The sequence below is a fragment of the Spinacia oleracea genome, chromosome 3 (genome assembly GCF_020520425.1).
Source record: "Spinacia oleracea cultivar Varoflay chromosome 3, BTI_SOV_V1, whole genome shotgun sequence".
In the NCBI taxonomy this organism is placed as follows: Eukaryota; Viridiplantae; Streptophyta; class Magnoliopsida; order Caryophyllales; family Amaranthaceae; genus Spinacia; species Spinacia oleracea.
This window is the reverse complement of record NC_079489.1, coordinates 74,905,959-74,978,047: the sequence shown is the minus strand read 5'-3', so window position 1 is coordinate 74,978,047 and position 72,089 is coordinate 74,905,959. Positions and strand designations below refer to the sequence as shown.

The 72,089-nt window shown below is 36.2% G+C and overlaps 1 protein-coding gene, 1 long non-coding RNA gene, 1 other non-coding gene and 1 pseudogene across 5 annotated transcripts; 1 reads left to right on the top strand and 3 right to left on the bottom strand.

The window, feature by feature from the left end:
- The first annotated feature begins 28,830 nt into the window (after nt 1–28,830).
- On the top strand, nt 28,831–28,936 carry LOC130471018 (small nucleolar RNA R71). The gene has a single exon (XR_008931716.1). It is a non-coding gene; the product is annotated as a small nucleolar RNA R71 (small nucleolar RNA).
- Nucleotides 28,937–32,811: 3,875 nt separating this feature from the next.
- On the bottom strand, nt 32,812–36,553 carry LOC130469119 (uncharacterized). Of its 2 annotated transcripts, XR_008929492.1 has the most exons (4): nt 35,587–36,553; nt 33,402–34,951; nt 33,229–33,291; nt 32,812–33,005 (listed from the first exon to the last, which is right to left on the bottom strand). XR_008929492.1 is itself a non-coding variant. In XM_056838089.1 (3 exons), exons 1-3 carry the CDS (start codon nt 33,574–33,576, stop codon nt 32,992–32,994), a joined length of 252 nt encoding a protein of 83 aa, XP_056694067.1. In that variant the 5' UTR covers nt 33,577–36,553; the 3' UTR covers nt 32,812–32,991. The 2 variants fall into 2 exon arrangements, 1 of the variants encoding a protein (XP_056694067.1); XM_056838089.1 differs by having other exon boundaries at nt 33,402–36,553.
- Nucleotides 36,554–38,739: 2,186 nt separating this feature from the next.
- On the bottom strand, nt 38,740–41,625 carry LOC110776530 (uncharacterized; annotated as a pseudogene).
- A 15,966-nt stretch (nt 41,626–57,591) lies between these two features.
- On the bottom strand, nt 57,592–64,783 carry LOC110776528 (uncharacterized). 2 transcript variants are annotated; one of them, XR_008930643.1, is made up of 4 exons: nt 64,368–64,783; nt 63,863–63,992; nt 61,907–63,325; nt 57,592–57,854 (listed from the first exon to the last, which is right to left on the bottom strand). It is a non-coding gene; the product is annotated as an uncharacterized lncRNA (long non-coding RNA). The 2 variants fall into 2 exon arrangements; XR_008930642.1 differs by lacking the exon at nt 57,592–57,854 and having other exon boundaries at nt 61,534–63,325; nt 64,368–64,776.
- Nucleotides 64,784–72,089: the final 7,306 nt, after the last annotated feature.

The following is a 72,089-nucleotide window of genomic DNA, read 5'->3' as shown; positions in this document are numbered from 1 at the left end:
CAGTGCGCGCTGTCGCGCAGCTCGCTTGCTGCCCACACGCGACTGTTGTGCCTTGCTTTCGCCCTCGCCCATTCGTCCATTGCTCACAGCCCACGACACAAGGCAGGGCTGCTGCCTTGTGCTCGTGCACCATGGCCTTGCTCATTGCATTCGTGCCGCATGGGCGACGAGCTCCCTTGCTCGTCGTCACAAGCCCGCACTATACAACACCCCTTAAGGGTAACACGTAGCGTCCATTGCTTTGTGCGTGCAAGTTATATGAGCGAATCGCATAAAATTTAAAAAATTTATATTTAAAATTAATGATAAATTAATAAATAATATTAATTTCATAATTTTAGGGCGAAAAAATCGAAAATTTATTATTCAATTGATTTCCGATTAACATGGATTCAAGTCTAGGTCATAAAAATTTAAAATTTAACATAAATTTACAATTTTTATGGTGGTTTTTAATCATAGGTATCTAATTAAATTATAATTAATTATGAAAATCAAATTAATTCTAAATTATTCTAATTTTCAACAAATTAATCATAATTACAAATTAGATTGCATAATTAACAAGGCTAGGCATTCAAACTTGTTTTACATATACAGTAGGTCAATCAAAAATTCAAGATTTATCAACAAGAATCGCAAATATTTAATTTAACATCTTAAATTTACGAAATTTTGCATTCGAAAAACTAAAACCTCCGAAAAGTCATAGTTCGGCAGAAAAATACTATTTTTGTCAAAATTTTAGAATGCCTTTTACATGGGGAATTGACACAAAAATCACTCGATTTGGATGAGTAACGAAGAAACTGCCGAAAAATTGCGTACGTATAATTAAATAAACGCAATTTGCAATTAATTAACAATTACGAAAATTAATCACCCCTTTTAATTCTTGCAAATTTGTAATATTTAACCATGTTCATGCAATTTTAGATTATGAAAATAATAAGAGGCTCTGATACCACTGTTGGGTTATGATACATATGACAATTCATAAATCATGCGGAAAAACCATAAAGCCAGGAAAACATATTATTTACACATAATCATTTAGCATAATTTAGATGCATACTCTTTGTTGCGTGCCCTCCCTAGCTGCGCCCGAACCGAACAAGAACAAGTCTTTAGGACTCCAAGTTTCGTCCCTCCGTAGATAGTCCACAGCACGTCCGGATCCGCCTTAAGATTGACCAACTAGAATTGCCCTTAAGGTACTTAGAATTTTCGGCACTTTATAGGCAATTGTATGACTGAATTTTGCTCTCAAAAACTCACTTTGAATACTTGAATGCTCGATGTAAATATGTGACCCTAGGCACCTATTTATAGAGTTATGGAAAAGGATTTGGAATTCTATTAGGATACTAATTTATTTAATTATAATCCTACTAGGACTCTAATTAAATAAACTAAATCTTTTAGGATTAGATTTAATCATATGACAAATCCCGGTAGCTTTAGGATTCGAGTAGCACACAAACACACACGCACGCACAGCAGCCCACGAGGGGCGACATGCGCGCGCGCGCAGCCCGCGAGCTCACAGCCCACCGCCGCAAGCCCACACGCTGCCGTAGCCTTAGCGCGCGCTGGGCCTGCCTTGCGGTGGGCCTGGCGCACCCTTGGCTGGTGCGTTTGTGGCGCGCTGGCTTGCTGGGCGATGGCCCGGCTTCGTGCTGGGCCTTCGTCTGGCAGGCCTCGTCCGATGCTAATTCGTACGATACGCTTCCGATTAATTTCCCGATTCCGGGATTCATTTCCGATACGAACAATATTCAATATTTCCGATTCCGGAATCAATTTCCGTTTCGAACAAATATTTAATATTTCCGTTTCCGGAATTATTTTCCGATTCCGATAATATTTCCGATTCTGATAATATTTCCGTTTCCGGCAATATTTCCGATTCCGGCAATATTTCCATTTCCGATAATATTTTCCGATACGTACCATGTTTCCGCTTCCGGCAACATCTACGACTTGGATAATATTTATATTTCCGATACGATCCATATTTCCGTTTCCGGCAATATCATCGTTTCCGGAGTATTCATTTCTTGCCTGTGACGATCTCAGCTCCCACTGAAACCAAGATCCGTCGATTCCGAATATCCATAGATGGAGTATTTAATGCCATTAAATACTTGATCCGTTTACGTACTATTTGTGTGACCCTACGGGTTCAGTCAAGAGTAAGCTGTGGATTAATATCATTAATTCCACTTGAACTGAAGCGGCCTCTAGCTAGGCATTCAGCTCACTTGATCTCACTGAATTATTAACTTGTTAATTAATACTGAACCGCATTTATTAAACTTAACATTGAATGCATACTTGGACCAAGGGCATTATTTCCTTCAGTAAGAAGGAAAATTGGTTGGTGGAGGTTGAAGAAGATGTGATGAGGATGATTTTGGTGTGTAGCTTGATGAATTTGAGTGAGAGATGAGGGAGATATGGAGAGTTGAAGTTCTTAGGGTTTGGGGTTTAACGGAGTTTGTGAGAGAATGAAGAAGATGATTGAGATGTGAAGTGAAGAAGAATAGAGGAGACTCGTGCGTTTTAATCCGCAATCTCTCCCTACGCCCGACGGGCCAACGCCCGCCCGTCGGGCGAACAGCTCGTAAGCCGCCCGACGGGCACAGGTCCACCCGTCGGGCGGAGGGCGACACTTGACAATTTTTTCTCCGCGCGCCCGGTCGGGCAGCTATTGCCCGTCGGGCGTATGGCGACACTTCCAAAACTCTGCACACGCTCCCGGTCGGGCGCTCCTCGCCCGTCGGGCGTATGGCGACACTTCCAGCAGCTCCGTAGTGAGCCGCCCGTCGGGCGCTTGGCTGCCCGTCGGGCGTACAGAGACTTTCTGATTCTTTCTCCGCGCGCCCGGTCGGGCATCTATCGCCCGTCGGGCGGTTTGCGATTTTTGCTCCTACGGATTTTTTTCTATCTTTTCGTGCTTTAGAAGCTGAACCTGTACATCATTAAACACCCAAGGACCGTAAAATGCTCTCTCCTCACCACTCATGAACAAAGAAACTAGACTACAAAACACACAAAACAAAACTAAAGTATCGAAAGCAATGAAATACGGGTTGCCTCCCGCAAAGCGCTGGTTTATTCATAGGTCCCGCTCGACCTTGTTACCTTGAATATGCCGTCTATGAGGCGGAGGGGTTGAGGTGATGGACCTCAACCACTCCTACAGCAGCCCCATCATGGTACAACTTCAGACGTTGCCCGTTAACCTTGAATCGTTCACCATTCTCATTCTCTACTTCAATAGACCCAAATTTGGTTACCATAGTCACGGTGAACGGCCCAGACCACCTAGACTTAAGTTTTCCAGGAAATAACTTAAGCCTAGAGTTGAAAAGTAGAACCTTGTCGCCACCGCGAACTCTCTATGCAAAATGTGATTGTCGTGCCACTTCTTGGTCTTTTCCTTGTAAATCCGGGCACTATCATAGGCTTGTAGTCGGAATTCATCGAGCTCACCCAATTGAAGTAACCGCTTCTCACCGGCTAGCTTTGCATCCATGTTGAGCTGTTTGATTGCCGAATAAGCCTTGTACTCCATTTCTACTGGTAAGTGACACGCCTTGCCATACACCAACCGATACGGGGAGGTACCAATAGGTGTCTTAAAGGCGGTTCTGTATGCCCATAGAGTATCATCTAGCTTATCGCTCCAATCCTTCCTAGACTTCGCCACCACTTTTTCAAGGATAGATTTGATCTCTCGGTTGGAGACCTCAACTTGACCACTCGTCTGAGGGTGGTAGGCTAGTCCAGTGCGGTGATAAACTCCATACTTGCGCAGGAGCGCATCCAGATGCTTCTCATGGAAGTGTGACCCTCCATCACTGATCAAAGCGCGCGAATCCCAAATCTAGGAAAAATGATCTTCTTGAACAGGGAGATGAATGTCTTAGCATCGTTAGTAGGTGAGGCAACGGCTTCCACCCACTTTGACACATAATCTACAGCAACAAGGATATACAAGTTACCCTTGGACGATGGGAATGGTCCCATATAATCAATTCCCCATACATCAAAAATCTCAACCTCAAGGATCCCGTTCTGTGGCATCTCATACCTCCTCGAAATAGTGCCGGCCCTCTGGCACGCATCACAAGCCATAATAAAGGCCTGTGCATCCTTGAACATAGTAGGCCAGTAAAAACCACATTGTGACAACTTAGCGTTTGTTTTAGACGGTCCATGGTGACCACCATAAGGTGAAGAATGACACCTACTGATAACACCTTGAACTTCGCATTCTGGAATACAACGCTTGTACAACCCTTCAGCAGTCTCACGAAACAAATAAGGGTCGTCCCAAAAGTAGAACCGGACATCATGTAGGAATTTCTTCTTCTGTTGGTATGACAGATCGGCCGGAAGAATTCTGAAGGAAATAATGCCCTTGGTCCAAGTATGCATTCTATGTTAAGTCTAATAAATGCGGTTCAGTATTAATTAACAAGTTAATAATTCAGTGAGATCAAGTGAGCTGAATGCCTAGCTAGAGGCCGCTTCAGTTCAAGTGGAATTAATGATATTAATCCACAGCTTACTCTTGACTGAACCCGTAGGGTCACACAAATAGTACGTAAACGGATCAAGTATTTAATAGCATTAAATACTCCATCTATGAATATTCGGAACCGACGGATCTTGGTTTCAGTGGGAGCTAAGATCGTCACAGGCAAGGAATGAATACTCCGGAAACGATGATATTGCCGGAAACGGAAATATGGATCGTATCGGAAATATAAATATTATCCAAGTCGTAGATGTTGCCGGAAACGGAAACATGGTACGTGTCGGAAAATATTATCGGAAATGGAAATATTGCCAGAATCGGAAATATTGCCGGAAACGGAAATATTGTCAGAATCGGAAATATTACCGGAATCGGAAAATAATTCCGGAAACGGAAATATTAAATATTTGTTCGAAACGGAAATTAATTCCGGAATCGGAAATATTAAATATTGTTCGTATCGGAAATGAATTCCGGAATCGGAAAATTTAATCGGAAGCGCATCGTACGAATAAGCATCGGACGAGGCCTGCCGGACGAGGCCCAGCACGAAGCCAGGCCATCGCCCAGCAAGCCAAGCGCGCCGCACAAACAGCCACGCCAGGCCCAGCGCAAGGCCAGGCCCAGCAGGCTGCGCGCAGCGCGCACAGCGCGCACAGCACGCGCAGCGCGCAGCGCGCACAGCGCGCACAGCACGCGCAGCGCGCAGCGCGCGCGGGCGCTGAGTGGGCTGCTGCTCACGCGCACGCATGGGGCCCATCGTGGCTGCCGTGCGTGTGTGTGCAAGTGTTTGTGTTCGTGCACGTTTCCTAAAACATGCAGAGTTCGGTTAATGATTAAATTCCTAATTCTATTTGATAAATTAATTAAATTAGAGTTCTTGTAGGATTCTAGGTTTGATTAATTTGTATCTGAATAGGATTTCGATTCCCTTTCCATACCGCTATAAATATGAGGCTAGGGCTCACAATTTATAACACAAGTTTCAAAGTATTCAAAGTGAGTTTTTGAGAGAAAAATTCAGTCACACATTTGCCTATAAAGTGCCGAAAATAATAGTACCTTAAGGGCGATTCTAGTTGGTCAATCTTAAGGCGGATCCGGACGTGCTGTGGACTATCTACGGAGGGACGACACTTGGAGTCCTAAAGACTTGTTCTTGTTCGGTTCGGGCGCAGCTAGGGAAGGCACGCAACAAAGAGTATGCATCTAATCTATGCTAAATGATTATGTGTAAATAATATGTTTTCCTGGGTTTATGATTTTTCCGCATGATTTATGAATTGTCATATGTATCATAACCTAACAGTGGTATCACGAGCCCCTTATTATTTTCATAATCTAAATTGCATGAACATGGTTAAATATTACAAATTTGCAAGAATTAAAAGGGGTGATTAATTTTCGTAATTGTTAATTAATTGCAAATTGCGTTTATTTAATTATACGTACGCAGTTTTTCGGCAGTTTCTTCGTTACTCATCCGAATTGAGTGATTTTTGTGTCAATTCCGCATATAAAAGGCATTCTAAAATTTTGACAAAAATAATATTTTTCTGCCGAACCCAGAATTCTCAAATTCGAAGCCTAACTATGACTTTTCGAAGGTTTTAGTTTTTCGAATGCAAAATTTCGTAAATTTAAGATGTTAAATTAAATATTTGCGATTCTTGTTGATAAATCTTGAATTTTTGATTGACCTACTGCATATGTTTAACAAGTTTGAATGCCTAGTCTTGTTAATTATGCAATCTAATTTGTAATTATGATTAATTTGTTGAAAATTAGAATAATTTAGAATTAATTTGATTTTCATAATTAATTGTAATTTAATTAGAAACCTATGATTAAAAACCACCATAAAAATTGTAAATTTACGATAAATTTTAAATTTTTATGACCTAGACTTGAATCCATAACAATCGGAAATCAATTGGATAATAAATTTTCGATTTTTTCGCCCTAAAATTATGAAATTAATATTATTTATTAATTTGTCATTAATTTTAAATATAAATTTTAAATTTTTATGCGATTCGTTCATATAACTTGCACGCACGAGGCAATGGACGCTTCGTGTTACCCTTAAGGGGTGTTGTATAATGCGGGCATGCGACGACGAGCAAGGGAGCTCGTCGCCCGTGCGGCACGAATGCAATGAGCAAGGGCGTAGTGCACGAGCACAAGGCAGCAGCCCTGCCTTGTGTCGTGTGCCACGACCAATGGACGAATGGGCATGGGCGTAGGGCGAGCCAAGGCAGTCGCGTGTGGGCAGCAAGCGAGCTGCGCCACAACGCGCGCTGCCTCGCACAAGAGCGCGCAGCCTCGCGCGCAGCGAGCGCAAGCTCGCGTGCCACGAGCGCTGCGCCCAGCATTACTCGCGCGCACAACGAGCGAGGACTCGCGCGCACAGCCAGCATTGCTCGCGCGCACAGCGAGCGATGTCGCCCGCCCAGCGAGCGATGTCGCGCGCCCAGCGAGCGATGTCGCGCGCGCACTGCGAGCGATAGCTCGCGTGCGATGAGCGCTGGCGCGCGCAGCGAGCACCAATGCGTGCGGAGGCTTGCGATGGGGATGCAGCAGCTATGCGACGAGCGCATGGGCTGCGCGCACATGGCCAGCAATGGCTGTGTGCGTGCGGCCCATGGGCGTGCAACGCGTAGGGTGTTTGCGTTACGATTAAAGATCGTTTTGAATGTTTAATTTGAAAATTTCAGTTCACGTAATTTTAATTAATTTTAAAATTAATAATTTAAATTATTTTCTTGGATTTTAATTTTGAATATTGTAATTATAATAAATTTTATTTATTCTAATTATTTTACTAAAATTAAAATCATGAATTAATTTAAATACGACTGAAATTAAATTAAACTTTTGGATTCAATTATAAATTGATATGAGCTTTAAATTTTAATTAAATTTGTATGTTTCCGGTTGGACTAGAAATACATTTTTATGTTTAAAATTAGTAAAGCATATGAATTTATTGGTTTAAGTGGGAGCGCTTTTTAGTCATAAACTCTTGATTAGGTCTACAAATCCTTAAGGTTAAAACAACTTGATTAGAATTAATAAGGACTGAATAATTGGTAGATTATTGGTGCCCTTGATTAATTGCTGCAAATGTTTACGTGATGCATAATGTGTTTTACTAACCAGCTATGTGGGCCATTCATGATAATGAATGGGTGAATGGTATATATTGTATATGTACTGTTTTGCAGGTTATGAAGTGACTAGTATGGCCCAAATAGGATAGAAAATATGGTCTGCGTACCATTAATTTGAATGTAATTGGTCTAAAGTACCAAAGTTATTTTTCAATTCAAATATGGTCTGCGAACCATCAAATAATTGTAATTAGTTATAGCTTATCCTATTTGAAGAAAATGGTGCCTCCCACGGAGATTTTCAAGACGGACTTTGAAGTCAAAGCTTCAAGATGAAGTCGGGCCATACTAGATCACAAATATCTTATGCATGTTTTAAGTTATTTATTGTTTTAAATATGTCTTAAAATGCATGAGATCAAAAGCTTGATTATGTTGCATGATTAAGGATTTTAGTTCACTTAAAATCTAACCAACATAGTAAGAGCCTTAAGTTCCAAACTTAAAAATTGAGTTAAAAGGTGCCATGCCAAAATATACACTTGCTTGGATATCCTTTACATCAATCTAGTAATAGTTTTCGCTCAGCGAGGTGTTACTTATTGGTCCTAAAGGGGCAAGGTACACAAATAATTGTGAGTACACGTTAGTTTTGGTGAAACTCAACGATATAAGTAAGGAGTCCTTTTATGTCGTGGCAAAATCGATAGGTTTACCTAATAAGTTCTTAGACGTACCTATCAACCAAGAGTAGTTTCTAGACTATTAGCAAAAGGCTTTTGCTTACCTAAAATGTTTTAGGATTAAGTCGACAAACTGTGCTTAGTTCTTCAATGATTTTAGGGTCTTGGAATCATTTTATTCACACCTGCCGGAACACATAATTCGAATAAAATGCTAATAACTTGTTTGAATTGCATGGTTGCTTTAATTTCAAGTTATTATTCATGATAAATGTTTAGACTTTGCATGCTTCAATGTATGTTTTAATTATTGTTTATAATTAAATATCTTGCACTGCAGTAAATCCTTTTAGAAAGGTAACAGTAAATTTCCTCGATTGGTAGTGAATCCAAGAACGATTCACGGAAATGAGAGAAAGTGAGCAATTTAAAATGTACGTTTCTTATAGCGACTTTTATGGTTGTTTTCGAACATCAAAGTCGAATGGCAAACCAATTGGTGCTTGTGAATTCAAAATACACTGTAGTTTTGAGATCATAAAGCATTGAGTTTAATACGCTCAGCTTTACCAATGGTTAACAACCTAATTTCTTTGTCCATTTAATTCTCGAATGAGTCTAGTCCCTAGACATTCGAATAGGTCGATGCTTAGAGAACTTTAGAAGCTTCTGGTAAGATCATCTAGTTGAAACGGAATATTCAACATAAATTAAATGGAAAGAACCTTGTTGGGGTGACATTGGACATGTCTAACAAAGTATAAAAGTCAACACTAAAGAATTCAATTCTTAAGACTATAAGAAAGGGTACAAGAAATAGGAAAACGAGGAACAAATGAAAGGAATTTACGATTCCGTTTCTACCTATAAGTTTATGTTTAAAGAGAAGTGACCTAGCAATCAAACTTCCTTGGTATCATATACCGCTTGAGGTTCTTACTTCGGTAATAACTCAAAAAAATGGAAGCTAGGCTACACTAATGGCCTACAAGTGGGAAATGAAGCATGGTAATGCTACATTAGTTGTAGGGTCATCTAGTTTGTTTTAAAGGCTGGAACTAAATGGCTATTTTGTTCCATAACCCGCATACCTAAATTTCTGCTTCAAACACAGAAAGACTCACATTCAGAAGAACAAAAACAATGCTTGTTTGTTTGTTTATTTAAATGAAATGGTCATTTACGGGATGAGTCAATATGCTTGATTAAAACAAACAACTCTTTAACAATAAAAATTTTACTAGGTTCAAATCAAACCCTTGATTTGAGTTCCACTAATCTTTGGCATTGTTGCTTAGACCATATCAACAAGTTAACATTCACAAGCTCTATTTTAAATGGACTTTTGAAAGTTGGTTGATTTCTAGATCAACTTAAGACAAGCTAGTCTTACTTGTTGAAAGTAACAAAGAATATGAACTATTGTTAGAACGCCTAGACGATAGAGTTCAAAGCTAAAGAAAGGTTTTATGACTTTATTATTTCACATGGATTTGAGTGAATATAGGTTTATTTACTCAAATGTGATATAAGTTGAATCTGTTTGGCTAGTTCAAAGATTCAGAAGTATAAAATCCACTTGGCAAGAAATCATAAAGATCTAGGTTAGATCATGTTGATGATTACTTGAGACCAAATATGATCATCAATGGTTGTGTGGTGTAATTTCACAATCTAGGTCCATAAGATATGGCATATCTTAGTTGGAATAATCGAAGTCAATTAGTACTTGATTCGATTAATGATGAATCATAAAGACTTTTCCTATAATTTCTAAAACAAAATGCTCAACTACCACCAAACTAAACCAAAATTCGTCAAAGCTATTGAAAAGTAAATTCAGAATAACTTTTCATAAAATATATATCTAGAGAGTTGCTAAACTCAGTGGGAGCTTAGTGTTTGTTATTCAACAAACTAAGGCCCAAGTATAGATATATGTTTCATTGTGATTTATTCAAATGAGACACAAGGGTATTGTTTCTACCACGAATTTTTGAGAACATAATGTTTGTTTGCTCGAAATAATGTCCTTTTGGAGATTCGTTTCCAAAATGACAAGTGGGAGAAAATAGACCTCGAAAGTTTTCGAGGCGAACAACAAACATAAACGGACATTCCGGAGGCTTTTCGAAGTGCTTCAGAAAATCCGAACTTATTCTTTAAGGACTTTAGAAGTGGCTTTAAAGAATAGACATCTCTTAGAAGACTTTACAAGTGCTTCAAGGAGAACAGAATATTCAAAGGACTTTCAAGTGGCTATTTGATATTCTATTGTTTGATGTTCTATACCCTAGTAGGCATAGAGTTCAAGTCACTGGAACTATGAGATTCTTCTATTAGATAGTGAAGAAACATGGAGTTCAGGTCATTGAAGCTATGCGATTCTTCCATTAGATAGTAAAGAAACCTACAACTTGCAGTCAAACTATTATCATGTAGATTAATGAGTTTGTGACTTGTAAGAAAGCTATGACGAAACCCAGATTCCCTAAAAAGGTTAGAGGCCATATATAGACTCAAATGTTTTAAATGGTTAGAGGCCATAAAACATACTCAATGTTTTGATGACAAAATTGAAATTTTGTTGATTTGCAAGAATAGTTTCACACCTATTGGTTGCAAGTTTGTTTTAAGGATAAAAACCATCAAACATGAATTGTGTTCACACACAAAGCTAGATTAGTTGCTAAAAGTTACAAGCAAATTCACGATGTGGATTGTGTTGAAACCTCATGCAAAATCGTAATGCTTCAAGTCTATAATTCAAGCAATGATTGCATATTGGTAAATATGGCAATTGGATGACAAAAGTATTCCTCAATCAAATGTTGGAATAAACTATGTACATGGCATGTCATAGGATTTGTGGATCCAAATAAATGCTTGAAAAGGAAAGCTAGCTTATAAAATCTAAGTACAGATTTAAGCAAGCAATTGGGAATTGGAACTGTATTTTAAGTGAAGCTAATAAGCATTTTAGTTTCATAAAATATACGTGATTCTTATAGATGTATAAGAAGTTTAGTGGGAGTACATAAAAACTTATTTGGTCCTATGTGTATCACACACATATCTCTCTATTGTGAAATAACATTCAAATGCTAATGACTTAGATTTGAAATTATTCATCAATGATGGACCATGGCGAAACTTAGTACATATTGGGTATTAAGATCTATTTACAAAGATCTTATAATATTGTTTTAGATTAAGTAATGGCATTTACTAAATCAAACACGAAAGTCTCCATTGGAGATATTCGACCCATGTGAATAAATCTAAGTAAAGAATGTTTGAACTATGTATAAGCATTTACTAAGTTAAACATCAAAGAGTCTAAATGAGATTCTTAACCTATATTATATGTCAAAGAATTTAGCTGGATTCAGTATCTACTAAAATTGAATGAGCTAAAGTTACATGAATAGAATTCAATTGGGAATTATTCTGCAAAAGAATTTATCATGTATGATATAATATGAGGATCGCCAAAAACGTATCGTATGACTTTAGGCATGACGAACATATACCAATCTCTATTGATCTAAGTGAAGATCAACTAGATTGAGATCAAGAATACTTATGGTACTTGAAAAGGTACATAGGAATAGTTCTTGATTCAAGGAAATAAAGATACGCTAAATATTGATGCTACACGCATAAACACTGGCAAAGGATCAAGCAAGACCCTTTGGAGTTAACCATTGATAAGGACGAGCTATAGAGCATCGTGTTTTGAAATGGCAACATGGATTGGAGACCATGAGTTGTTGCGTGGGAAATTAAAATATTAATTTCTATGTTCTAAGATATAGTTGGAGAGTCTTCCACATATCTATGAACTGCTTGGATAGGTAAATCCAAACAAAGCGTCACTAGCAACCTATACAGTTGAAGTAAAAGTAATTATTGCCTAAGAAGCAATAAAACAGGGTTGTTTAAAGTTCTTCACTGAACTTGGGTAGATCACCTATCTGCTGGCTTGATGGTTCTTCATTGAAAAATGCGTGGAACCACTCTTGAAGCAAGAAAAACGTCTGCTAACTTGATGGTTCTTCATTGAAAAATGAGTAAAACCACCATCGAAGTAAGAAAGACTAGATCACATAATAAACAAACTCGAAAAGATCTTATCATCATATCTCGAAGAACATTCGATGAAAATGATATTAAGATTGGCAAAGCATGATAACTAAACCTATGCAACAAGTGAGAAGCAACACTCACGTTGTAGCACTGGAAATCAAGCATAGCTTTGAATTCCATGAATTGTTTTAGAAGATGGGTTTGAGGCCCATGGTTATAAAACATTTGGGTTGAACATTTATCATATATGAAATGTATTTTCATATTCCATTTAATCTTGGTTTAGTATTAAATGATGAGTCCCTTCAATTTGACAATATATTCAAGATAGACTGTCAGGACCAGTCCTGTGACTAAGAAATGTCTATCAAGTGAACTTGAATGTCAAAAGTTGAAAATGGTCCCTAATCGGAGTTTTCTGTAAAATTGGACGCATAGAAAACGTTAGACGATTAGAATGCAAGATGACTAGTAGTTCTGTTTCTTGAACTATGTGGACATGGCAATGTCATAATCATTTGCATAGATACTTACTTTGGGAAGACTAGTATCGGACAAGACCTATGAAACTTTACTGTAAGAGATGAAAATCTGTCATAAGTAAATTTCATTAAATTATTAGACACTAAATCCTCAATACCTGAGTGATTTGAGATTACTTGTTTGAGAACTGGTTGCTTTGACGTTGACCAACCGTCGCACCGTAAAAGGAGGCTATAAAGGCAACGCTCAGGTAATCACCTATCAAACGAAGTCTAATCTCAAGATCGCAAGATTGGGATTGTCCTCCCATAAATCGGGATGAGATGCTTAAAAGTTGTACAAGGCCACTCGGAGAGCTAGAAACTGTGAAATGCATGGCCGTGCTCGGATGAATCATAGGCTATGATTATCTGTTTATTTGATCAGTTGAACTCTGAAACCGAGGAACACCTCTGGACATAATAAGGATGACAACTCTTACCTTATGTTCAAGAGCAAGCATCGAGCGACAAAGGAATTAGGAAATGCACACTTGTCCCTAAGGACAAGTGGGAGACTGAAGGAAATAATGCCCTTGGTCCAAGTATGCATTCTATGTTAAGTCTAATAAATGCGGTTCAGTATTAATTAACAAGTTAATAATTCAGTGAGATCAAGTGAGCTGAATGCCTAGCTAGAGGCCGCTTCAGTTCAAGTGGAATTAATGATATTAATCCACAGCTTACTCTTGACTGAACCCGTAGGGTCACACAAATAGTACGTAAACGGATCAAGTATTTAATAGCATTAAATACTCCATCTATGAATATTCGGAACCGACGGATCTTGGTTTCAGTGGGAGCTAAGATCGTCACAGGCAAGGAATGAATACTCCGGAAACGATGATATTGCCGGAAACGGAAATATGGATCGTATCGGAAATATAAATATTATCCAAGTCGTAGATGTTGCCGGAAACGGAAACATGGTACGTGTCGGAAAATATTATCGGAAATGGAAATATTGCCAGAATCGGAAATATTGCCGGAAACGGAAATATTGTCAGAATCGGAAATATTACCGGAATCGGAAAATAATTCCGGAAACGGAAATATTAAATATTTGTTCGAAACGGAAATTAATTCCGGAATCGGAAATATTAAATATTGTTCGTATCGGAAATGAATTCCGGAATCGGAAAATTTAATCGGAAGCGCATCGTACGAATAAGCATCGGACGAGGCCTGCCGGACGAGGCCCAGCACGAAGCCAGGCCATCGCCCAGCAAGCCAAGCGCGCCGCACAAACAGCCACGCCAGGCCCAGCGCAAGACCAGGCCCAGCAGGCTGCGCGCAGCGCGCACAGCGCGCACAGCACGCGCAGCGCGCGCGGGCGCTGAATGGGCTGCTGCTCACGCGCACGCATGGGGCCCATCGTGGCTGCCGTGCGTGTGTGTGCAAGTGTTTGTGTTCGTGCACGTTTCCTAAAACATGCAGAGTTCGGTTAATGATTAAATTCCTAATTCTATTTGATAAATTAATTAAATTAGAGTTCTTGTAGGATTCTAGGTTTGATTAATTTGTATCTGAATAGGATTTCGATTCCCTTTCCATACCGCTATAAATATGAGGCTAGGGCTCACAATTTATAACACAAGTTTCAAAGTATTCAAAGTGAGTTTTTGAGAGAAAAATTCAGTCACACATTTGCCTATAAAGTGCCGAAAATAATAGTACCTTAAGGGCGATTCTAGTTGGTCAATCTTAAGGCGGATCCGGACGTGCTGTGGACTATCTACGGAGGGACGACACTTGGAGTCCTAAAGACTTGTTCTTGTTCGGTTCGGGCGCAGCTAGGGAAGGCACGCAACAAAGAGTATGCATCTAATCTATGCTAAATGATTATGTGTAAATAATATGTTTTCCTGGGTTTATGGTTTTTCCGCATGATTTATGAATTGTCATATGTATCATAACCTAACAAATTCTTCCTACAATGTAGTTAGCAAAATCTGCGAACCATGGTGACTGACTGGCAAGTGCAAGTAAATGATCATCCGGAAATGAATCAACAATCGGTGTAGATCCCTTACCATCGTCATACCTCAATCTAGACAAGTGATCTGCAACCACATTCTCAGCCCCTTTCTTGTCGCGGATCTCTAGATCGAACTCCTGTAGCAATAGTATCCATCGAATAAGCCTAGGCTTGGCTTCCTTCTTAGAGAGCAGATACTTAAGGGCCGCATGGTCAGTATAGACTATCACCTTGGATCCAATCAGATAGGTGCGGAATTTATCCAAGGCATAGACTATAGCTAGAAGCTCCTTCTCAGTAGTAGCATAATTAACTTGAGCTTCATCTAAGGTCTTACTTGCATAATAGATGGCATGTAAAACCTTCTCCTTTCTCTGACCCAGGACTGCCCCAACTGCGTAATCACTTGCATCACACATTATCTCGAACGGAAGATCCCATTCGGGAGAACGAATGATGGGAGCCGAAATCAGTGCCTGTTTAATCCTGTCAAAGGCTTCAAGACAAGCATCAGTAAACACAAACGGTGTTAGGTTATGATACATATGACATTTACATAGATCATGCGGAAACAACCATTAACCCAGGAAACATATTATTTACACATAATCATATAGCATAATTAGATGCATACTCTTTGTTGCGTGCCCTCCCTAGCTGCGCCCGAACCGAACAAGAACAAGTCTTTTAGGACTCCAAATGTCGTCCCTCCGTAGATAGTCCACAGCACGTCCGGATCCGCCTTAAGATTGACCAACTAGAATCGCCCTTAAGGTACTAGAAAATTCGGCACTTTTATGAGCAAGATGTGTTTTAATTTTCTCTCAAAAACTCACTTTTGAATACTTTGAAACTTGTATATAAATTATGACCCCTAGGCCTTTATTTATAGAGTTATGGAAAAGGAATCGTAATCCTAGTAGGATGCGAATTAATTGGAATTAGAATCCTACATGAATTCTATTTAATTAATTTATCCAATTAGGAATAGACATTTAATCATACACTGACTCTTGCTGATTCAGGAATCACGCATGAGCACAAACTCACACACACACGGCAGCCACAAGGACTGCCCATGCGTGCGAGCTGCAGCCCACGCAGCAAGGCCCACGCATCCGTGGCCTTGGCGCGCGCTGGGCTTGTGGCGTGCGTGCTTGCTGGGCGACGGCCTGGCTTCGTGCTGGGCCTTCGTCCGGCAGGCCTCGTCCGATGCTAATTCGTACGATACGCTTCCGATTAAATTTCCATTTCCGGAATCTATTTCCGATACGAACAATATTTAATATTTCCGATTCCGGAATTAATTTCCGTTTCGAACAAATATTTAATATTTCCGTTTCCGGAATTATTTTCCGATTCCGGCAATATTTCCGATTCTGACAATATTTCCGTTTCCGGCAATATTTCCGATTCTGGTAATATTTCCATTTCCAATAATATTTTCCGATACGTACCATGTTTCCGTTTCCGGTAACATCTACGACTTGGATAATATTCATATTTCCGATACGATCCATATTTCCGTTTCCGGCAATATCATCGTTTCCGGAGTATTCATTTCTTGCCTGTGACGATCTTAGCTCCCACTGAAACCAAGATCCGTCGGTTCCGAATATTCATAGATGGAGTATTTAATGCCATTAAATACTTGATCCGTTTACGTACTATTTGTGTGACCCTACGGGTTCAGTCAAGAGTAAGCTGTGGATTAATATCATTAATTCCACTTGAACTGAAGCGGCCTCTAGCTAGGCATTCAGCTCACTTGATCTCACTGAATTATTAACTTGTTAATTAATACTGAACCGCATTTATTAGACTTAACATAGAATGCATACTTGGACCAAGGGCATTATTTCCTTCAGTCTCCCACTTGTCCTTAGGGACAAGTGTGCATTTCCTAATTCCTTTGTCGCTCGATGCTTGCTCTTGAACATAAGGTAAGAGTTGTCATCCTTATTATGTCCAGAGGTGTTCCTCGGTTTCAGAGTTCAACTGATCAAATAAACAGATAATCATAGCCTATGATTCATCCGAGCACGGCCATGCATTTCACAGTTTCTAGCTCTCCGAGTGGCCTTGTACAACTTTTAAGCATCTCATCCCGATTTATGGGAGGACAATCCCAATCTTGCGATCTTGAGATTAGACTTCGTTTGATAGGTGATTACCTGAGCGTTGCCTTTATAGCCTCCTTTTACGGTGCGACGGTTGGTCAACGTCAAAGCAACCAGTTCTCAAACAAGTAATCTCAAATCACTCAGGTATTGAGGATTTAGTGTCTAATAATTTAATGAAATTTACTTATGACAGACTTTCATCTCTTACAGTAAAGTTTCATAGGTCTTGTCCGATACTAGTCTTCCCAAAGTAAGTATCTATGCAAATGATTATGACATTGCCATGTCCATATAGTTCAAGAAACAGAACTACTAGTCATCTTGCACTCTAATCGTCTAACGTTTTCTATGCGTCCAATTTTATAGAAAACTCCAATTAGGGACCATTTTCAACCTTTGACATTCAAGTTCACTTGATAGACATTTCTTAGTCACAGGACTGGTCCTGACAGTCTATCTTGAATATATCGTCAAGTTGAAGGGACTCATCATTTAATAAACCACAAATTAAATGGAAAAATGAATTTCTTTCATTTATTGTGAATGATTAACCAATAATGTTTTACAAAGATTTAAACTCTAAAACTTTAAAACATTAAACAGAGACATCAAAGCCATTCTCCAATATGCTTGATTCCCATAGCTGCAGTGTGCGAGTTGTGCTTCGCTTGCGGCAGAGGTTTAGTTAATGGATCTGATATGTTGTCATCAGTTCCAATTTTGCTTATCTCGACTTCTTTTCTTTCAACGAACTCTCGTAGAAGGTGAAATCTACGAAGTACATGCTTGACTCTCTGGTGGTGTCTAGGCTCTTTTGCCTGTGCAATAGCTCCGTTATTATCACAATACAGGGCTATTGGTCCTTTAATGGAGGGGACTACACCAAGTTCTCCTATGAACTTCCTTAGCCATATAGCTTCCTTTGCTGCTTCATGTGCAGCAATGTACTCCGCTTCAGTTGTAGAATCCGCAATGGTGCTTTGCTTAGCACTTTTCCAGCTTACTGCTCCTCCGTTGAGGCAGAAGACAAACCCAGACTGTGATCTGAAATCATCTTTGTCGGTTTGGAAACTTGCGTCCGTATAGCCTTTAACAATTAATTCATCATCTCCACCATAGACCAGGAAGTCATCTTTGTGCCTTTTCAGGTACTTCAGAATGTTCTTGGCAGCAGTCCAATGCGCCTCTCCTGGGTCTGACTGGTATCTGCTCGTAGCACTGAGTGCGTACGCAACATCCGGGCGTGTACATATCATAGCATACATTATTGAACCAATCAATGATGCATATGGAATCCCATTCATTCGTCTACGCTCATCAAGTGTTTTTGGGCACTGAGTCTTGCTTAGAGTCATTCCATGAGACATGGGTAGGTAGCCTCGCTTGGAGTCCGCCATCTTGAACCTATCAAGCACCTTATTGATATAAGTGCTTTGACTAAGTCCAATCATCCTTTTAGATCTATCTCTGTAAATCTTGATGCCCAATATGTACTGTGCTTCTCCTAGATCCTTCATTGAAAAACATTTCCCAAGCCAAATCTTGACAGAGTTCAACATAGGAATGTCATTTCCGATAAGCAATATGTCGTCGACATATAATACTAGGAAAGCAATTTTGCTCCCACTGACCTTCTTGTATACACAAGATTCGTCTGCGTTCTTGATGAAACCAAAGTCACTGACCGCTTCATCAAAACGTATATTCCAGCTCCTGGATGCCTGCTTCAATCCGTAGATTGATTTCTTTAGCTTGCATACCTTTTTAGCATTCTTTGGATCCTCAAAACCTTCAGGCTGTGTCATAAACACAGTTTCTGTTAAAACGCCGTTTAAGAAAGCAGTTTTGACATCCATCTGCCATATTTCGTAATCGTAATATGCAGCGATTGCTAACATTATTCGAATAGACTTTAGCATTGCAACTGGTGAAAAGGTTTCATCGTAATCCACACCGTGGACTTGCCTGTAACCTTTTGCAACCAATCTAGCTTTGAAAACTTCAAGTTTCCCATCCTTGTCCTTTTTCAGTTTGAAAACCCATTTGCTTCCAATGGCTTGGTAGCCATCTGGCAAATCGACCAAATCCCATACTTGGTTTTCAGACATGGAGTCTAATTCAGATTGCATGGCTTCTTGCCATTGCTTGGAGCTAGGGCTCGTCATAGCTTGCTTGTAAGTCGCAGGTTCATCACTTTCAAGTAATAGAACGTCATAGCTCTCGTTCGTCAAAATACCTAAGTACCTTTCCGGTTGAGATCTATATCTTTGCGATCTACGCGGGGTAACATTTCTAGATTGACCATGATTCTCACCAGATTCTTCTAAAGATCTCTGAGTTTCATCCTGAATGTCATCTTGAGCATTCTCTAGAGTTTGTTGTTCGACTCGAATTTCTTCGAGGTCTACTTTTCTCCCACTTGTCATTTTGGAAATGTGATCCTTCTCCAAAAAGACACCATCTCGAGCAACAAACACTTTGTTCTCAGATGTATTGTAGAAGTAATACCCCTTTGTTTCCTTTGGATAGCCCACAAGGATACATTTGTCAGATTTTGGATGAAGTTTGTCTGAAATTAATCGTTTGACGTATACTTCACATCCCCAAATCTTAAGAAAAGACACATTTGGAGGCTTTCCAAACCATAATTCGTATGGAGTCTTTTCGACAGCTTTAGACGGAGCTCTATTTATAGTGAGTGCAGCTGTATTTAGTGCATGTCCCCAAAATTCTAATGGAAGTTCGGCCTGACCCATCATTGACCTGACCATGTCTAGCAAGGTTCTGTTCCTCCGTTCTGACACACCGTTCCATTGTGGTGTTCCAGGAGGAGTCAATTCTGATAGAATTCCACATTCTTTCAGATGGTCATCAAATTCATAGCTCAGATATTCACCGCCTCTATCAGACCGCAGTGCCTTGATCTTCTTGCCTAATTGATTCTCTACTTCACTCTGAAATTCCTTGAATTTGTCAAAGGATTCAGACTTATGCTTCATTAGGTAGACATAACCATACCTACTGAAGTCATCAGTGAAAGTGATAAAGTAGCTGAAACCACCTCTAGCATTTGTACTCATTGGTCCACATACATCTGTATGGATTAAACCCAATAGTTCATTTGCTCTTTCTCCAACTTTAGAGAAAGGTTGCTTTGTCATTTTGCCAAGTAAACATGATTCGCATTTACCATAATCCTCTAAGTCAAATGGTTCTAGAATTCCTTCTCTTTGAAGTCTTTCTAAGCGTTTCAAGTTTATATGGCCTAATCGACAATGCCACAGATAGGTGAGATCTGAATCATCCTTTTTGGCCTTTTTGGTATTTATGTTATATACTTGTTTGTCGTGATCTAATAAATAAAGTCCATTGACTAATCTAGCAGATCCATAAAACATCTCTTTAAAATAAAACGAACAACTATTGTCTTTTATTATAAAGGAAAATCCCTTAGCATCTAAGCAAGAAACTGAAATGATGTTTTTAGTAAGACTTGGAACATGGAAACATTCTTCCAGTTCCAAAACTAGCCCGGAGGGCAACGACAAATAGTAAGTTCCTACGGCTAATGCAGCAATCCGTGCTCCATTTCCCACTCGTAGGTCGACTTCACCCTTGCTTAACTTTCTACTTCTTCTTAGTCCCTGTGGATTGGAACATAAGTGTGAGCCACAACCTGTATCTAATACCCAAGAAGTTGAATTAGCAAGTATACAGTCTATAACGAAAATACCTGAAGATGGAACGACTGTTCCGTTCTTCTGATCTTCCTTTAGCTTTGGACATTCTCTTTTGTAATGGCCTATTCCATCACAATAAAGACAGCTTGATGTGGACTTGTCCTGCTTTGATTTAGCATTGCCCTTGGACTTTCCACCTTTCTTGAATGGTCTCTTTCTAGCCTTGAGTAAATCTTTGGCTTCACAGTCCAGTACTATTTCAGCCTTTCTGACAAGGTGAATAAATTCTGCAACTGTTTCTTCTCTTGGTTCACTTAGGTATTGTTGCTTGAAGCGACCAAACCCACTGTGTAGTGAATTGAGCAAGACAGAGACTGCCATCCTTTCGCTTATTGGTGTTCCTAGTAGACTTAGGCGATCAAAATATGAACACATAAGATCCACATGGAACCTCAGTGGGACGCCTACCCTTTGTTTAGTGCGAAGGAGCTGAACATGTGTTTCTTGGACCTCCATCCTATAACACCTGTTCGGAGAACTAACCTTTAGCCCAGACATTGATTCAATCAACTCATGGACGTTCAGGTCCCTGTCCTCCGTACTTCCACGACAGATATCCCTCAGATTCTTGATGAGCGTAAAAGGTTCATAGGCTACAAACCTTCTAGCCCAATCATCAGGGATATTGTTCAGCATGAGACTCATAACCTTTTTGAGATCCGCATCCCAGGCGTAAAATCTCTCAGGGGTCATGTCTCTGGCATAGTAGCTTGGCATGGGATGTGATAGTACATACTCAAGTCCATTGAGTTTGACTATTTCAACTAGCTTAGCTTCCCATTCAAGAAAATTTGTCAGGTTCAGCTTGACCATAAGCTCAGAACCCATGATGATGTTTTGATTGTTGTTTGCCATATTAAAACTACAATTGAAAAGAATAAACAAATAAATAACCATTCACAGTTTCTCTTAATAAACTTAAATTCTAGCATACATGCATAATTCAATGTTTATTAAGCATTTTATTCAAGTTATGTGTTCCGGCAGGTGTGAATAAAATGATTCCAAGATCCTAAAATCATTGAAGAACTAAGCACAGTTTGTCGACTTAATCCTAGAACATCTTAGGTAAGCAAAAGCCTTTTGCTAATAGTCTAGAAACTATTCTTGGTTGATAGGTACGTCTAAGAACTTATTAGGTAAACCTATCGAATTTGCCACGACATAAAAGGACTCCTTACTTATATCGTTGAGTTTCACCAAAACTAACATGTACTCACAATTATTTGTGTACCTTGCCCCTTTAGGACCAATAAGTAACACCTCGCTGAGCGAAAACTATTACTAGATTGATGTAAAGGATATCCAAGCAAGTGTATATTTTGGCATGACACCTTTTAACTCAATTTTTAGGTTTGGAACTTAAGGCTCTTACTATGTTGGTTAGATTTTAAGTGAACTAAAATCCTTAATCATGCAACATAATCAAGCTTATGATCTCATGCATTTTAAGACATATTTAAAGCAATAAATAACTTAAAACATGCATAAGATATTTGTGATCTAGTATGGCCCGACTTCATCTTGAAGCTTTGACTTCAAAGTCCGTCTTGAAAATCTCCGTGGGAGGCACCATTTTCTTCAAATAGGATAAGCTATAACTAATTACAACTATTTGATGGTACGCAGACCATATTTGAATTGAAAAATAACTTTGGTGCTTTAGACCAATTACATTCAAATTAATGGTACGCAGACCATATTTTCTATCCTATTTGGGCCATACTAGTCACTTCATAACCTGCAAAACAGTACATATACAATATATACCATTCACCCATTCATTATCATGAATGGCCCACATAGCTGGTTAGTAAAACACATTATGCATCACGTAAACATTTGCAGCAATTAATCAAGGTCACCAATAATCTACCAATTATTCAGTCCTTATTAATTCTAATCGAGTTGTTTTAACCTTAAGGATTTGTAGACCTAATCAAGAGTTTATGACTAAAAAGCGCTCCCACTCAAACCAATAAATTCATATGCTTTACTAATTTTAAACATAAAATTGTATTTCTAGTCTAACCGGAAACATACAAATTTAATTAAAATTTAAAGCTCATATAAATTTATAATTGAATCCAAAAATTTAATTTAATTTCAGTCGCATTTAAATTAATTCATGATTTTAATTTTAGTAAAATAATTAGAATAAATTCCATTTATTATAATTATAATATTCAAAATTAAAATCCAAGAAATTAATTCAAATTATTAATTTTAAAATTAATTAAAATTACGTGAACTGAAATTTTCAAATTAAACATTCAAAACGATCTAATCGAAACGCAAACACCCTACGCGTTGCACGCCCATGGGCCGTACGCACACAGCCATTGCTGGCCATGTGCGCGCAGCCCATGCGCTCGTAGCATAGCTGCTGCTGTCCCAACGCAAGCCTCCGCACAGCGCCCCATCGCACGCGAGCTATCGCTCGCAGTGCGCGCGCGAGATCGCTCGCTGGGCGCGCTGGCTCGCTCGCTGGCGCGCGAGATCGCTCGCTGGCGCGCGAGATCGCTCGCTGCGCGCGCGCGAGCCATCGCTCGCTGGTGCGCGACATCGCTCGCTGGGCGGGCGACGTCGCGCGCTGTGCGCGCGAGTGATGCTGTGCGCAGCGCTCGTGGCACGCGAGCTTGCGCTCGCTGCGCGCGAGGCTGCGCGCACTTGTGCGAGGCAGCGCGCGTTGTGGCGCAGCTCGCTTGCTGCCCACACGCGACTGCCTTGGCTCGCCCCTCGCCCATGCCCATACGTTCATTGCTCGTGGCACACGACACAAGGCAGGGCTGCTGCCTTGCGCTCGTGCACTACGCCCTTGCTCATTGCATTCGTGCCGCACGGGCGACGAGCTCCCTTGCTCGTCGTCGCATGCCCGCATTATACAACACCCCTTAAGGGTAACACGAAGCGTCCATTGCTTCGTGCGTGCAAGTTATTTGAACGAATCGCATAAAAATTTAAAATTTATATTTAAAATTAATGACAAATTAATAAATATTATTAATTTCATAATTTTAGGGCGAAAAAATCGAAAATTTATTATCCAATTGATTTCCGATTGATATGGATTCAAGTCTAGGTCATAAAAATTTAAAATTTATCGTAAATTTACAATTTTTATGGTGGTTTTTAATCATAGGTTTCTAATTAAATTACAATTAATTATGAAAATCAAATTAATTCTAAATTATTCTAATTTTCAACAAATTAATCATAATTACAAATTAGATTGCATAATTAACAAGACTAGGCATTCAAACTTGTTAAACATATGCAGTAGGTCAATCAAAAATTCAAGATTTATCAACAGGAATCGCAAATATTTAATTTAACATCTTAAATTTACGAAATTTTGCATCCGGAAAACTAAAACCTTCGAAAAGTCATAGTTAGGCTTCGAATTTGAGAATTCTGGGTTCGGCAGAAAAATACTATTTTTGTCAAAATTTTAGAATGCCTTTTACATACGGAATTGACACAAAAATCACTCAATTCGGATGAGTAATGAAGAAACTGCCGAAAAACTGCGTACATATAATTAAATAAACGCAATTTGCAATTAATTAACAATTACGAAAATTAATCACCCCTTTTAATTCTTGCAAATTTGTAATATTTAACCATGTTCATGCAATTTAGATTATGAAAATAATAAGGGGCTCTGATACCACTGTTAGGTTATGATACATATGACATTTACATAGATCATGCGGAAACAACCATTAACCCAGGAAACATATTATTTACACATAATCATATAGCATAATTAGATGCATACTCTTTGTTGCGTGCCCTCCCTAGCTGCGCCCGAACCGAACAAGAACAAGTCTTTTAGGACTCCAAATGTCGTCCCTCCGTAGATAGTCCACAGCACGTCCGGATCCGCCTTAAGATTGACCAACTAGAATCGCCCTTAAGGTACTAGAAAATTCGGCACTTTTATGAGCAAGATGTGTTTTAATTTTCTCTCAAAAACTCACTTTTGAATACTTTGAAACTTGTATATAAATTATGACCCCTAGGCCTTTATTTATAGAGTTATGGAAAAGGAATCGTAATCCTAGTAGGATGCGAATTAATTGGAATTAGAATCCTACATGAATTCTATTTAATTAATTTATCCAATTAGGAATAGACATTTAATCATACACTGACTCTTGCTGATTCAGGAATCACGCATGAGCACAAACTCACACACACACGGCAGCCACAAGGACTGCCCATGCGTGCGAGCTGCAGCCCACGCAGCAAGGCCCACGCATCCGTGGCCTTGGCGCGCGCTGGGCTTGTGGCGTGCGTGCTTGCTGGGCGACGGCCTGGCTTCGTGCTGGGCCTTCGTCCGGCAGGCCTCGTCCGATGCTAATTCGTACGATACGCTTCCGATTAAATTTCCATTTCCGGAATCTATTTCCGATACGAACAATATTTAATATTTCCGATTCCGGAATTAATTTCCGTTTCGAACAAATATTTAATATTTCCGTTTCCGGAATTATTTTCCGATTCCGGCAATATTTCCGATTCTGACAATATTTCCGTTTCCGGCAATATTTCCGATTCTGGTAATATTTCCATTTCCAATAATATTTTCCGATACGTACCATGTTTCCGTTTCCGGTAACATCTACGACTTGGATAATATTCATATTTCCGATACGATCCATATTTCCGTTTCCGGCAATATCATCGTTTCCGGAGTATTCATTTCTTGCCTGTGACGATCTTAGCTCCCACTGAAACCAAGATCCGTCGGTTCCGAATATTCATAGATGGAGTATTTAATGCCATTAAATACTTGATCCGTTTACGTACTATTTGTGTGACCCTACGGGTTCAGTCAAGAGTAAGCTGTGGATTAATATCATTAATTCCACTTGAACTGAAGCGGCCTCTAGCTAGGCATTCAGCTCACTTGATCTCACTGAATTATTAACTTGTTAATTAATACTGAACCGCATTTATTAGACTTAACATAGAATGCATACTTGGACCAAGCGCATTATTTCCTTCAAACGGGGCATCCTTGAGGAGGATCTGGGTAAGTGGTTTAACAATTTTAGAAAAATCCTTGATAAAACGGCGATAAAACCCCGCATGACCAAGAAAACTTCTAACACCCTTCACATTAACTGGAGGGGGTAATTGTTCAATCACTTGGACCTTAGCTCGATCCACCTGAATGCCCTTATCAGATATCAAATGCCCCAAAACCACCCCTTCAGTAACCATGAAATGACGCTTTTCCCAGTTCAAGACTAAATTGCACTCTTCACATCTTTTCAAAACTTTAGTCAAATTTAGCAAACAAGAATCGAAAGAAGTACCATAGACGCTAAAATCATCCATAAACACTTCCATGATAGACTCAATAAAATCAGAAAAGATACTCATCATGCAACGTTGGAAAGTAGCAGGTGCATTACACAGACCAAAAGGCATCCTACGATATGCAAAGGTACCATAGGGACAGGTGAAGGTGGTCTTTTCCTGGTCGTCCGGATGTATGGGAATTTGAAAGAAACCGGAATAACCATCCAGATAACAGAAAAACTTGTGACAGGCTAGCCTTTCTAACATTTGATCAATGAAGGGAAGGGGAAAATGGTCCTTTTTAGTAGCAACATTAAGACGCCTATAATCAATGCACATGCGCCAACCTGTGACTACCCTAGTTGGTATTAACTCATTTTTTTCATTCCTCACCACAGTTGTCCCCCCTCTCTTAGGCACTACCTGAACGGGACTCACCCACTTAGAATCAGACACAGCATATACTATACCTGCATCAAGCAATTTCATAACTTCAGCTTTTACAACATCTTGCATGACAGGGTTCAAACGACGTTGGGGTTGGATGCATGGTTTATGATTCTCATCTAGATGTATCCTATGCATACAAAAGTCAGGGCTAATACCCTTTAAATCATCAATATTGTACCCAATGGCCTTTTTGTGCCTTTTCAACACAATAAGAAGTTGGGATAACTGGTCTGCATCAAGTGTAGTACTGACGATCACAGGGTTGTTCATTATCTAAAAACGCATACTTAAGGTTAGCAGGAAGAGGCTTAAGTTCGGGTTTCTTTACCTCTTTAACAGAACAAACCGGCCGAACTAACCTCTTCAATTTGATGCTCTCCGGCTCAGATTCTCCACCATTAAGAGCCAACTCCAGAGCATCTACTTCAGCACTCCAAGAACTGCTATCACCTGCAGAAGACTCACAACAAAGCACTGCCTCCAAAGGGTCTCTTTCGAGAGCTTGGGAGACGTTATCACGAGTAATAAGGTCAACTACATCTATGCGATAGCATTGTTCCTCCTCTAGCATGGGACTTTTTAAAGCACTGTTTAGGTTGAAAGTCACCTTATCATCCCCAACAGACAATGTCAATTTCCCACTTTTAACATCAATTACCGCCCCCACCGTGTGAAGGAAGGGTCTACCTAAGATTATGGGAATTTGAGAATCCTCCTGCATGTCTAATACTACAAAGTCTACAGGTATATAGAATTTACCTACTCTAACAGGGACGTCCTCTAAAACACCTAAGGGGTATTTGACAGAACGGTCGGCCATTTGTAGAGTGATATTGGTAACCTTAAGCTCACCCATATTCAGTTTAGTACAGACAGACAAAGGCATGACAGACACACTAGCACCTAGATCACATAAAGCTTTATCAATAAATACGGTGCCAATGTTACATGGGATGGAAAAACTCCCGGGGTCCTTAAGTTTAGGTGGAGACTTGTTTTGCAAATAAGCACTACATTCCTCAGTAAAAGCTACAGTCTCTACCTCACAAAAAGCACGTTTTCTGGTCAAAATATCTTTCATGAATTTAGCATAAGCAGGAACTTGTAAAATTAATTCAGTAAAAGGAACCGTTACCTGCAAATTTTTTACCACTTCCAAGAATCTGCCAAACTGCTTGTCTAGCTTATTCTTGAGTTGTCGGTTTGGGAAGGGAAGTGCAATAGGTGGTACTTGTATATCCGCCCCCTTCTTAACCGCAGTTGTAGCCTCATTCTCATTGACTACCTTTTCAGCTGGTTCCTTTTCACCCATAACTATCTTCGGGATTTCCTCACTGACCAGATCACTAGCAGACACCCCGGAATCAACCTCAAACGGCATAGAAGGACCATCATAATCCCTACCACTCCTCAATGTAATTGCATTAGCAGACTCCCTATTTTCGGGCTGTGAAGGAAGTTGGCCTGGTGGCCTCCCTGCAATAGTAGTAGCCATTTGTGCCAACTGTGTATCAATGATCTTGTTATGAGCAGTAAGAGCATCGATTTTTGCATCCTTTTCACTTAGAGATTTTTGCATTTGTAGCATCATGTTTCTCATCTCTACTAGCATAGGGTCAGGCTGTGTGGCTTGAGGTTGTGGTTGTGGGGGTGATGTGTGTTGTCTAGAGAACCCAGGTGGCCCACTAGACTGTTGGTTGTAGTTGTTTCGGGGTTGGTAGGATTGTTGGTGTGGGGGTTGATATGGTTGTGTGTGGATGTTGAACTTGGTGAGGGTTTTGGATATTGTTGCTCCTGTAGGAAAGCAGAGGGTTATTTTTGTAACCCTCATTGTAAGAGTTGGAGAATGGGTTGTTTTGTTTGTAGGATTGAAATGCATTACATTGTTCAATAGAGCTTCTACATTCCTGTGCATAATGACCAGACATTCCACAACTTTCACAAATAGTAGTAGGTTGGGCACTCATAGCAGCTACACTAACAGGTTGGACAGATTGAGCATTGGCCGCTTGCATATTATCGAACTTATAATGTAAAGCAGTCAATTGGGCAGTTAATTGTTCAATAGAATTTAAATCATGCTTACCACCCCTGTTAGATAGACCTCTAGGATTTCCATACTGGGCATTGTGAATGGATATCTTCTCAATCACCTCCATAGCTCTAGGCACCTCAAGTTGCATGAACCTCCCACTGGCAGCTGAATCCAACAAACATCTAGACTCATTGCCCAGACCATTATAAAACTGCTGAATCAAGAACCAATCTTCCAAACCATGGTGCGGACATTCTCTTTGCAAATCCTTGAATCTCTCCAAACCTCGAACAAACTCTCATCCGCTTGTTGTGAGATACCTAATATCTGACCCCTCAGACGAGTCGTTTTCTCAGGTGGAAAATATTTAACATAAAAAGCAAGAGCCAAGGATTCCCAATTATTAATTTTCAAAGCCTCCCGATTCAACCCATTAATCCACAGTTTAGCTTTCCCACTCAAAGAGAACGGGAAAAGTATCTCCATAGTCTGCTCCGGAGTCCATCCCTTTTGCTTGATGGTGGAGCAATATTGGATAAAGGACTGAATGTGAAGATTCGGATCTTCACCTGGTTCCCCACCGTACTGGCGTCTCTCGATCATGTTAATCAATGCAGGCTCAATCTTGAAGGTCTCAGCTGCAATAGAAGGCATGATCGCCTTTGGTAGCACGGACAGACTTGGCTTAGAATAGTCTGTAAGCCGTGGGGTAGGTGGCGGTATCAGATTTTCGTCACCCATCTCTATCTCTGAAACTGAATCCGTATCTGAAGGAAAAAGATCGCCAATATTATGATCAGAATCAGAGTAATTCCCACACTGTGCAATGAAAGTTCTTCGTCTACGAAAGGTTCTTTCGGGCTCAGGATCGAATCGAGTAAGATTACTAGTACCTACGGTCCTGGGCATAGACAAAGACTACAAAACAATGTGAGATCCGGTCTCAAGGAACGTGAGTTCCTTGAGTAGTAACAAACAATAATCTAGGATAAGCAATCAACAACAGAAAATAAAACCGTCTCCCCGGCAACGGCGCCAAATTTTGACAGGCTAAAGTCGTATTCCCTAATCAAAAATAACCTAAGGTCCACTAGCTAGGTAGCAAGGGAAGTCAGGATCGAATCCACAGGGAAACAGTGTTCTTTTCTACTATTAATCAACTAAATTAGACTATTGGGAAACAAGAGTTGGTTTGGTGGTTTTCTAAAACTACGGCGATAATTAAACAACTAGGAATCAATATATTAAGGAATCTAGGGCATAGGTTCACCAACAGATAACAATCCAGGACAATAAACAATCACGATAATCAACAAGGTAATTAATTAGACTAGCATGCTCTCTCGAATCGATACTAATCATAGACTTAGAATTAACGGGCTCTCGCTACGTATTAATCCTAATTCCACCTATTGACACAAGCCTAAACATCAAATTGCATCTCTCGGATCTTAACTTGATATTGCCAAACTACCACAATTAAACCTGCGCAAATCTAATTGTATAGTAATAATAACCAATCAATAGGAATTAATTTCAATGCCAACAATCACAATTTTTCAATGTCCCTTCATGTTATTCATGGATCCCCAAACCCTAGAAATTAGACTACTCAAGCATATTAACAATAAGCAAAGCAATTGGCATGATTGAAAACATAATTAAAGCTTAAACAAAGAATTGAAATAAGGAATAATACCTAATTGAAGATCAATGGCAAATGAAAGCTTCAATTTTTGATTGAAAATAAACTAAGTGTTTAGAACAAATTAGAGAGAAAAATTAAGCTTAGAGAAAATAAAACTAAGTGTTTTAATACTAGGGTATGATATATTGAAGTCCCCCACTAAATTAACAAAGGCTATATTTATAGTTTAGCCTAAAAATATAAGGAAAAACCGGAAAAAAATAAAGAAGGACGCGCGCGCACAGCGCCTTGGGTTGTCGTCGCCCGGTCGGGCGGCTCTCCGCCCGACGGGCGAGAAGCTCGAAGTCCGCCCGACGGGCGCAGGGCTGCCCGACGGGCGTAGGGCGACTTTCTGGAAACCTTCTCCGCGCGCCCGGTCGGGCGGCTCTCGCCCGTCGGGCGGAGTGCGATTTCTGCTGCTGCTGCTTCTGATGGGCGCCCGGTGGGCACCGGGCGAAACTCCGCCCGTCGGGCTCCCTCTGACGAACTGTTCCTCTGCTTGCTCGCCCGATGGGCGAGGGGCAATCCACCGGGCGGAGGGCTAAGTGATCCGCCCTTCGTCCACAACACCTAGTCTAACTTCCGGGGCTCGATCATGAACATCTAGGGCTCCCGTAAGTCGACAAAAGTCGTCCCGAACTCCCTCGGGATCCTGTAGTGGCCTAAATCATCAAGAAACGGGCCTAAAAAGACCAATTTCTCACTAAGTATTCCTGAAACTCACGGCACACTAAAATACACAGATTAGTACTAAAATGGCTCCTAGGAGCTCATTTGACGCATAAAAGTACTAAGGGACGGGGGTGAAAATATTATATAAAACGCACATATCATCATGTAATAAGAATCAAATGAGTCCTTAGGTTCTTTAGTTCAAAGTTGGGAGTGGAAATGTCATTTTAGCTTTAAACATGACCTATAACGACCTAATGATCCTTAAATGTGCATAAATAGATTCGAATGAGTTTTAGAAAGTTTAAAATATGTATATTAGTCATGTAATAAGAATCAAATGAGTCCTTAGGTTCTTTAGTTCAAAGTTGGGAGCGGAAATGTCATTTTAGCTCTAAATATGACCTATAACGACCCAATGAGCCTTAAATGTGCATACGTAGATTGGAATGAGTTTTAAAAAGTTAAAACTATGCATATTAATCATGTAATAAGAATCAAATGAGTCCTTAGGTTCTTTAGTTCAAAGTTGGGAGCGGAAATGTTATTTTAGCTCTAAATATGACCTATAACGACTCAATGAGCCTTAAAATGTGCATACGTAGATTGGAATGAGTTTTAGAAAGTTAAAAATATGCATATTAATCATGTAATAAGAGTCAAATGAGTTGCTAATATGAAAATTAAAAGGCAGAATTTCCTAGAACCTTCAAGGCTACTGCACATGTCCCTTTGTACTCAATCACTCCATGAGATCGGTTCGAGCTTAAATGTGAGCAAAGAAAACAAGAAAAATCACTAGATTCATCATGTCAAAGAGGAAAATTGGCTGATTGGACTCCAATCCTAACTTATCTTTCATCATTTTTTTAGACTTGATGAGTTCAAATCTATAAATGTCAGTGAAGACCTTAACCTATGAGAATATGATTACATGGAGCTATGATTTGCTTCCAAAGTAGTGGCATACCACCGACATTTTCCCAATTTAAAACAAATCAGCTGAGATATACATCAGATTTCAGGCTGAACAATATCTGTGGGCTTGGTATAAAATAGATCTGACAGAAATTTAGGGTATAAAAGGTGTTGACTGGACATCATTAACCTTAAATCCATGGTAACAAGCATCAAGGACATGATCCAGCCTGCCGGTCAACAACTCAATAAGGCCTTCAGTTTGCTACACTGTCGTCATTCCATTTGTTTACAGACATAACATTATAAAAGAACATTAATTCAGAAAGCCATGAGATGACAGCCAGGAATACAAGACACGTGATGGAAATTGGAAAGCAGTATATGTACATACAAGCAAAAAAATGCATCAACCTATTTTCTGAAATTAAACAATTAGTAGAATACCTCTGTAATTCCACATTGAGCATGGCTGTGATCCTGAAATAAACCATACTAATCATGACTTCATATAACTCAGCTTTAGATGCTGCAGGACTTGGATATATAGCTGCAAAATAAAACCATCTGTCTTAAAGATCCTACACTTTGGTTGCTTTGTGCTTTTGATTCAAATAGCTCCCAAGCCAAATGCAAAACTCATATATAAAAAGGTGGGAACTGGAAATCAGGACTTGTGTCTGAAAATGTTAAAAAAAATTCAACAAGCAAGCATCTTAGGAAAAATAGAACGAGGGCAGCTGTTGTTGAAACTAACCTTAACGGAGTTCACACAACAAACTGTGATATAATTACTCTATGTTAATCATAACAATGCAAAACTAGAGCTGAGTACAGAAAACATGAGACAACGACATCTGGGCAACTGCAAGGTACATAGCAAGACAAAAGGAAAAAAAACAAGCTGAACACAAGACCATCAGGTAGAAAAAAGATTGAACAACTGATGAGATGTGACTAACAACAATAGAAAAATGACGAATAAGGAAGTTAAAAGTAGTTGGTTGGGAATGTCGAGTCAATTGAAGTTTGAGCACCTGAATTTGCAACTGTAGGATCAAGTCTAAGGGCAGCAGGGACTTCCATGGCTGCTCTGAAGTTCTGAACACTGAGTGCAGTGTTAAATATGGCAATCTGACAATTACCGGAAAATGGTTAAGAAATGAAAAACTGAGGAATAAGAGACAGTGTTAAACATAGCAATCTGACAATTACCGGAAAAATGGTTAAGCAATGGGAAACTGAGGTACGAGAAACTCAGGAAGTAATAAAAATAAGACAGCAGACCAAAGAAAATATGCCAATACCGGCCTCCGTTATGTTTCATATGTGATGAGAAGTGTGGTTGGAGCAATACCGTTGACAACTGCAGCCAGCTTCCAAGCAAGATTTTGAGCATCCTGAATCCCAGTAATTATGCCTACACATAGCATGAAAAAGTAGTACATTACTACAAGGCACAGTTGCGATACATAAATGTGCCTCACATCTCAACTCAAGAAACTAGTAAATTAGTAGATTTGCTCATACCAAATCCACCGGCTGGAGGAAAACGATGAGCGGCATCACCAGCTAGAAAAACTTGGTTTTCAAAGGACAAAAACTTCTCAGCAACTTCAGCATGCATTACCCAAGGCTTAATATCGAGTATAGATATATCTTCAAGCTCATGACCAACCAATTTAAAAATCAAATCCTCACACATCTGGTGGGGGAAAACATCCAAAACATCCAAACCATAAATATCAAACCCTAATTTGTAAATTCATCCAATATTAGAACATTAGCCTAAATTCTCTGCATAATCAACTCATTATGCTCAACTAATTGAAGAGAAACTGAATTTTAAGACCAAGCAAAACAAGAATCAATTATAAACTAACCTTGATATATTGCGTCACTGTGTTAAACAGAGTCAACCGAGATAGGCAAGACGACGGTCGGCGGCGACTGTTATGGAAGAGGAGGCGAGGAAGGTGGTGGTGGTGGTGGAGCCGCGCGGTGAAGAGGAGGTGAGGAGCGGTGAGGAGCGCGCGGTGAGGAGCGGTGGAAGGTTCTTGCTTCGAATACAGATTTGGGGATTGTGTGTTATCTCTTTGGCGGTGTGTTTCAGTTGATTTAAAATTTTGTGAATATCTATTGAAGCGAACAACGGGAAGCCCGCCCCTTTAGAATACTACCTATTGAGGCGGGCAACTTAAAGCCCCCTTCAACAGGTTCTGTAGAAGCGAACATAACAAAAGCCCGCCCCAACCACATGCTTAAACTTTTGACCCGCGTTGACTAAGGGGTTATTGAGGCTCACTTATATATGCCCCCCTCAACAAGGGGGCTACAACAGGGGTTTTTTCCACTAGTGTAGGTATCCAATAAGTTCGGGCCTCATCCAGAAAGACAAGGCACCTTAGGTGAGCAAAAGGCCAAAAACAAACCCTTTTCAATGAAATCTTATGTGAGTGAAGCTGAAGTTATTCAATTTTAAAGCTAACACCTTAATTTTCTTATTGTCTGAGACTAAGAAATCAAGTTCAGTAACGCATACATTTTTTCTCAATTTCAAACTTGGATTTATGATGCGAAAATCTTGAGTTTGGAGGCAAATCTTTGTCCCAGGATTCATGTTTTTTCACTGGTACATGACTTCTAGAGCATACCTTAATTAGTTTCATTTCTTCTTCTTGTTCCCACGAACACCAAAATAGACATTTGTCCATAAAATCTATATCACCATGTCAATATAACCTAGCTCAAAAGAAAAGTGGAGAGCCTTTCTGTAACGCTCCGACTTTTCGGTACCTTAATTATCGGTAATAATCGTACTTAACTGATCATTAGTAACGGAATTAGGCATAAAATAATCTTGGTACCTGTGGGTTATGGGCCCACAAATAAAATAATCCTTAATAACATTCCACAAATAATACAATATTCCCAAAATAAATATAATTCTTTATTCTCATAATAAAAAACCCAATAATAGGATTTCCATAATAAATAATTTCTCGTCTCAAAATCTCCATAATAAAGTACCGACTCCAGTAATAACTTTGACTTGAGCAACTCGAGCTCCTTAATCAAACCTGTACATCGTCATATGAATAGAAAACAGGAAAAAAAAACACAGAAAAATTCCAAAAATGAGTGGAAAACTCAGTAATACTACTCCAGCCCGTCAAAACGGTTTTATTTTGAAAATCATTTTGCACATATCAATCATTAGCATTTATTGTTCGGAAATAACTAACTTAATCTCGTTGTCTTGAAAACTGTGTTGGCAAGGAATCATTTCCTTTACAGCTCATTGGCAAGTACAGACTTTGGCGGGACTTTTCTTACATCATTTAGGGGGGAACAGTTTCCCTTTAACTTTAACTTTGACTTTGACTTTAACTTGCCTCCACCTGTAACTTGCCCATTTACTAGTTTAGTTCACTTATCCATGCTGACAAAAACAATATCGTCTTTCTTTAAAATAACTTTATAAATATCATAATTATTCCCGAACAACGTTTTTAACATCATGAAATAATAAAATATTATCATAATCGTACTTATAAAATTTAAATCATACATCATGTCATTAGCACATAAATCACATAATAATCATATAGTCTCACATAATACACATACGGGCATAAACATAAATGATGGACATAAAGATTACACCTTAAAACATTATACGAGCATATACATAAGCGCTGGACATAAAAATTACCTCGATTGTTTTTCCTTAACTGCTTACTTAGGCTCCGGTAACGATATTTCATAAGTTCCATCACTTTTAACCATTCTCAATTCCCCGTAATAGAATCATAACAATAGAATTATCACTCGTTAGCAACTTAATAAAACACATGTATCCAAAATATAACACATGTATCCAAAATACCACATACTCTTAAGAGTAGTCAACCCTTTTTATAAATGGTGCTCCTTATGGAGTAAATGAGTAATGGTAGAAATCTTAGTTTAACTTTTGTAAAATAAAATTTAAAACTTTGGTATCAAATGAATAAGAAACGTGTAACAGTAGGAATTAAGAAACTTTTGGGCTTTTAGAAAACAATAAAATGGGCTTTTAACATATATTTAGACCTCATATTATACTCCGTAATTTGGATTTTTGGAAACTTGGAACCAAGAAGCAGGGAAGATTGGAAGAAGCTTACATAATAAGAGACAATTGAAGGCATAATAGCAGCAACAACACGGTGCAACATCAACCAGAGATGTTGCCGGCAAGGTGGACTCGGCAACAGGAAGCAGGTGGCACCGAGTTGGAGGTGGTGGCTGGATTTGACGGCAGAAGGTGGTGGCTCGGCGGCGGCCAATGGGTGGCTCCGCGGTGGTAGAATGGAGGAGAGAGAAAATGGGTATCCATTAATGGTGAAAAATCAAGGAAATAAATAGAGAGGGCAAACAAATTAAGCTTGTAATTAAATACAATCAGAATATTAATTGGTTTTTAGCTTGAAGAACATTGGAGTTTCAATGGCTATTTATAGGAATTTCTTAACATGTGAGTCATAGAAGAAGATGAAGAATTTAGACAATTGTAAATCAAGTTATCTGGGTTTTGACACGCATAAGAAAATGAGAGTGAATTGCCATGAACTTGGACAGATTTCATGAAGAAAGAGAAGTCAAAACTTTTATTGGCTTCAAGTGTATAATTACACGTATAAAGAAGGAGAAAGAGAATTGAATTTTGGTCCTTTGATTGACCAAGGGCATAAAACGTAACTTCGGAGATTAAAATGAATAATCAGATTTTGGAGAATAAAAGTTGGCTTAAAAGAAAAAACTCATGTATGAAAATAAATTGATGGGCTCAAATAATTCTTATTATGTCACAATAAAAAGTTAGACATAATAAAAGTAGATCGAAAAAAAAAATTAGGACGTAATTACGTTAATAATCGTAATTACCGAATAATAAAACAGGCTTAAAAATACGGGGTGTTACACTTTCTTCCTCGACTATAAGGTTGAGAGAAAGTTAGAAGATGGAAGAAAGGTGTTTGGAGGCAGTAGAAACAGAAGACAAAAAAGGAGTTAACGTTAAATAGGTGGCATGTAAGCAATAGGAGCTGAGGTAGATGAAACATATGCGTTAGAATAAAATTAGTATGAGCTTTGTTTTTAATCTGTTTGCACATGTTGAAGATATTGCCGATGTTGGCAAAGGAATACCTTCCAATTGAATGGGAAATATTACTTAGTCACATAAAGAATAAGGTGCAAAAGCAGTAGCTATTTTCTTGAAGAGTTGTGGCGTTTTGAGGTGTTTTAAGGAGTATTTTTTGTTTAAGTGTTGCATCGGAGCTTCAGATTAAGTATTACATCGGAGCTTCGGATGGAAAATTTCCTCCCACAATTTCAAAATTTGTTTGGGACTCTTACATATGCGGACGCATTGGATGTGGATGATGATTTTGATAGAAAACTCATGACAAAATGATATGAAGTTAATAAAACAATAGGAAACCCGTAATAAACAGTTAGAAAAGGGGTACTTATAAGCAAACAATAAGCAACGACTAATTTTCAAACACAAAACTAGTCGTTGAGCATCAAAATGGATAATTTTAAGTTATGGGTATTTGGTGAATTAAGTTTCAGAACAGAGTATTTGGTGAAATAAGTATTAATATAAGGGTATTTGGTGAATTTTAAAATTAGGCTAACGGAGGACTAACAACGCGTCATTAGTAAGGGTATTTTGGATATTAAGTCATTTATGAGGGGTATTTGGTGAACTTCTTAAAATCGAGAGCCATTTGGTAAATTACACCAAAACTCATGGATATTTCATAAAAAATCTGTAAAATAAATCCTTGGATTATGTTCTAATAAAACCATGTTTCCCAAGCAAAGAAATTTTCCTATTAACTAAAACTACTCCTAATATTTTTCTACAAGTAAACGTTCTTATAAACTGTTTTGACTTGGCAAAACCTTAAGCTTCTCAACCACTGTGAACGTGGGAAAGCGGCTGCTACAACATGAGGGTTTCTAAACCTCAAGTGACTTGTGTCCATGTGGACACAAGTGATCCAAATACAATCATCTTGAGTACCAACACATAATATGTCAGTACTAAAATGCAAAATTGCTTAGAAATACCACCAATATAAGTCATATGTGTTATTATTGGTATTCACATAATTTGTATTGGTACTAACATATTCTGTATTGGTACTCCAAATTCTGTATTGGTACTCACTTGTGTCCAATATGGACACAAGTCACTTGTGACAAAGACTTCCTCGCTACAACATGGCAGTTAGTGGAAGTTGAGAAATTTAGGAAACTAACCTAGTTAGGACTCTTCTATAAAAGGCAAGAGTTTTTTGTTTGATAAAATACAACTGACAATCGTATAAATATTCATTTAAGGCTCTGTTTGGCAACACTAGCTGAAATTGAGCTGAGACTGATAAGGCAGCTAAAACTGATAAGGCAGCTGAAACTGATAAGGCAGCTGAAACTGATAAGGTAGTACCTGAAACTGATAAGATAGCTGTTTATATTGTCTGTTTGGTAGAACTAGTTTTGTAAGTACCTGAAATTTTTAGTAGTTTAATTGACATTCTATATATTTGGACATCTATAATTATTATTTTTGTAAGAATAATAAAATAAATATACGGATTATGCTTTTTATAATGTTAGTTCATATTATACGAAGAATAACTTCTTTAATATGATGTATTTACTCCGTAAAAGTTAGTAGTAGTTTTTATTCTTTGTTTCTTTATTAAAGGCGATATTTTTTGTTATCTATGCAATATACTTGTATTTTTTTTAGCGTAGAGACCCGTAAATTATTAATAAATACTCTTAAATATAAATACGTCATGTCTTTAATCTAAAAATATTTATAATACAAAAATCAATATCGTGATAACTTTTAAAAGAATAAAAATTACTCTGTGCTCCATATTAAACTAGAAATGTTATCACAGATCAATTGCATTTCTTTGGATGCTACTCTTGAATTTTCGGTGTTTTTAAAATCATTGACATCGGGAAGTTCTTCATATGGCATGTAATCTGGATTTTGATCGAGCATGCTAAACATTAGGTCATTTGGTGAGTTCCTCTGAATGTAGTTGTGTAAGACAAAAGTAGCCATTATGACATCGATTTGTGTCTTCGTACTAAATTGCGGCATTTGCCTCCATCTTTTCTTCAAAACTCTTAATGATCTCTCAATACAACTTCGAAGGGATGAATGAGCACGGTTAAAGGCTTCTCTGGAATTAGTTGGTGGCACATTTTTATATTGATCCTTATGATACATGATCTTTGGGTATGGTACCAAGTACCCTTTCCTATCAGGATATACTTTATCGACCAAGTAATACTTTCCTGTTATAGAGTAAAAACTTCGTGATTAAAAATAAAAAATAATAGATTAATTATAAATTCTCAATTAATCATTAAATAAACACAATATACCTTCTGGTGGTTTTGGGAAGTTCATTTCCCTTGTGTTAAGTGCATGAAGAAAAACACGGGTGTCATGAGCAGAACCTTCCCACTCAGTAGAAACAAAAGTGAAACACATATCAAAATCACATGTAGCCGGCCATGACATTGAACGTCGGGACTCCTTTCCTCCCTCTATAACGTAGTTGTTCTATTTCGGGAATACATGCATCTATGTGTGTGCCATCAATGCATCCAATATCATCCTGTCATTATTATATTGAATTCAAATTAAAGATAAATGTTAGAGAAAAATATGAGAAGTACAATAAAAATGCATTACCAAAATAATAGTATAATTAATTTGAGGATGTATACCTTAAAATAAGGCATGTATCTTGCATTATGTAGAATTTGAGGAGGTATGCCTTCAAAACTAGCATCCATTGGCTTTATAATATCACGTGCAAGACCCATGTAAGCCTTAGATCTACCACAAATTGCTTCTAATAATTCATAAAATTCTCTACTAATTGTCTCACCAGAACGTTGAAATCGTTCTGCTACATCTCTATTAGAAATACCGAATGAAAGAGTGTAGGCAAAGATTCCAACCTTTTCAATAGTAGACATTTTCTTACTCGGTTTCAATCCATATTTAACTTGTAGTTCTTCACATAATTGTATGAACACAGTTGACTCCATTCGAAAAGCATTAATGCACCGTATATAGTGTCCATTCAAAACCTCTTTCATCCACAATACTCCTATTTGAATTGAAGCCATGCATGACTCTTTATAAATATATTTATAAAAATACGTTGCAATGACACTTGAACTACATGTTGTCAGAATCCAAAATACTTTGCTTCTTTTCTTCTTTCTCCTTTCAACATCCATAATGTGTACCTATTTAGCATTAAGTAAAAACAAAATATTTATAAGATCGATATGTTGTTAATAATAAACCAACCAAACAAACAAAAATGAAACGTGTTCATACACACTTGTTCAATTTCAATAAAATAAGAAGTATATAAAATCACAAAAAAAACTAACACCATAACCAATTAGAGTATTTTCTACGTACGTTAAACAAAGAAGCCTAAATAAAAGTAACCTAACAATAGTACATTGAGCTACCACTTAAGGCACTATTATTCACTTCGTATGCTTAGTATGCATGTACTTAAACCATGCCATCCTAGACACATCGTCATCTGTGTTTAAGAATATTTATCTTTTTGGCGCGTCTTCTATTAAATGCATCAAATAACATCACATCTCACTTTTCCTAACAAGGCCACATCCACTACTACTCATGCAACTAACCAAATTCATTGTTGCAGCAATACTTGTGTGTTTGGAAGAACCGTGTGCTTACACTAGTAGAAGGTTTAGTGTCCGACTCCATCAATTCTAATGTTCGATTACAATTGTTTACCATGGTTCCAATTTGACTAGATAGCATAGCTGATCCATGTGATTGTCTTCCCTTACGCTTCATTTGGATTGGCTTTGTACTCTTTGTACCACACTTTTGAGGTTGTTTTCCATTTCTGGTATCTTTACTCTCCTCTAGGTTGAATGGACCTTGATTTGGAACTTGAGTATTACCACCATCAAGGCCTATACCGGGTACAGTACCCCAATCACCTCTAAGAGAAAAATTAGGTACTTGAGAAGTAACATCACTTAGTAAAGTGGTATAAAAACCTTGCTCTTGACTTTCCAAATTATCCAATCTAGGATAGTAGTCAGGGTAACACACATCATTTCCATTCTCGTAATTTTCATTAACCTTCATCCTCCAAATTGACTACATTCACTCTTGATGGGTCAATGCTTATTGACACAACATCTGCACCTGTAGCATATCCATCTTGAAACAAGTTATTCCACAATTCTTCTATCTCAGAAAGTAATCATTTATTCCGAAACTTTTTTGCTTCAGGTTTTTCCTACACAAGTAATTAAATTAATATTAAATTTTCTAACTTGTATAAAACACGTTAATAAATTAGGAGTAATATATTTTAACGATTATTGTACTAACCTTAATATTCCTTTCCCACCATTCTTTTGGAGCTTGAATTTTTCCCGTCACGGGATCCCATCCAAGACCAGTTTCCCCTGATTTCAAGAACTTCCAAAGCCGCCATTCTCTCCTCATATGGTCAAAATTATTCTTCAAAGTTTTTATTGAGCATTTTGCATCAATTTTTTTCTCGAACTCCTTATGAACTAATTCCCACTTAACCCCTTGGCCACGCTCATTTTCATTAATGGAGTTTTTCATAATTTCACAGAACATGACCATTTCTCATCTAACCATGTGTAGTTTTCCTCTTTTTTATTCATAGGTGATGTCATCTACCACAACAATATACTAACATCAGAATTAAACAATAAGATGATTGCTAGCCAATATGAAAAAGGTAACACAAAATTGTACTAGTTATTGGCAATTCCATATGACAACTACATATGAGACAAAAATATACTATTGATTTTGGCTACAGTTATGTACGTAGGCAGCGAGAGGATCACAAAGTTGTTATTTTTTATACAATAAGAACTTTAAACTTACTTCCCTTTATCCAAAATACAATATATAGAGTAATATACTATTTATAATTATTGTGAGGGATATGAATTTAGATCTCATAATACTTCGTATTACCTAGTCAAGTCACCCCAAATCTCATAAAAGTCCCAAAAAAGCTACCCATATACCATAAGAACTCACCCTGCGTCTACCCAACACCTTTATTCACTGAATTCTTACCAATCATAAAGAAAATTAACGCTAAACAAACAAAATTAACACAGAACCAAGCATAATTACCATCATCAGCAAAAAAGAAGGGATACACATGGTCGTTGCTTTCAAACATCATTATTCACCAAAACCGTTCCACCAAATTAATCACATTGCTTTTAGCAGACCAATGACAAACACAATTATCACAAAAACAACAAAATTAATGCTAAACAAACACGATTAACATGATTCTGTTTTTTTTAGTTTTGTATTGCGTCAATATATGTCCCAGTTTGTAAACAAATAATTGCAACAATTTCCCAGGTTGTAATCAATATTTTTTTGTTCTTTTAGTTGGGTCAATGTCCCAATTCGTAATCAAATAATTGCAACAATTATAATTTACGATTGAACCCAAAAAACTCCAAAACAACATCCACATTTATAATAAAAAAAAATTATGAATCAAAGTAGTAAATTTGACAACAACTCATCATATAATTTACAATCAAAAATCAAATTCAAAGAAAAACAATAAGAATAAAGAAAAATATAAAGAAGTAGAAGGAATCATCACATACCCGAGGGTGGTGGATTTGATCGATGTGGAGTGTTGTGAATGGAAGATGGACGCGGTGCAAAGTCTGTTCTCAGATGAAGATAGTGCAAAAATACTCAGCCTGCCTTTATCCACTCACCTCCCCTGTGATAATCAGTTCTGGTGGCCATCTAAGGATGGTGAGTATACGGTTAGATCAGGGTATTGGTTGGGTTGCCTAGGTCGAAGGGAGATTGTAGGGGAGAGCATGAGTGATGACTGCCGGAGTGCGTGGAAGCTTGCTTGGAGCCTTGATGGCCCCCCCAAACTTAACCACTTTGTGTGGCAAGCATGTAAGGGGAGCATGGCAGTTAAAGAAGTGCTATTCAATAGGCACATTGCGGTGGATGCAGCCTGTGGTCAATGCCAAAACTCACCAGAATCTATAGTGCACGCCTTGTTTAAGTGCCCTTTGAACCATGATGTGTGGGATGCTAGTGAGTTTGCTAACCTGGTTGCAGATATTCCTGATGTTCCTTTTGTGGCTGTTCTGGTCTGGTTGGAGGGCAAGATGGATAGGATAGGGCTGCGCAAACTGCTGGCTATAGCATGGTCGAACTGGTACTGTCGGAACAAGCGAGCCCATAATGAAGACAACATAAATGGTATTACCGTTGCTGTAGGTTTCGTGAAGCTGGTTGAAGATTATGGTGGATATGCGATGAAGGTTTTTCAGCCACGAACAACACAAGTGCAGCTCTCGGCGTCATCGTGGCTGTGCCCTCATGTGAGTGTTGTTAAAATTAACGTGGACGCCCATATTGCTCCACCGTATGTTGGGCTAGGAGTAGCTATAAGGGATGATCGTGGACAACTCATTTTGACAGCTACTAAGAGAGTACATGCTGTGTGGGAGGCAGATGTTGCTGAAGCTGCAGCTGCTCGTTACGGCCTTTTGGTGGCACGAAGGTATGGTTTTGATCGTATATGGATGGAAGGTGATGCAAGTAATGTCACACGAACAGTTGAGAAGGGGCTTAGGGGTTTCTCTCCATCTTTCCTGATATATGATGATATAGGAAAACTAGCAAAGCAATTTCACTTTTTTGCAATTTCTCATATTAGAAGGGTAGGGAATACGGTGGCACATCTAGTGGCAAGATGGGACACTCGTAATAGTTCTGAATTAATATGTATGAACTCCTTCCCCCAAAGTATCACTACTTTGGTGGAGCTTGATTTGCAATAATAATCCTACCTAACGTTTTCCCTCAAAAAAAAAAAAAAAAATCATCACATACCCAATACGACTGTCGAGTCCTAGAGAGAGGTCTGCCGAGATTTTTTTACCCAAAGAAATATAAAGTATAACGTTTTATTAAGGGTTTTTATTTTTTAAGGGTTTATCTATTATTTAGGATTCTATTATCATTTTTTTTAAAAGAAAACAATAATTTCAGGAGCTGAAACTCAAATTTTAATTAGATTAACGTTTCAATATCAGTCACTTTTTCCACCTTATATTTTATTTCGGCTACTTGTCAAACACTCCTATTTGTTTAAGGTGACTTATCATATTAGCACCTAATGATTTAAGGTGACTGAAATAACTTACCAAACAGACCCTTAAGATCTTAAAAATTTTAAAAGTGTCAGTTTTCTAAGAAAGTGTTCCTAAGTTCCTAAGTTCCTAATACTACTAAGCTCTATTAAATACTAGATATTGAGTTGTAATTTGGGGAATAAAGGGTTGAGTAATCATAGTGAGACTTAGAGTTAAGTCTGAGATAAAGAGAGGAAGAGCATCACAATAATCAAATGAGATTGCTGTGTGGAACTCAAGTTTGAGAGAAACTCGAGTTGTTGAGAGTTTTGTAATCGAGGTATTGCAATAATATAAAAGAGTTTGAAGTTTTTCCTTCTTGATTAGTGTTGAGAAGTTTCCTCAATTTTATATCCTTGTGTCTCTTTGATCACAGTTCTTTTGTTGCTTTAAATTCCCCAAGAAACTTTACCAAAGTTCCATTTACAATTCCAACTCCCCCCCTCTTGTGCGTGTTCCTACTGGAATATCAGAAGGAGAGAAAAAAATTGTTAAATATAATGCATGAAATTTGATGTTAAGCTAATACTTGGGAATTCACCTTTCACATTTTTCACTATTGAGGACCTATATTTTTTTTTTACCTTTTAGGACCTAGTATTTATTTTCCGGCAAAATTAAACCAAAGCATAGAAATTTAGTCCAGTTGATTAAAAATTTAGGCCCTTGAGTTAATAATCCATATGACTTTTGTGTAAACATTGGCGCAATTTTCGAACTGCATCCAACAACGAATTTTTTTTTTATTTTTTTGATGGGATACCCAACAAGTAACAACCAATTAAAAAATGGAAGTTTTGATTTTTGACTAAATTATTTCTTTAATTTTCTAAACTACCCTGTATTTGATTGTTATTCTACTTATTTTTAGAATTATCAGCTAAAGAAGTGTGCGATTTTCTTTAATTTTCAATTTGATTGTTATTTAGTTAAACAACAATCAGAATTATTAGCTAATTAAAAAGTGTCGTGTAGATTGCTTCTCAATTGGTTCCTCGGGTTCTACTTTGTGTAGATTGCTTCTCAAAACCCAAAACATCTCCATCAATTCATGTAGATAGCTTCTCAAATTGTTCATTCAGTTCTAGTATAAGGTAATTTTGGTGGAAACAAAAATGTGAAATTTTGGGTTGTTACACCACCAACCATGGAAAAAAATAAGTGTAAAGGAGCAATTATATGGGTTAAGAGAGTCACCATTGGTCCATTGTTGTCTAAGCATCCCGAGACGGGGCTCACAAATACCCAGAAAATCATGATTCCAATCACAAAAATGTTTCTAAAGATCAAATACGAAAAATATCAGCAAATTAATAATGCAATGGTGGTATACTATTAGTTTAAGTATCACATTAACGACGCCTTCAAATTATCATTGACATATTATTAGCATACTCCGGGCGTAAAAAAATGTGTTGATCTTACAATAGTATTAATTGGAGTATGTAGTATCAATGTATCGGCTGATGTGTGGTTGTTTATCAAAATGGAACAAAGAGAACATTCTTTTACACCTTTATTTTACATTTATTTACTTTTTTAATATAAAATAATGCTCGTATGGTTAATAGTGGGTTAACATAGTTGGCTGGAAAATGGAAATGAAGTCCTAAAATATGAAAAAAAAAGGTAGGTCCTTAAAGGTAAAAAAATATAAAAGATTAAACCCCAACATTTAGCTTAACTCGCAATTTCTTACATCATTTTTACGATTGAAGTCATTTTCTCTTTCATCAAACCTCCACTTTCTCTCTCGAAAACCCACCATTTTCTCTCATCAAACTACATATTTATGTCATCAAACTTCCGATTTCACTATTATTTAACCGATTTTAGTAAAATTATACATAGTTCTACAAAAATTAAGGGATTTGCAACTTGTGTAACCCTAAGAAATGAATTTGTGTGAAGAATGACAACTTAATAGCTCAAAATCAGACTTTTTTTTTACAAAATTAAAAACTTTCTCTCTCTACCTTTCCTCTTCTCTAAGAAAAAACCCTTCAAACCCTTCAAACCCTAGCGGCGGCCGCCTGCTCGCTGGTGGTCGAAAGCTTATCGGCCGCCGGCGAGCTTGCGTGCACCGTCATAGTTATAGTTAGTAAGTTTGTTTCACCGGCGACGAAGAAAAAGAGGCGAACAAGTTCCCGTTTTCGTAAATTTCAACTCCTCTTAGTTCGATTTTCTCTCGTCGGTGTTGTAAGGGTAATTGGTGGTTCATCGGGCAAACTCAATTTCACCATCATCGTTTCGGGAGTTTCTTTGTCCAGATTTCAACTTTAGGCGCCTATCTCACCACTTCCCCAAACGCCGCCACCAAAATCGAGTGGTAAAGGTAAAAGTTTAGGGGTTAGGGTTTCGTTTGGGTTAGGAATCGTCTACTTTGAGTTGTTATCGGGTTAGTGTTTGACCTATTTAATCCCAAAACTCTTTAGAACGCCGCCGCCGTCTCGTAGTGTCGTACCACCCCGATCTTGACGGTAAAGGTAAAGGTAAAGTTCTATTTGAGGGTCTCAATTTTGGGTTTTTTAATTGGTCATTTGTGTGTTGTGATTTTGGTTATGGAATCCCGTAGGTTTTCTAATGATGTTGGTTTTGAGATTTGGCTTGATTTTGCGATTATGGCGTGTTTTTATAGGCTAATGTGGGTAGAAAGTTTCTGGTTTCTTTTCAAGTTTGTTGGTAAGTGTCCTTTTGTGATTGTTGGTTGTGGTTGTCAAATGTGGTTCCTAGTTGTTGTTCGAAGGTGGTTTAAAGGTGATGAATATTTGGGTGTTGGTTACATGTTTGCTAAGGTAAAGCTCGATGGAGTCATCTCCTCCTCTGAGGTTGGTAGTTTAACTGTTGGAGGTTGTGTTGTGATGTGTAGTTTGGAGGGCTTCGTCTCATGTAGCTGTGGAGTTGGAGGTATTGAAGTTAGTGGTTGGATGAGGAAAGTAGAAGTTAGGAAGGGTCTTTGTGCTAGAGTCTTGGGTCTTAATTGGTTCTGGAGGTTAACAGTTGTTAGTCTTCTTTTTAGGTTAGCGTTAGGATTTATTCTTAACGCTTTCAAAATCCAAAATTTGAACGTTGCTCCCCATTTTATGGGGCCTCATAGCATGCTACTCGAGTCATGTTTTGTGACTCTAGGCGCTTGTGTGCAATTCACAAGGTCTTTTAACCAAGAGTGTAGCTTTGTCTCGCTTCCTCTGCTTTTCTTGTCTCCCAATTTCTGCAGATTTGTTAGGGAGCATCTTAGTGGTAAGCAACCCAATGTTACCACCATCTTCTAAGGGAATCTCAACCACAAGGGGCCTTGGCACGATAACGCCTCAACGGTGGTGTAAACAAGGTAGTTACAACAATCAAGGGCCGACAAGGGAAGAGCCAACTACTTACATGCCTATAAGGATTATAATCGTAGTAGTTTGTTTTGTAATGTGTGTAATGGTCTATAAAGACCTAGTACTTTAGTTTGTAGTTTGTAAACTTATATTTTTATGCAAATTTAGCCTATGTCAAAAAAAAAAAAAAAAAAAAAGCTCAAAATCTGCAAATAAACAGAGAACAAATCATAAGTAAGTATAATCACAATATTTTCTTTTATTTTATTAACATTATTAACTAGAATTATTTTATTAACATTATTGTACAAAAAAAATCTTATACTTCCTCCGTTCCATAAATATCGCACCATCTCATTTTTACACTATTCGCACTAGAAATTTGGTCATTTTTTGTGATTCTACCTAAGTAAAATTATAGTTGCGTGGGATCTTGTTAGATTCGTATCGTTATATATTTTCTAAATATAGTTTTTATTTTATAATTTTTACTTATACATAACTCGAGATATTAAGAGTCAAAGTACGTGTTGGGAAGCGTAAAGTCAACCATGGTGCAATGTGTATGGAACGGAGGAAATATAATTTTTTCGCAAAACAACACTAGTTTTGTAATTTAAGTTTTGATACAGAGCAATAAAATCAATCGTTGTCGTAAATTTTTTTTGATCAATCGTTGTCGTAAATTAAAACTAAGGAAGAATATGTGGGTAATAATGAAATGTAAGGAGTTATTAACCATCAAACACTTGAAAATTAGAAAGTTCCCAAACCCCAACCTCCACCTCCACCGCAACACCGCTCTGTCAATTCCACGGTCATAAAGCTCGCCGGCGGCCGATCTAGCTTTCGTGGTCGCCGGCGAGTGTAATTCTCTAACAGTCATAGGCTGAAAGCTTTGTTTCGCGCGGCCAATTGCAAGGTTTTAATCTCCACCGTTTACGTTATATCTGTAAGTGTAGTGTAGTTTTTTTATCCCTCTCTCTCTTTGAGGTGTCTCTAGTAGTGTTGTAGTGTCTTGCTTTTTGTCTTCTTAATTGTCTGTGAAGTTCAATTGGCTTTTCCAAGATTTTAATTTTCAGACTTAGGTTTTCTATCGCGATGGGATTGGGGGTAGAATCAAGTTTGGCTCCTATTTTGTTGTATCATTTGGAGTGCTTGGAAGAAGATGATAGTATTATTGTGGGCTTGTTTGAGAATTTTAATGATCCAGAAATGGCTATGGAATATGTCTTTTATCTCAAGGAAGAAGGAAACTCTCTGTTCAAAAAGAATGATTTTAGTGATGCTTTGCTGAATTATCAAAAGGCAATCAAATATTTTTGTGTCATTATATGTGGTGTTAGTGAGGACTTTCATTTGCGTGGCATAAGTATAGAGTTGAAGGAACTTATAATCTCATTACATTTAAATGTTGCGGCCTGTGCGCTCAAATTAAATGAGTTTAGTTTAGCTATTGTCTCCTGCTCCTTAGTTTTGGAGATTGATGGCAGAAATGTTAAGGCTCTGTTTAGGAGGGGATTGGCTCTAGCAACATTGGGAAGGCACGAGGAAGCATATAAAGATCAAACAATAAAGACATTGTAAGGGAGATAGGAAATCTTGAAAGCCCTCACTCCGTAAGAACTGAAGTTAAAGCAGTAAATGCTTTCAAGGAAACTAAAGATCAAGTTTTTACTTTGGATGTTAGAGGAGGGATTAAACGAAGGGAGGATAGTGAAATGGTGGCACCACTAAAAAAATCTAAACATCTCCAGGTTGTTAACACTAATATGCAGGATTTAGATAGGTCGAATGATAAGGAAATGATGCCCTCTTATATTATGGAAGATAAGAAAGGCAAGAAGATTATGTCATCTGTAGATATGGCTTCCACATCAAAGAATGTCATGAGCGAAGATAATTTGAGTTGTATGCTTGAGGTAGAGGATGAGAACATGACTAGTGAGATAGCTAGTGTTTGTAGTAATTCCAAAAATGATTGGGGTAAGGATGGATTTCCAGTGTCTGAAGTTGAAGAACACTCTGGTGAGGCTTCGGGTATTGCTAAAATAACTCCTAAGAATATGTCCTTCGAAACAAATTTTTATGTTGCAGAGCCCAAGAATCGGTTTCAAAACCGAAAAAGGCAGGGTTCTATCATGATGATACCGAAAAAAGTGTATGATCAGCTTGTTCAAGGGAGGTCCATCACCTATTACAATGCTAAGGCCGGGTCAATTTTAAAAGTTTGAGTAGCTGGTGTGCAAAAGTCCAAACAGACTGAGGATAAACCTGAATTGTCCCCCTTATTCTCTCCAAGGAATCAGGAAAACAAAGATAAGAAGATTGAAGGCACTGAATCAACTTCAAGTGTTGAACAGAAGGAGGAGCTCTTTCCTCTAGAGTCCATCAATGAAAGTACCACTTTGAAATTTGAGCAAGCCTTGTGTGAAGTTGTGGAAGATAATTTTTTGAAGGGTGATTATACATCATGTATCTCAGGTCCAACAGCTTCATATCCTGAAAACTACTACATCAAGCCAGATCTTAAGTTCCGGAAAGCAAATGTGAAGGTCGAAGGTCGTACACAAGGGAGAAGAGATAAGACTATCAGGAAGAAAAACTTTAAATGCTCTAACCCTTCATTTGGTTGCAGGATTCATGTTGGAATGAAAAGGAAAACGCCAAGCACAACATCTCTGGATTGCCACTACCGCCCATGGAAGAAGAATATGGCTACTCCTAGTTACTGTTATGTTAATGTTGAGTCTACTAGTGTCAATAGTATTAAGGATAGTAAGCCCCAATGTAAGATCCCAAGGTGTTATTGTATGTATTATTCTAGTAAGGTCGAGGATTCTGATAGAGTTAGTTGCATCTCCCATGAATTAGTTATAGGCTGATTGTAATGGGGGTTGTTGTATCTTTGTTTTAATAATGCATGTTTGAATTTACTGCCAAAAAAAAAAAAAAAAATGAAATGTAAGAATATTGTTGTGGATCTCAAAACTTTACAGCAAATTACAAAAGAAATTGAACAAATAAGAATATGTTGTTGTTATGATTATGTTCACTTTTAAATATAGTTTTTTTCGAAATTTAAAAACTAATGTTCATTTTTATATGATACTGAATAGTCAACCGATTTTCATTATTTGAAAATTGATAAAAATGCTCATTTTAAAGAGTCGTAATGTTCATAAAATGATAAAATGATAAAATGCTCATTTTAAAGGGAATTTCTCACTGGTATCAACGTGTTATCTGCAATTCAGGATGAAGCTCAGGCGTGCCTTGCTGGAATTAGATGAGCTATTCGGTGCGACATTAAGTATATTTTAATTTTGACCGATTCTTATTGTCTAGTGGACATGCTCCGAGGAGGTGGGTGTGTTGATCTGCAGGTTAAGTGGACATTGGCTGAAATAGTGGCACGGGCTAAGGATTTGGACTACTGCTCTGTCAACAAGGTCGATAGGGATAGGATTCATCCGGCTCACGTTCTTGCCACGGGAGTAGCACGATCACTTATTGCTTTTTCTAATGATGTTTAGTTTGTATTCTTTAAGCTGCTATAAAAAAAAACGTGTTATAGACATAGTTTTGCCATTGGTACACAAAAATCTAATTGACTTCTATGTGGTAACCTTATACGTACTAATGACACTATAACGATGTGAACCTAACATTAAGTAAATGTTAACCGAGAGTTATTAGTATAAGGATACCACATAGAAGTTGATTAGATTTTGTGCGCCGATGGAAAAAGTCAATAAGATGATGCTATTAGTAAAAAGTTCATGATAATAAGTAAGGATATATATGTTCGATTCTTGTTTTGTAAATTTAAAATTGTAGTTATGATATTTAAAACTTACTACCTCCGTTTCAGAAAGTTCTTTACGCTTTGGAAAATGTGTCCAAAGTATAAAAACTTTGACCGTAAATTTTCACCATTATATACATCAAAACGTTACATGTAAGATCTTGTTAGATTAGTCTCGGGATGTATTTTCAGAATATCAAATTTTTATAATTTTTTCACATACAAAATGGGATATATTATTAGTTAAATATTGCATTGGAATCCGTGCATATAGTAACTGTAAAGATCTTTTTGAAACGGAGGTAGTATATGTTAAAATCGATCGTGATAAAAAAAAGTCAAAGAATCACCTATCATTGGTGTTTATGTTCAATTTATAAAATTAATTGTTCAGTTTTATAAGATCAATGTTCATGGCATGTTTGATATTTTATTCAAAAGTTCAATGTTCATTTTAAAAAGTTGAATGAGGATGAGAGAAAGACGAAGTCGAAGAAGCAAAGGAGATAGAATGGAGGAGAAGTTAGTGAATTCGACTCGTTTGATGGTGGTAGAAATTTGTCGAGAAGGAGTAGGGACACGTGGAAACTATTAAGAATTTAAGATAGAGAGGAGTTGCACACATAGGCGGAGATAGGGGGCGGGAGGGGGAGGCTGCCACCCAACAATTTAAAAATACATATTTACAGTGCCAAATAAAAAGCACATCATTAAATACTCCTTGTTTCAGTGGTTATCTATATTATTAAAGCAAAGTGGTGAGGAATGTGAGGGCTCAAAAACTCCAATCCTCACCTCTCATGCAAAGTTACTTAAGGAAATTAGGTAATTAAAAAAAGCAAAAAAATAAAAAATCAACAAAAGTCTTCACACACAATTAGTTGGGAGACTAACTTGGAAATAAGAATAATTAAGATACTAGGCAGAAATAATAAGGAAACAATTTAAAAATTCACTTTCAAATTTGTGATCAAATTTTTATCATAGTACATGTATGATAATTATCAGAAGACAATATTATTTTTTGTATTATTATTGTTTTGTTTATGCTCATGTGTAGGAGCTGAATATAAAGTGTATACTATGTTACTATGTTACACACGCAATACAAAAAGTCAACTTGCAAGTTCGTTAATTTGTTGTCGTTGGTCAATGAGTATTCCAAAGATAAGGGTGAAAAAATCCAACGTAGATGGAATTTGGTGTTCATGGGTTATGTATGACTGAAATTCTAATATATATTCATAATTTAGGTCTTTTTTAGTTTTATAACTAAATATTTAACTTTCAACTTTTGTAGAGTGATGAGGTGCAAGTGACTTTGTTTGACAATATCATTGATAAAAAATGGACATCATGAAAGAAGGAAAAGTGTATTCTATTGCCTATTTAGAGATAATGTCATTAGATACAAGTTATATATATATGTTTCGGATAATTATAGATTGAAATTTGGTGAGAAAGCTGAGATCTTGGAGGTACTTGATGATATATGTTGAAGATATATAGCGATTCAATTTCAAACTCAAAGACTTCGATTTAGTGCAACAATACTTTAACGAGAAAAATCCACCAAACATCGGTATCTTTTTTGAATTCTAATAAGATTATAGTTTAAACCTTTTTAATAATATCGATAATAGGGTTGGATTAGAATCAAAATTATAAAAAAAAAAAAAAACATGTCTATAATATGAAGCCTACTTTATAAAATTAAAAAGTCTGTTTATGTTAGTGGGTTCATCCTCTCAGGTTGTCTAACAGAGACAATAAATTCATTGATAAAAATGGATATCACGAAAGAAAAGTGTATTCTATTGCCAATTTGGAGATAATTCCATTAGATACGAGTTATAAATATGTTTCGGATAATTATAGATTGAAATTTGGTGAGAAAGCTGAGATCTTGGAGGTACTTGATGATATATGTTGAAGATATATCGTGATACAATTTCGGTTTCAAAGACTAAAATCCACCAAACATTGGGATCTTTTTTGAATTCAAATACTATTATATTTTAAACTCTTTTAATAATATAGATAATAGTGTTGAATTAGCATCAAAATAATTAAAAAAACATGTCTACAATATGAAGCCTACTTTATAGAATTAAAAATTGTATTTACGTTAGTGGGTTCATCCTCTCAGGCTGTCTAACAGAGACAACAAAAATCATTAAGTTCGTGCATTTACATAGGTTTTGTCTAATTCGACTAATTCCTAATCACTAACTGGTGAACGAGTCGTCGGATAGTGAGTTCCATATTTATTGGTTTGGAAAATTACTAGTAGACCATTTAGTTAGTTTTAATAATATAGACGTGAAGCATTAGTACGAGCAATTAGTATGACATTGTTGAGCATACTACTAATGAACGTTTTGGTATTTCCACATAATAAACATTGTAGTTAACATCGTCTATTAAGATATTTGTTATATTTTTTACAGGCACTCGTGCAATAGCACGGGCACAAAATAGTTCCTTGTTATATTAATGCACTTGGGCTCTTGGTTGCACATGAGAGAAAACTATATAATCATAAAACAAGAAAAAAGTTCATTAATATTCATATTTTTTTTACAAATTTTTAAATTAGACGGTCTGACGCGTCAGACGTGCCCACGTGTCAGGGCGTGGGTCAGGACGCGGGTAAAAAAAACCGTGGTTTTCAATTCGGATCATATAAATACCTATTTTTACCCAATTTCAACACCCTAAATCATTTCTCTCTCCTCAAACCCTCTCTCTCCTCAAACCCTCTGCGTCTTGAAAACCCGAACTCGCCGCCTGCGAGTTTCTCTCTCCTCTTGATACTCTCCGGCGCCGGCGGTCGTCGTAGGTGAGAATGATTGTCGCCGGAGTTGAAGATCCGGAGATTTGGCTGCCGAACGAGCGAGGAAATGGAAGATCGACGAAGGAAGGAGAGGGCGGAGAAGAGCCGCATACACAACCACCTCGTCGGACAACCAGAATATTGCGCTGGTGGCTATAATTTCGCGGTGGCTGCGATATTGGTTGGGTATGCGGTAAATCAGCCTTGAGAATGTTGCCTCCTTGCCGGCGTCGCCATAAGAGGTTAGGATTTTTTAGCTTTTTAATTAATTTTGTTGATTTTGCAATTTTAGGTTTTAGATTGATTTTTTCGATTTTGTAATTTTTGTTTAATTATTTTTGTTTATTTTATCGCCGTAGTTGGTGGCTTTGATGGAGGCGGCGTCGGTGATTCTCCTTGTCGCAATAGCCGTCGGAGATGGATGGGGAACAGAATGGAACGGAAGACTAAACGGCGGTGGCGGCTGAGGACGTGGTGCTTGGCTGCCTCGTGGCTACTGTTAATGTTGGTTGTGGTGTTTTATTTTTGTTTTTGTTTAAAATAGTTACATTGTTGTTATATTTAGTTATGAAATTGAATGGTTTAGTTAAATTTGTTGTCAATAATTATAGGACCACCCTGTGTAGCACGCTGCTTAATACTGCTTTTGTTTAACAGCTTGAAACGCTGCTTGTTGCTGTCACAACCAATCTAATGAAGGATGCTTGTTCTTTTATGATTTATTCTAGCCAAAGCAGGTTCAGATGAGATGCTGGTCTACTTTATCTGCTCAAAATTCATAAGTTGGTGTTTTTTTATACCAAAGTTGACTAGGTTTGACTTTGGTATATTATGTGTAATTACAATCAAAATTCATCATGTCGGTATATTCTGTGTAATGATTAAATAGGTTTTAGTTCATGGTTAAGATGATTTAGTTTTAGTTATACTTTTGTTATATTTAGTGATGAAATGAAATAGTTTAGTTACACTTTTATTGTCTAAGTTTTAGTTGTGATTTGAACCAATTAGTTAAACTAGATATTCAATTAGTTAAGTAACGAAATCAATTAGTTAAGCAAATGAATGAATAAGTTAATTTAATTGAACCAATTAGTTAAACTAATAATTCAATTAGTTGTGTTTTCTCAATTATTATTTTAGTTATAATTTTTTTGTATTTAGTTAAGAAATAAATAGTTTTAGTTATTTATTTCAATTAGTTTTGAGATTGAAATCGGTTAGTTAATCAATAAAACCAATTAGTTAAGCAATATATTCAATTAGTTAAGCAATATATTCAGGATTCCTTGTGGGTGAGATGGGTGAATGCCATCTATATTAAAGGGGGGAATTGGTGGGAGTATCAGCCAAGGGCTGATAGTGGTTGGTATTGGAGAAAGATTTGTGAAGTTAAGGACACTTTAAAACTACATTATGATGAGAGTGCTATATGTGCTATGCCTTTTTACTCAGTAAAAAAGGTCTATCAGCAATTACTTCAGCACACTCAGCATGTATTTGCAGTCTGGAATAGATCATCTATTCCAAAAACCAGAGTCATTTGCTGGTTGATGTTACAAGGTAGACTTCAGACAAGAACCAGATTGTGTAAGTTTGGGGTGTATGATACTACAAGTTGCCTTTTCTGTGACAGTCATGAGGAGACTCATGTGCATCTGTTTTTTGACTGTCTATACAGTAGGAAGTGTCTCTTGGAGGTTAAGCAATGGCTGGGAATACCAGTGAACATGGTTAGATATATGGCTTTGATGAGATGGATACACTGGAAGAGTAGAGGATGCAAATTTCAGAAGCATGTCATGTATGCTGCTATTAATGCAACAGTTTACACAATATGGAGAGCTAGAAATGAGGTTCTTTGGAACCAAAAGCTTCCTACTGTGACTCATACAGTTAGATTTGTACAGCAAAGTGTAATAGATAGAATGCAGCAATTAGGGATTCCCAGAATCAGTAGTAGAGTCCAGGATTGGTGGCAGAGTAAAATGCTTGTATAGCTTGGGTCTTTCACATGACTGTTGTCATGTTTTTTGGTAGGGGATGAGCTCTCTGAAAGCTTATCCTAGGTTGTAAATTGGTTCAACTTGTTTGCTAATGAAGCTAATCTTACTTATCAAAAAAAAAAAAACTAATTAGTAAACCGCTGAAACTAAACTAATTACCAATTAGTTAATCAATCGAACTAATTAGTTAAGCATTTGAACCAATTAGTTAAGCAATAAAATCAATTAGTTAAGCACTGGAATTAATTAGTTAAGCATTTGAACCAATTAGTTAAGCATTTGAACCAATTAGTTAAGCAATGAAACCAATTAGTTAATCAATCGAACTAATTAGTTAATAATTCGAACTAATTAGTTAATCAATCGAACTAATTAGTTAAGCAATGATATCAATTAGTTAAGCAATCGAACTAATTAGTTAAGAATTTGAACCAATTAGTTAAGCAATGATACCAATTAGTTAAGCACTATAATCAATTAGTTAAGCACTATAATCAATTAGTTAAGCACTATAATCAATTAGTTAAGCACTATAATCAATTAGTTAAGCACTAAAATCAATTAGTTAAACACTGAAACCAATTAGTTAAGCAATAATAACTATTAGTTAAGCAACCGAACAAATTATTTAAGTACTAAAACCAATTAGTTAAGCACTGAAATCAATGAAAATCAATTAGTTAAGCAATGAATTCAATTAGTTTAGCAATAACATCAATTAGTTAAGCAATGAATTCAACTAGTTTTATGCCCGTGCGATGCACGGATGTTTTCTGGTTTATAAAATTGTTTTGTTTACCATTGAATTTTTTATGGGCTATTTTCACTTTTTTTTTCAAAATTGTTATATTAACTAATGACAACTTATATATAACATAATATAATATAATATAAAGATTGTCACAACATACTCGGTATATATGTAGCAATTTGGATTTGGATGAATATATTACCAAAGTGTCCACCGTCGACCGCAGTGATTAACCCCTTGTCTCGTGGTGACTAACTCTATTTTTTCGCGTGTTCCAATTAAGGGTTTGGGGTTGGTAAACAAAATGTGTATCTTTGCTAATTTGCATTAAAATTAATAGTAAATGTAGGGAAGGCATGGAGCTAATATTATGTATCCTCCGTTCCTTTGTTTGTCCAAAAATTCTTGCACGCATAAGATATACAATAAGTTTAGTATATATCAAAGTAACTTTAACCCACTGTTTTGTAACTTTTAACATGTTTTAATTAACTTTTGTATAATGGAAAATTGATGGATAAAAATTATAAAGAGTTAAATGGTTACCTTTAGAAATAGAGACCTTTTACATTATATCAGGGTACTCCAATGTACAATATTTATTGGACACCAGCTTAAATAAGAATTTGCATTGTTTGTTTGAATTTTCAATTTAAGTAGAGAGAAACTTTGTCACATTTTTATTTTCATATATTTAAAAATTACATTAATATCAAACAATTGAGGAAAGTGGCTTATAATACATAATGGAATAAAAGATATAACAAAGGGAATGCTTTCCTTGGTGTCTTATTTATTTGTAGTTACGAATAAAGAAGTTACAATATTGTTTAGTTTTACTTATCCGCTATATGCCGGAGATCATTTGAAGTATTGATTTCCAAATTCCAAAAGTTGCATCTTGTGTTTGTCCAATGGCTCTGCATTCCAGTTATGAACGGTTGAGCAAATCTAATATATATAAATAAAGGGGAGTTTTTTGGAGAGTATTTAGAACGTCTACGTAGGATTTCCATGTCATCACACACTAATATTTTAGGTTTATCAAAAAATAAAATAAAATAATATATTAGAGCCCTGCCATAATTAAATTTCGTTAGAATGTTAGGCACCAAATCCTGCGTCTACCTTTTCATATATTATGTTAGAGTCCTGGCACCAAACAAATTTGTTGGAATGTTAGCACCAATCCTACGGCCATATATATATATATTATATTAACAAATATTTTAGCTTATGATAAAGATTAGATTCCAACAAAATTTATCATATTTCTACCAGCTTTTTGTATATATATCCCTCTATTTCTTTATCCTCCTCCTTATCCTCTACCACCTCATGTTGTTGTCGTAGGAAGATGGTATTTTTATGGTACCAAAGCCATGATATAAGCGAACCCCGTGCGGTTGTGTCAGGATTTGTGTGTTTTACACGATGTGGGGTGTTATCTGGTTGAGAGCTTCTTGGTTAGGAGGATTCTGGTTAGGAGGATTGATGAGATTTTGATTAAGAAGTACAACTTGAAGCGTATGAATACGATTCAATGTAAATGGGATTGATTTGTAATCTTCTGTAAAAATGTCCTAATTCACTAATTGTATTGTACGTAAAACTTCATTAATTAATGGATACACAAAAGAATGTACCGATGTACGCTTGATGTTTAAAACAATTACTCCATGCTATTATACTTCTCCCTCCGTTTCATAAAATTCATCACTTTTACATTATAACGAGTCCTGTCGTATTTAGAAACTGATAATAAAGTTTTCGTCGGAGACAAATGAGCTTCAAACCACTTAATATGATAAGAGGCAGATTTCAACAAACCACTTAATATGATAACATGATAAGAGGTAGATTTCAACGTTTAAATATATTTTATTATCTTAAGAATGTGATAAAAGATAAGAGATTACAACAAACATGTGAATACATGTATTTTTTTGTTTTGCCTGAAAAGTGCAATGTTCAGTAGTTAATTTTTCCAATGCCATAGTATTTTGGTGATGTCTTTTATTTATGGACATTATGGTTGTGTTGACTCGCCTAGGTCTCTTTAAGCAAGGAAAGAAATAGGTGTGAGCTTAAGCGGACGCCTAATATATTCAATGACATCTCACTTTAGAAGTAACAAATAAATCAGAAGAATATCAGTAATTACTCTTATTACTCTTAACTACAAAGTACTCCCTCCGTCTTTTTTTGTTTTTTTTACGTTTGTTATTTTTCACGCATTTTAACGAATAATTAATTTGCACTAAAATTCCTCAACTTTTTTATTTAAACGAGATAAATTACGTTTATTTATAATGTTTTCACTTTTATCAACATTCTGATATTGGGAAATGAGAAAAATTTAATGCCCCAATGGAAAAATGTGAAAAATTAAATGACCCAATGAATTTGATTGGTTGAAATAATAATCTTACTAGAGTTGTCCCATGAACTAATCATTTTATAAGTTCATTTTTTCTATGAGTGTAATATTTTAAATCGATCTTAAGAAAATATTTATGCTCCAGTTTGAAAAGATGTACGAAAATTGACAAACCCGTGCATCGCACGGGCTTCAAAACTAGTGTAATAATATGAAGAAGTAAGAAATTGATTTAAAAAAGTAACTAAAATGAGCTAAAAATCAATTACGGAGACACGTGCCTAGGCACCAAAAGTTTGCAAGTTAAAAACTAAAATTAAAATCACAAGCATATAAATACGGAGTGTTTGTACAATGTATGACACTAAAAAGTCCTAGAAACATAGAAACATACATAGAAATATATCACATAGGTTTTCTGGAATGTAAAAACTCTTAATACCATTATAGGATAAACGGTTTTTTCATGAAATGCCCTTGAGGTTTAACGAAATGCACCAAATACACCCGCGTGTTTCAAATTACATATTATACCCCTATTTAAACTTATTGTGCACCAAATACCCTTCTTACTAACGGAAGTCTAACGCCGTCAGTCATTAGTGCTAATTTACCTATTTATCCTAATTATTAACAATTAACCTCCAAATAAACCTGATTAATACATAACAAACCTAAAGATTTAGCAACCAAAAAAAAAACTCACTCAAAATTCAATCAAACTTCTCGAAAATCTAGGTTCAAAATTTGCCCAATTTAAATCAAACTTGTGATAAAATTAATCGAGCAATAATGCTTCTACTTCAATCAATTATCTCATCAATTAGCTCCACAATTCGTGCTAAAATCCCCAATTTGATTTGCCAAATCCTAAATTCAGAATTGATTTCTTTATGTTTTGATCCAATTAATGTAACTTCTGGGTTCGAAAATCAGGGAAGGGGAGAGGAAAAGAGGAAAATTTTGGGTTCGAAAATATGAATTTAATCCAGAGCTTTGTTGCTTCTTCAATGGAGTTGGGTTTCTGAAAAGCATCTTCATCGCGAGAGCTTCGTTGCTTCTTCAATGGAGTTGGGGTTGCATGAATTTAATCTAAAATTTGGGGGTTTGAGTTGCGAATTGAAGAGGAGAGAGAAGAGGATGAGAGGAGAGCAAGGATGGGGGAATGGAGAGGATAGAGTAATTCTCGTTATTGGGGTAGTCGATGGTGGTTTTGGTGGTGGATGTGGGACTTCATTCGGACTTGGGAGAGAGAGAAGGAGTTGTAGTGGTGGAGGCGGTGTGCGCTTTGAGGGTGGAGGCCGACGGTGCGGAAATTGGATGATGGAGGTGGTGCTGTGCACTTTGACGGTGGAGCCGGTGCGGACTTTTGTGATGGCGGTGGTGCAGCTTCAATGGTGGTGTGTCTGTGGGCTTGGTGGTGGATAGAGCTATCACAGTGGTTCTAATTTCCATAAATAATCATGTTCGATTAGGTTTAATTAGTTTAATTAGGGGGGTTAAGTAAGTTAATTAGCACTAATGACTAATGTCGTTAGACTTCCATCAGTAAGATGGGTATTTGGTGCACAATAAGTTTAAATAGGGGTATAATATGTAATTTGAAACACGCAGGTGTATTTGGTGCATTTCGTTAAACCTCAGGGGAATTTCATGAAAAAACCGTAGGATAAATGGTATTCTTGTTTGGTATATGCATAATAGGGCAAAATACAAGAAAACTTAATATTACATGTCCATTATACTATAATGAGGGAGAAGAATAATATGGTGCTATTAGGTGTCAATAAACTAATTAAAATGGAAAAAAAAAACTTTGTTATGTTTCTTAAATAATTCATGATAGAAACCATACACTTAAGAAGGTTCCTTATGACATCCATCTAAAGGAAACACAAGAAAATTTGTAATCGTATTCGTGAGTAATATCTAAATAGTGACAATCAAGTAATTGGGTTTTTCCTCTTGCCTAAAAACTTTGATTTCTACCTATTATGCAACTCTTCTTGTCTCTTTCAAATCCAGAAGTAAACATGTTAATCCAGTATCAAATAAGCAGATAATGCAACAAAACAATTTTAGCTATATTTAAGGGACTGTCAAGGATAAATAAGCATAAGCAGCAAAACAATGTTTGTCCATTGACTGGTTTATCCCAAGATTCCCAACCATAGTCTTTTTCATATCCCTACGAAGTCCAAACCAATAATACCAGCATCAAATTAAACAACGTTTTTACTTCATGAAAGATGTTGTCATCCAAGTGCAAACCCAGTTCTTGTTAACGAAAACAAAACTAATTCTAATGGAATGATCAGAGACTAAAATGAGAGAAAAAAGGAAAATCACAAACAACAAAACTAATGATTTCAGTGCCCATACCAAAAAAATAAAATAAAAAATTGACTAACATTACCGTCAATTTCATCACACAAATTTACTAACTACTCCGTATATTATTGTAATATATTACTAATTTGTACTCCTTACAATTTATCGCTCTAACTTAAAAGGCTAAATAATACTCCATAGATAATGCGGTCAAAATTGATGAATAGAGTATTGAACTGAACAGAACAAATCATTTCTGACCTTAGAGAAATCATATTCCAATTGCACAATTCTACAATTTTCATTAACCCTAAAACACACAGAAAATTGGAATTAATATCAGTGAATAGAAAAGAAAGAAAAAGAAAAATTAGGCACCAGTAGATCTACCTGGTTTAATTTGTCAGACACAAACATAAAGTCACAATATAATAGTGAAGTAAATTCAATTGCTGCAATTGAACAATAAAAAAAACCATATCAAAGATTAACAGATCAAACACAAATTCGTCTACAACAAACCGAAAATCTGACCCCTGGAAAAGGAAATAGAGAAATTGATGATGACATAGAAAATTCGCCCAATTCATGATTTGGAAGGAGATCGAGAGAAAGAAATGGCTGAAAATGTGCCTAACTTCCCATGGAGCATGGTTAATTGATTTTTTTGTTATTAGAAGGTGGTTAATTGAAACGACGGGACTCATGTGAGGAGTAAAAGAGGGGGGAAAATCCATACTTTTTAATAAACGAAAAATAAATAGAGGACACGTGACACTCTAACTTTTCTTTAAATTCCCTGTTATTAAATACTATATAGATATAGATAAGATATATTTAAAGATCTCCAAAGATGCACATTAGTTTCAATGATATGAGAGGGCTGTTAATTCTTTACTTTATAAAAGAAATTTACCAGAAATGCAGAGTTAAACATCTGGATTACCAAGATGAAATCAAGGTTGTTGTTTTCTATACCAATTGTAAGGCTACAACTGCCCTGAAGCATAACTCTTCCCTAATGGAGTATGAAAGATCTGTATATAGAAAAGTTACCTCCTTAAATATAAAGTTATCAGAAATGTGTGAAAAAACTGATAATTGCAGCAGTTATCATTTACTTTTTGCACTGATCCTAAATTCCTCAACCCAATGAGGCAATGATTCTACAGGATTAGTAAAATAGCATTTTAAAGCCACACATCACAAACAAACATAACTTGTTAATACTGATACATATTTTAAGTTTTCCTATATGCTAAAACTGGCTTACAGACTTGAAAGAAAGATCTCTCTGACTCTTTCAATCGAACATGTCTCCATCATCCATTCATCCCAAGCTCACCTTGTGAATTATGACTCTATTGTTTAAGTACCAGATCTTTTATCTAAATGGTTAGGTTCTCTGGCAAAGAGGTTTTTAATTCATCACTACACTAACCATGGTTTGATTAAAAAATGCGTTGCAACAAATTATTGTAACGATCTTTTCATTAATTCTACAGTTCTAGGATATATCAAAATCAAATTTACTGAACTTCCTTTACTGACAAATTATTGAACTTATTCAATAATAAATTTTCAAACAACCAAAACAACGAAGGAGGATTAATATTCTTACCTAAATAGAATTGAAAATGGTAGGAAGTCCACTTTGATCAACGTTACAACACTTAATTTCTGTGTAAGAAAAAAACCGAAATTATGTTACTTTTGGAAAATAGAATAGAGTTATAGAAGTTTACTGATTGAAAATGTAAATTAATCATGAAAGTTAATTAAGAAGGCAATAAACATGACTAACCGACATTAGTACATTACAATTATGATTCTTCTGAATGATAATAAAATCTATTACTTCTCTTGCCAATTATGCAATACAATTGAGTAACTTACGATATTAAGCCGTAACCATGGAGTGAGATTTTTCTTCTAACATATTTCTTATTTGTTCTTTTTGTAGCATATAACCTTATATAGGGTGTGTTTTTTGACAAAGTTTAGATAAGCGGTTACATTTAAAAAAAAAAAATTAATTGAATCGACACTTTCGTGTAAATTAGTTTTTTTTTTCAACACAGAAAATAAAAGAAAAATAACTAATCTAACCCATAAAATTTAATTGAATCGACACTTTCGTGTAAATTAGTTTTTTTTTCAACACAGAAAAAAAAGAAAAATAACTAATCTAACCCATAAATTAGAGGGAGAATTTACCTGTTAACATTAGGCTGAAAAGTGGTTCGTTACACCGTTTGAGCTTCCACATCCTCCAGAATCGGCTCCGCTAGACCATCAGGTAATTGTATTGTTTCGAGCGCTAATTTTCTTGTTCTTGAACTTTTACCTAACATTGATTCACGGTGATAATTAATTAAATAAAAATACTAATACAAAATGAATCAATTATGTGAAGGGAGACAATATAGTTACCGAGTAAAAAAAATTAATTTCAATTAATTAAATGATTCATCCAAAAATAATTAATTGAACCCAAGAGAAGGGCGGTAGATTCTAAGCAAGACGAAGAAATCAATTAAACCCAAGAGAAGGGCGGTAGATTATAAGCAAGACGAAGAAGCCATGCTATGATTCATGCGTATACTTGAAATTGAACCTTGTTCCTTCAATTGCATAATTCCATAACAAATATTAACAATGAAGTCATTAAATTTCACAAAAATTGCACAAATCAAGCATGATTAATAGGAAATTAACTTACCTTCATTTGAGACATTATCCATGCTCAAGAAACTTATGATTCACAAATCTGATCACATAGAACTTTGATGTTAAATTTTCACCCACATCATCAATTTTTGGATTGCGATTGTTGGGATGAATTCGTGAATCTGAATTTGGTTGAATTTGTTCACAAATCGGAATCTCGAACCCATAAAAAAGTAGTTGATGGTGATGCCGACGAACTCCGTAGTTGATGATGATGATGCTGTTTTTTTTTTTTTTTTTGAATTTAAAAGCTTGGAGATTGATAATCTATTTGGATACTTGAATGGATCAATTCATGCAATTTAGTTTTATCGACTTTTCAAATGTGAAGGTTGAACCGTTGAAGGTGAAAGTTAAAGTTGAAGTTGGGAGGAGAGAATGATTTTAGATCTTCTCTTGTTTACTTCGTATGTTTTTGTCATTTAGTTTTCATTTAAAAAAAATTGTAAAAAAATATTGAAATTCTAAGAGGGTGTCACGTGGCACTTCAACCTCCCTGCTATTAAATATTAGAGTAGATTAGTTATACAATAAAACCAATTAGTTAAACAAACATACCAATTAGTTAAGCACTTGAACTAATTAGTTAAGCAATGAATCTAATTAGTTAAGCATTAGAACTAATTAGTTAAACAATGGAACCAATTAGTGAAGCACTGAAACCAATTAGTTAAGCAATAAAATCAATTAGTTAAGCAATGAATTCAATTAGTTAAGCAACCATACCAATTAGTTAAGCACTTGACACTACAAAATTATGGATTATTAGAGACGGAATTTGAGACGGAAACTATAAGCATCTCAAACTTGAGACGGATTACTAAAATTTCGTCTCTAAATTAAAATTGAGATGGGATTGTATATAGAGTTTCAAACTTTTCGTCTCAAATTTGTAATGGACTTGCCAGAATTCCATTTCAAATTTTTTTGAGACGCCCTCTATAGAGACGCCCCATTTCGTCTCAAATCCGTCTCCAATCATCATTTTGAGACGGATTTGGACTATTTAGAAACGAAATCCCTCGTCTCTATAAAATGATTTTTTTGTAGTGTGAACTAATTAGTTAAGCAATCAATCCAATTAGTTAAGCATTAGAACTAATTAGTTAAGATTTTATGAGTTTTAGTTATGATTTTAAACAATGGAATCAATTAGTGAAGCATTGAAACCAATTAGTTAATAAATGGAATAATTAGTTAAGCAATGAAACCTATTAGTTAAGCAACCGAACCAATTAGTTAAGCAATGATACCTATTAGTTAAGCAACCGAACCAATTAGTTAAACAATGATACCAATTAGTTAAGCAATGATACCAATTAGTTAAGCAACCGAACCAATTAGTTAAGCACTAAAACCAATAAGTTAAGCACTAAAACCAATTAGTTAAACACTGAAACCAATTAGTTAAGCAATGATAACTATTAGTAAAGCAATCGAACAAATTAGTTAAGTACTAAAACCAATTAGTTAAGCACTGAAATCAATGAAATCAATTAGTTAAGCAATGAATTCATTTAGTTAAGCAATAAAATCAATTACTTAAGCAATGAATTTAATTAGTTAAACAATTAAACCAATTAGTTAAGCAACCATACGAATTAGTTAAGCACTTGAACTAATTAGTTAAGCAATGAATCCAATTTGTTAAGCATTAGAACTAATTAGTTAAACAATGGAACGAATTAGTGAAGCACTAAAACCAATTAGTTTAGCAATAAAATCAATTAGTTAAGCAACTAGTATAATACCCGTGCGATGCACGATATAATCATATAAATATAAATTTATATGAAATCTGGTAGACAATATCATCAAAATAGTACTTATGGATATTTCCAAATTAAAACTAAGGATTGATAAATATGTTATTGCTCATTCAATTTCTTATTTATTAAAACAAATAAGGGTAGATGTATAAAAAAAAAATTATTCCCACTTGTATAAGCATAAAGTTATCTCGTTCACCCTTTACTAATTGGATAGTAATACCTACTTAATACTCGCACGGTCACCCCATCAACCTCATTACCTGGTCACTTAGCACCTACATACACCACTTACTTTATTCATTTAGAGATGACTTTGAGGCAGGGCTGGCTCTACAGACGCGTATCCACCAACAATTCTCCTCCCCATCTTCTCCATCAACGATAGGAACGAAATAAATTTCACCACTCCTCAATCCGCGTCTCGGGAGGTACAAAATAAATTTCATCCCCTATCATCACCCCTCGGTATACCCACACCCGCCTCAAACCCATCCTTAGGTTCAACTCTTTTTTTTGTAAGAGTTTTGAATTTTAAAAACTCTATTTTAGAGTCTTTGACAATTCGTTTGTCTGAATAGAGTAATTGAATAAATTAAAATAAATATTGTAATATGTACGTTAGTAGCAATTATATATGTATATATATATTCATAATCAATTAGATGAAGATTAACGACGCAGACAGGTCCAATCTAAAATCCACCGTAGCCCCGACAACTATGACGAATTCATTTTTTAACCCCGTCACCCACCAAACTTTCTTCAACCCCGCCCACTTGGGACAGATGCACGGGGGGATCTCCCAAAAAACTATCCCACTGACATCCCTATATTCGATAAATAATCCACTTTTTCTTTCAACTAACTTTTAAATATATTGACATAAGTTTATTACAAGTATTAAGTTGATTGTTTTAGCTATAATATTGATGAAAATATATAAAAGTGACATATATAATTAGGAGGTGAGTGTTCTCAAATCCAATCGATTCAAACTCGCCCCATTCGATGCACGGTTTATGATATGAATATTAAATTTGCATATCTAAACTATAACTATAGACAATTATCATCAAAGTAGAGCTTTTAGATAATTTTCTTATTAAACTAATGATTGCTCGGTATGTTACTGCCCATTCCATGTCTTATTTATTTAACAAATTCAAAATAATAAAATAAGGGCACATATATAAATTTACGTTCTTCCTCTTTCATAACAAACCATGTCAAACATAAATTTATTCTCATCCGTTCTTTACTTCGATAGTCATACCCACTTAACTCATAAATCATCTAAATCATTACCCGATCATTTAACACCTACCCCACCATATATTTTATTCAGCTAGAGATATCTTCGAAGCGGGGTGATGCTGGTCCCCCAACACAACCTAAAATTCTCATTCACATGCCCGTCACCACGATATGTGTCATACTCATTCCAGTCCTAATTCTCGCCTCGTAGGCAAAAAATAAAAGTAACCCCGCTTCATCCCCGTCCGTGTATCTACATCCGCCTCAAACCAAGCCCTAGACGGCTTGATCCGACATTATTTTTTGATAAGAGAGTTTTGAATTTTAACACTCTAAGAGTAGTAGACAATTTGGTTGTCCGGTTACATTATACTTTGGACACGTATAACTTAGGAAAATTTGGTAATATTAATCCAACCTTTGGCCGATTTTCTTTTATTAAGCCCACCTATGACATATTTTTTAATAATCCCACCTTTGCTACCCGACGACTTTTGTTGGACCTAAAAGGTCATAAACCTGTTGTAGGCGGTAATATATCCCTACGTAGTAGTAGTCTCTCTCGATATATCCAGTCATCATCATCAATTCATCACCATCTCGTTGACTTTTTCACCGGTTTTCGGTCACTTAAGCCCAATAAAAGTCGTTGGGTAGTAAATGTGGGATTATTAAAAAATATGTCGTAGGTGGGATTAATAAAAGAAAATCGCCCAAAGATTGGATTAATATTACCAAATTTTCCTATAACTTATAGATATTTTCCTAATTAGTTAAAATTAATGATGGATAAATTTGTTATTCCCTATTCGGTGTCTTATTTATTAAAAAAAATGAAACAAATAAGGGTACATAGACAAAATTATTTTCCTCCACATTCATTACACGTGTCAAACCTAGCCCTAGACGGCTGAACCCGACATTATTTTTCGGTAGGAGAGTTTATTTTAAAACTCTATTCTAGAGTATTTGACAATATGCTTGTTTGATTACATTAAAATTTGGACACATATAGCTTATGGACATTCTCCTAATTAAAACTAATGATGGATAAATTTTTATTGCCCATTCGGTCTTACTTATTAAAAAAATAAAACAAATAAAGGTACATAGAACAAATTATTTTCATCCCCACTCATCACATGTGTCAAACCTAGCCCTAGACGACTGAACTCAACATTACTTTTTGGTAAGAGAGTTTTAAAATTTAAAACTCAAATCTCAATTTTGTTGTCTGATTACACTTGGACACATATACCTTATAGATATTATCCTAATTAAAATTAATTATGAAATTTTTTGCTATTTCCCCATTCGGTATCTTGTTTATTATAAAAATAGAGTCAAATAATGGTACATAAACAAATTTGTTTTCATCTCTATTCATCACATGTGTCAATGATAGTGTTATTCTCATCCATCATTTACTTTGATGGTCACATGTGTCAATCATAGTGTTATTCTCATCCATCCTTACTTTGATAGTCATATTTATATCATTATCCGATCACTTTACAACTACTCCACTATTTTATTTATTCAGCTAGTCATGACTTTGAAACTGGTCGGAGTCTCCAAACTCGTACTCGTCTAAAATTCTTATCCCTATTTCCGTCACCCACGATGGGAAAAGTACTCACCCCTCCCAATCTCTTTTTAACGGGTTAAAAGTAAAACTCGTCCCCAATCTATCACCCACCCGTGTATCCACACTCGCCTCAAACCCACTCCATGACTCAATTTTTTTTGTTAAGAGAGTTTTGAATTTTAAAATTCTACTACAGAGTCTTCTACAATTTCAGTATTTTATTAGAATAATTGATTAAATAAACAAAATATTATATTATGTACTCTCTCGGTCCGGATTTAATTGTTGTAATAGTCTATTCACGGAGTTTTATGCGATAAGTTATTGTAAGATTATATTATATAATCTAATAGCAAAATAGGTATGATGGGATGTAGTGAGATTTTTTATATAGAATAAAGTATATGAGAGGGAAATAGAGAGTGAGATATAGCTCCACTTCAATTTCCGTTATCCAAAATTGCGCGCAAAGATTTTTCATTAGATTACAATGTAAAATAAAGGCAAATATACTACCCATCAAATGATCAAAGACAAAGAAACTAATAATATAAAATGAAACTATAAAATCTTTAAATTACTTTCATTTAAAAGATTAAGGAACTATTAAATAAAAGGATAAGTAGAAATTATAAGTTCGAGAAAGAAAAGATACAAAGTTATTAAACAATTTCTTTTTACAATAAGCATGTTTTACAAAACCTTGATAAATACTCCCTCCGTCCCGGAATACTTGACCTGTTTTCCTTATCGGGCCGTCCCTTAATACTTGACCTGTTCTAAAAATGGAAATATTCTAACAATATTATATTATTTCTCACTCCACCCCTATTAACCCACCTACCCCCTACTCCATACAAAAAATAATTAAAAATTCAACCCCTACTCTTCCCCAACCCCACCCCTCATTTCCCACTAACTACAATAAAATAATACCCCACTATCAACTACTACCTATTAAATTAAATAAGTCAATTCAAGTTCCTTAAACTCTGTGCCGGTCAAACCGGGTCGAGTATTCCGGGACGGAGGGAGTATTACTTTGAATATTAAAGTAAAGATAAATATTCGTTATACATATCCTCGGTCAATATAAGACACATATTTTAAATAAAAATTGACACTATATACATACAATTAATCATTTTATTAAATTTGTATTATGATATGGGTATTAAATTTGTATTATGTAAGTATTATGTATGTATTTAGACAAATCCAACAAAATGATACGAGTACGGAGTACTTGACTATGTTCATCATCTATATTAATAGTCACCAAATAAGATTAAAATTACAGAGATGTGTGAATATAATAGTTAGTGTAAAAATAAAAGAGTTGCAAAATATAAAAAAAGTAAGGAGTTACATTGTAGAGTAGTAGATAGATAAGGTTACGCAAGTTTTTCTCGTGCTTAAGGAAGTTACATACTCCGTACTTTATTTTTTAAAGTAATAAAATATTACTTATAATTATCAAATTTAGTTGTTAAAATATTATACAATATTATAGTAACCATTTTTATACTATATTCATACTTAGTTGATTTTCTAATTTATTTGTATTCTAATTATGTCAGTACAAATCGGTATATTACATTAATTATTTTTTGTAAATATCCTACTACGTAATCCGTATAATGGATTAATTTTTTTAATAAAAATATAATCATATATTGTTATATTTGTTACCAAAATATAAAAACAGATTTTATATAGTATTCCTCATGTATAGAATGACATCTTTTTTTAGGAAAATAGAATCAAATACTTTATTGGGTAAAAAGGTAACAAAATAATTTATAATCAAGTATTTTATTTTTTAATTTTTTTATATCTAAAAGAGAGGCCACTCAATGAGTGACATTTGTCATCACCACATTGATTTCCTCTCTTTTAGTATAATATATAGATGAATTCAATTAGTTAAGCAATAAAACCAATTAGTTAAGCAACCATACCAATTAGTTAAGTAATGAATCCAATTAGTTAAGCATTAGAACTAATTAGTTAAGATTTTATGAGTTTTAGTTATGATTTTAAACAATGGAACCAATTAGTGAAGCATTGAAACCAATTAGTTAATAAATGGAATAAATAGTTAAGCAATGAAACCTATTAGTTAAGCAACCGAACCAATTAGTTAAGCAATGATACCTATTAGTTAAGCAACCGAACCAATTAGTTAAGCAATGATACCAATTAGTTAAGCAACCGAACCAATTAGTTAAGCACTAAAACCAATTAGTTAAACACTGAAACCAATTAGTTAAGCTATGATAACTATTAGTTAAGCAACCGAACAAATTAGTTAAGTACTAAAACCAATTAGTTAAGTACTGAAATCAATTAGTTAAGCAATGAAATGATTAGTTAAGATTTTCGGAGTTTTAGTTATGATTTCAGAAGTTTTAGTTACATGTTTCTAAGTTTAGTTAAGATTTTATAAGTTTAGTTAAGATTTTCTTAGGTTTAGTTAAGATTAAATCAATTAATGAAAATTCTTTACTAGTGACCCTAAAGTGATATTATATTGGGCAAGGTGTAATATTTTTGGGCTTTGACCCACCATTTCCTTGGAAAAGGGTTTTGACTAATGTAGTTCATATTTCTGTAAAGTGATTTTTTTTAGTTAAAGCAATAGAACCAATTTATGAAGGAACGAAACCAAATAGTTAAGCAAATGAATAAATTAGTTAAAGTAATATAACCAATTAGTTAAACCAGAAATTAAATTAGTTAAGCAACGAAACCAATTAGTTAAGCAAATGAATGAATTAGTTAAAGTAACTGAACCAAGTAGTTAAACCAGAAATTCAAAGCTAACGAAGCCAATTAGTTAAGAAAATGAACGAATTAGTTAAAGTAATTGAACCAATTAGTTATGATTTTTTTCCAGTTCCTTTTTTAATAATTTTGTTGATTTTATATTTAGGTGCTTCAATTTTTGTTTCGATTTTGTTTTTGTTTAGGGTTTCGCAAAGGATTTGGTAACATCAACTATAGTCGCAAAGTATATTTTTTTTGAATCATAACTAAGTCGAAATTACTCTTCACTAACATAAATTTAATCTTAACTAAAACACAATTATTCTTAACT

Bases quoted from the DNA above. Each gene is read 5' to 3' on its own strand.
- LOC130469119 (XM_056838089.1), bottom strand. From the start codon at position 33,576: ATGTGTGAGGATTTGATTTTTAAATTGGTTGGTCATGAGCTTGAAGAT. The intron at 33,292-33,401 runs GTATGAGCAAAT...TGCTATGTGTAG, and splicing joins TCCTCCAGCCGGTGGATTTG to GCATAATTACTGGGATTCAG.